Here is a 72,089-nt window from a genome sequence, read left to right as displayed (position 1 = left end):
CTATTTCTTTGTGTAACACTTCTTACAAGATCTTTGCAAAAATTATAGCAGCCAGGCTCCAGCCACTTCTCCCTTCCCTTATATCTGAAAATCAAGGAGGCTTCATGACCAACAGGCAAATTCATGATACCATCACCTTGGTTCAAGAAGCTATCCACTCCAGCACATCTAGGCAGGAGAAAGGCTTCGTTCTTAAGCTAGATCTAGCTAACGCATTCGATCGAGTAAGACACTCCTTCTTGTTCGCTGTCTTGAGGAAAATGGGATTTAATTCTGCCTTCATCAGCACCATTGCCGCTTGTATCTCTGGCCCCTGGATCTCGCCTCTCATAAACGGCCGCCCCTGCGATGCTTTTCAATCCTCAAGAGGGCTAAGGCAAGGTTGCCCTCTTTCCCCCTATCTTTTCATCTTGATGGCTGAATCCTTTAGCAGCACCCTTGAACACAACAGAAGAGTTGGTCTCATCTCTGGTATCAAGTTTGGAAACGGAGTGAAAAATATCAATCACTCTCAATTTGCTGACGACACTCTGCTTATTGGTGGGGCATCCACTACTATAGCAAGGCGCTTCAAAATCCTCCTCGATCAATTTATGGCGTGCTCAGGAGGAGAAGTCAACTTCCAAAAAAGTTGCATCTATGGATGGAACATCTCCAATCAAACAGCCCACAGTATTGCTAACATCTTTGGAGTTGCCTTCAAAGCAACCTGGGACCACTTTACCTACCTTGGGATGCCGGTCACCATGGGCCCTCTAAAAGCCACCACCTGGAATGAAATAATAGACAAAGTCAAAAGGAAGGTTCAGCTATGGGGAACTCAATGGCTTAACCCAGCTGGCAGATTAATTTTGCTCAAATCAGGTATCTCCTCCTTACCTTTATACCGATTCACTCTTTATCAAGCTCCTGCTTCTTTTCACTATAAGCTGGAAACCGCCCTCCGCTATTTTTTATGGCAAGGAGGGAAAAAAGAAAAAAATAGATTCAATTTGGTCAATTGGAAAACTGTAATTCAATCTCCAGATAGAGGTGGGTTGGGAATCAGAGCTCCTAAAATTCTAAATCTCGCATTTGGGATTAAAATGGCTTGGAGGCTAATTAATGAACCAAAAGCCTGGTGGAAACAGGTCATTGAATGCAAATATCTCTCTGACAATAGACAAAGACTCCTTGAAACTGATATTCCCAATAGAGATTCTACCAAAATCTGGCACCTCTGTAAGAAAGCAATCCCCACTCTCATTCAAAACACCTCAAAGATTCCGGGGGAAGGGAGCAGTATAAATTATGCCACTGATAAAATTATGGGTTTCCAACCTCTAAATACTGTTGAAGAAACCATTCCCTTCATCCTCTATCTTAACAACAAAGGCATTCAGAGGCTGGACCAAATTTCAAAATGGGATGCTGATACTGGAGCTTGGACTAGCTGGGACTTTCCAGTTATTCCCCCACACTTGGAATCAAGCTATCAAGCCCTCCATAAAAATCTTCAGAACAGAGCCCCCATTAAAAAAGGAGCAGCAGATGGGTTTAGATGGGACCCCACGGGCTCAAGCTATACCATCAAATCTGGCTATCAATTCATTTGCAACAACACTTACCAGACTCCCGTCTGGAATCAATGGAGAACAATATGGAAATCTGAGGCCATCCCCAAGGTCAAATTCTTCATCTGGTTGCTGTTAAAGGGCAGAATCCTCACTTCGGAAAACCTAAGAAAGAGAGGGATACATGGACCTTCAATCTGCCCTAATTGTTGCTCTGAGGAGGAAACCATCCACCATCTATTCCTTGATTGCATCTTCGCGAAGAAATGCTGGACCATCATGTCCAACTTGGGCAATATAACATGGCAACCTCAGCAAAACATTGCAGAGACAATCCAAGATTGGAGAAGGAATTGCCCTTGGAAAGATAAAAGGAGCAAGATAGTCAAAAGAACTTGGGATATCATACCTCACAACCTTCTTTGGAAAATCTGGCTCACAAGAAACAAGAAAATCTTTCAAAACAAAGAGGGCAATGTTTGGAAGACATGCAACAAGGCTCACCTCTTGGCGCAGGAGACGATGGCAGCCAAATACTCAGGAACAATTAAAGCAACAGACTATTCAGTTGAGGAGAGGCTCATGATCAAGCATATTCTAGGTCGTTCAGGTCATCAACAGAGTATTCAGAGAACTGACAGACAGCATCAACACCAGACCAGGGATTGGGAAATTAGACTACCAACCCAGGATTACAAGAGGTGGATCCAGAGTAACAACTGCCCAATTTTATACTTTGATGGCGCCTCAAAGTCCAACCCAGGACCAGCAGGCGCAGGAGGTGTTATCATTGATGAATTAGGAGAAGAAATCTGCAACTACGAATGGAGTTTGGGGGAAAAAACAAATAATAATGCAGAGGCTCTAGCACTGTATCAAGGGTTGTTGCAATTAAAAAGCATGGGGATTAGAAAAGCTCTTGTTTTAGGAGACTTCTCCATAGTCATTGGCCTTATGAACCATCACCGGAGATCTCCAAACAGTAATCTTCAGCAACATATCCAACGCATCAATCTCCTCACCAAACACTTTGAAAAAATCAGATTCTGCCATATCCTTCGCACACTCAATGGGGAAGCGGATAAACATGCGAATAACGCAGTTGGACATCCGGAAGGTGCATTGAGGCACAATCACAGAGATTTTTTCTAGCCTCTGCCATGAAGCAGGCCGACCCTGAAATTGCCCAGGCACGCAGATCCAGCAAGCGTGTGACGGGCAAGGTTACAACAGTCCCAGGACACTTGACAGAGAGTATGAAGCGCATAAACAGTCTCATTCAGGCCTTGATTCAAAGAATAACTGACATCCCGAGAAAAAACAATCACCTCAGTGAAGGACGGAAGAACGATTGCACTGCTCCAGCAAATCGACTTAGAGATTTAGGAAAATATCTTAATAATACAGAGGATCCGACTTCTGCAATGCATTCAGGCCATGGTTGGTTCCGTTCCATAAATACGGGCAGAGGAAAGCAAAGACTTGTCATACATTGCTATGAGCAAGAGCAGCTTCGCTGGAATGAAGAAGGCGCACTTGTCCAGAGTCGAAGACGAAATCAATCTCTGGTATCGCCATTCCTTGCTTTGATTATCTCTTCTCTAATCTTTATCATGGTGCTTTTCAGGAATAGTTTCAGTGGGAAGGCGAGAACTACTGCTCCATTCTTTCAACAATCTCTGTTTTATTTACTTCACCTCTGCGGGCCGTCCTCCATTTTTCAAACTTGCCCCTTTAGTACGCCCCTCTCTGGTTCATTCTCTCTAATCTCCAGTATTTCCCCTTCAAGTTTGCGCGCTATCATCCAGACTCTCTTTTATTTCCCTTCTCTCACTCAGAAAGTGAGAGCTGTTAGCACGACCCCCTTTTGTTTATTCTCCCTAACCTTCAGTACTCCTCCTTCAACCCTGCGCATCATCATCCGGCCCTTCTTATTCTTCTCCCGCAGCAAAGAGGAGTTAGCAGCCCACCACAGTGAAACCGCCCCTCAGAGAATCCAAGCCCAAGTAGTGATGGAACGTCCTGAGCAATGCTTTCATTGCCGCGATCTTCAGGCCGAATTCGAAGAGGTCAGAGCTCAACAAAGGGTATTGGAAGATCAAGTTCGGAACATGGAAGCCAGGCACGCTGAACAGATCCGGAGCCTGGAAGCCAAATTTGACGAGCAGTTCAGAATTTTACACAGCAAATACCGCACAGAAATGAACCTGTTTCTCCACCGAGTTCATTCACTTCATGAGCAGTTCAACGGACTCAGCAATAGATGCATTCACGCTGAGGAATCGCTGGCAATCTTAAGGGAAATCATGGAAGCAAAGCAGAAAGATAAATCAACATCCTCAAGTGCAAAGCCAATGGAAGCAGACCAGAACCCAGAGGATTCCACAGCGAGAAAGATCAGTCGTATTGACATTGATTAACTATGTGCTGTAAATGCAAGTTTTGGTGCCACCAGTAAGTCCGAATTTATAGTAGCAATAGATGTTTTTTAGCTAGAAGTTATAGAAATCAATTCAAGGACAGGAACCTCATGCTTTCTCCTTGGATTTGTAATGCTCTCGAAGCAATCTATGTATGGCTTCATGCCTTATTCCCTTTTTCAATCAATATATAGCAGCCGATCTTGTCAAAAAAAAAAATTATTGATGTTTTAAAAAAAATAAATTTATTTATAAAAAATATTGTAGTCAGAAGCGCTTTATAATTAAGTAGAAAGATATGTTATTTTGTGAAATTAATTGTAAAGATAATAAAATAGAATTAGGTTAATAAATAAATAAAATAGTAATAAAATAATTTAATATTAACTATAAATAGAATATTTTTATTTTAATTTTAATTTTATTTCAATTTTATATAGAGAAATAAAATAATCTAGATTGATTTTTTTTGAGTTATGGAAGAAGATGTTATAAGGTTATGTTATGTTATGTAAATATTTTGATTTGGCCAATTACATAAGAATAAAAAAATAAAATGGTTAAAAAAAATAAAATTATTATTGATGATTAATAATTAATAATTATGGTTATTAATAATTAATAATTTTAGTTATTAATAATTAATAATTATGAATTTTACAAGTTCGTTGGCTCGCTGTAGCTCCCGCGCGCGCCTTCCTTGATCTCTCGGCGATCTGCTAGCGGCTGCCTGGGCCTTGGCCCCAGCCATGGCCCCTGTCTTGGACCCTTCGGATCCCCCTTCGGAAGGGATGGATCCTCAAAGCGCTTTCTCTGCCCTGGTGAAATCGCTGCCTCCGCAACGCCCCAGGCCTGCCCTCTCAAAATTTGTGAAGAAGTTGGATGGGCTCCAAGAGGTTCAGTTACCCCCAGTCTTGCCCCGCATGGCCGCTCTGTCTCTGGCTGAAAAAGGCCTCATAGGTCAATTCACAGGCCTCTGGCCTTCTCCTAGAACCGTACAAAGATGGGTGGAGAGAAATTGGACTGATAAAATTCAAGGGAAGATCTCCATAAGGTTTTGTGGGAAAGGATATTTCACATTCCACTTCGAATCTAAAGAGGACAAGGATTTAATTTTCAGAAATGGGCCCTATTTCATGGACTCCAGGGGCCTGTGCCTCAACAAATGGACTCTAGATTTTGACCCTGAATTGGACGTCCCCAGTGCTGTTCCGGTTTAGGTCCGTCTTCCCCATCTCCCACTCCACTGCTGGGGAGATGAATTTGTTCATGTCATCGGGAATGTAGCTGGAAAATACATCGACCGTAGCGAACCGAAAGAGAACATGCAGGCCTGTGCGAGGATTTGCGTCGAAGTGGACCTTGGCAAAGGACTCCCCGAAGCGATAAAACTGAAGGTGGACGAGTGGAGCCATATCCAGCAGCTCGATTACGAGCAGATCCCCTTTAAATGCAAGGTATGTCACGAATACGGCCATTTTTCCAATCGATGTGCTAAACTTGTTGATGCAGAGAGCGGTGATCAAGAAGGCCAATGGGAACCTGTCAAAAAGAAGAAGTCCACCCCGGCATCCAAAGCTCCTCTGGAATCTGACCCTCTTGTTCCCTCTGCTCCCCGTCCCTCCTCATCCTCCCCTCCCCCTTCTACCCATCCCCCTCCTGATCCGCCCCTCCCTTCCTCTTCTAACCCTTTTTTTGTTTTATCTTCCCTCGATCCTCCCCCCGAGGATCCTTCTCAGCCCCCCTCACTCCCCTCCGATCCTTCAGATCCTTCTCCCCTCCTGATCATCCCTTCGCAGGCTTCTCTCAATCCCCCCCTTCCTAGGCTTACAAGAAGCTCGTCCAAAGACCATGGATCCTCCTGCGACTCCTTCAAGAAATCAGGTCCTGGTAGAAAATCTGCCAAGCAGCATAGAGACGAGAACGCTCAGAAAGACATAGCCATGGGCACTCAAACTCCTATAGAAGGTTTCATCCTGGGCAACATGAGAAGGAGATAACTCAAGAGAGGCGAGCACCTCTCTGTAAGCCAAACATCCAATGATGAAAATGATGTCTTGGAACAGTAGGGGTCTAGGGCACCCCTCCAAAGTTTTAGCCCTCAGAGAACTTATACACAGTGAAAAGCCAGAAATTATTTTGATTCAGGAGACAAAGCTAGAGCAGCAAGAAATAAGAGGAATAATAGATCAGCAGAAACACTATAAAGGTTGTACCAGTGACTCAAGAGGAGCTTCCGGAGGTATTGCCACCCTTTGGGATCATAGCAAATGAAACTGCACTTCAGAAAATCTACACCAGCATTGGATCAGAACGGTTTTGGAAAATAAAATAGACAATCAAACTGCAGTTATCTATAATGTATACGCTCCCAATCAATACAAAGAAAAGGAAAGTTGTTGGGACGATTTGAAGGCAAGCATCGATGGTGAAACAACTACAGATATTATAGTGGCTAGCGATTTTAATCTGATTCTTCATGCAAATGAAAAAGGGGAGGATGCTTTTCGCCTAATCCCTTCAGAGGTCGTTTGGAAGCTATCATTAGGGACCATGAATTTGTGGACATTGTTCCAAAAAATTGTAGGTACACCTGAAGCAACCGCAGGCTTGGCATTGGCAACATAATGGAAAGGCTGGACAGGTTCTTAATAAATGTTTCGTTCCTCTCCTCCTTTTCTGTGGGGTACGCTAACATTCTATCCACCTCAGCCTCGGATCATTACCCCATAATGCTCACGTTGGAAACTCACTGCCCTCTTGGGCCAATTCCGTTTAAATACAGTCCTCTCTGGAGTTGGGATCCGGCTGTCAGAGAAATTGTTCAGGGATCCTGGAACCAGCACGTTGAAGGCTCACCAGGTTTCATTTGGGAAACTAAACTAAAGAGAATCAAACAGGCCATCAAAGAGTGGGCAAGAGCCAATTACAAAGAACCTGAAGAGACCAAAAAAAAAATTAAAAATGAACTTGAATGCATCCAAAGAACGATAGAGGTTCATGGTCTCTCTCAACAGAATAAGGAGCAAGAAGGTGCCCTCTACGCACAGCTGAGTCACATAAACAGAGAAGAAGAGATAAAATGGAGACTAAAGTCAAGGCAGCTCTGGCTGCAAGATGGTGACAAAAATACAGCTTTTTTCCACAAACAGGCCACGGCTCGAAAAATCAGGAACAATGTTAGCTCAATTTTGGACAATGAAGGCAATCAGCAAAACACCCAAGAGGCCATCAGAAGAGCTGCCACTGATTATTACAGAGAGCTTCTAACTGAAACCAAAGGAGAAGAGGATTACGCTGATTTTCTTCAATACTTGCCCAAGGGAGTTACCAAAGAAATGAATGACAGCCTGGTAAAAGAAATAGAAGAGGAGGAAATCAGAAGAACGATCTGGTCTATGAATCCTGATAAGGCTCCCGGGCCTGATGGATTCCCCATTTGTTTCTATAAGGCTTTTTGGGGTTTAATAAAAAAAGACTTGACTAAGATGATCAGATGGATTCAGAGAAAGGGCAAAATAGGAGGATATACTAATGCCACTTTTTTGGCTCTCATCCCTAAAGAAAACAGGCCCACTTCCTTTGCTCGGTTTAGACCCATTTCCCTCTGCAACTCCTCATACAAAATTTTGTCTAAAATCCTTGTTGCTTGCCTTAAACCCCTCCTCCCCTCTTTGATTTCAGACAACCAAGGAGGATTCTTGGCCAACAGACAAATTACTGACTCCATTCTTTTAGTTCAAGAAGCCATCCACTCAAGCCTCTCTAGGAAGGAGAAAGGGTTTATCCTTAAACTCGACCTCGCCAACGCCTTTGACAGAGTTAGACACTCTTTCCTTACAGCTGTTTTAAAAAAGATGGGTTTTGAGTTGCCCTTCATCAGCCTCATCACTGCTTGCATCTCTGGGCCTTGGATTTCCCCCTTGGTTAATGGTAGACCGGGTGAAGCCTTTTAATCCTCCAGGGGTCTCAGACAGGGTTGTCCCCTTTCCCCGTATCTATTTATCCTTATGGCTGAATCTTTTAGCCAAGCTCTGGACTACAACAGAAGAATGGGCCTCATCACTGGAATCAAATTTGGGAATGGAGCCAAGAACATCAATCACTCTCAGTTCGCCGATGACACCTTGCTTATTGGAGGAGCCTCCACCACTATAGCAAGGAGGTTCAAGACTCTTCTCGACAAATTTATGGGGTACTCAGGAGGTTTGGTTAACCAGTTAAAAAGCTGTATTTTTGGATGGAATGCATCAAATCAGGTCATCCATAATATCGCTAATATCTTTGGCGTCACTTGCAACCTCGAGTGGACGCATTTCTCCTATTTGGGCATGCCTGTGAGCCTAAAACCTCTGAAGGCAGGAACTTGGGACATCATCATTGACAAGGTGAAGCGGAAAGTACAGCAGTGGGGTTCAGTTTGGCTTAATCCAGCAGGCTGACTCATCCTCCTTAAATCTGGTATTTCTTCTCTCCCCCTTTATCGATTCTCTCTGTATCAAGCCCCTTCCTCCTTTCATAACAAAATGGAAGTTATCCTCTGTCACTTCCTTTGGCAAGGAGGGAAAACCGATAAAAAGAAATTCAATTTAGTAAGCTGGAAACATGTCATTCAAACCCAGGACAGAGGAGGTCTCGGCGTCAGATCCCCCAAATTTCAAAATCTTGCCTTCGGAGGGAAGATAGTTTGGAGGCTTATCACTGGTCCTTCAACATGGTGGAAAAGGGTTTTGGAAACCAAATATCTGAACTGCCCGAGACAGCAATTGCTTGATTCTGCTATACCCATTAGAGATTCTTCAAAAATCTGGAGCCTTTGTAAAAAAGCTATTCCGTTCATTGCCCAGAACATATCCAAAGTGCCCAAGGGAGGAGACAGTATTAAGATTGGAGCTGATAAAATTCTGGGACAGCAACCTATAAAAAGTCATGAAGAAACCATCCCAATTCTCTCCTTTCTCAGCAGCAAGGGTATTCATTATCTGGATCAGATTTCTAGCTGGGATCCTCTATCCCACCTTTGGCTGGGATGGTCTTTCCCTGATGTTCCCATTGCTCTCAATCCTAGCCTTGCCTTTCTGCAGTCTCTCCTCCACAGCAAAGCTCCCATCAAAAAGAATGAGATGGATGGCTTTCGATGGGACCCAACTGGCTCTGATTACTCAGTTCAAGCAGCCCACCAGCAAATTTTCCACAACACTTTCCCTATGCCAATATGGAACTCCTGGAGAATGGTTTGGAAGTCAGAGGCTCTCCCAAAAATTAAATTTTTTATCTGGACCTTGCTAAAAGGGAAAATCCTAACAGTAGAGAATTTACAAAAGAGAGGTATCAACGGTCCATCTTGCTGCCCCAACTGCTATGCTGCGGAAGAATCTATGCAACACCTCTTTGTAGACTGTTCTTTTGCTATTGACTGCTGGAAAGAATTGTATCCCATTGATAATTTCCCTTGGGTCACCCAGCATTCCATAGGTGAAGTGATACAATACTGGAAAAAGAATTGTCCTTGGAAAAATAAGAACAACAATTTAGTGCAGAGGGTCTGGAACACTCTCCCATACACCATGTTATGGAGTATCTGGCTGGTTAGAAATAGAAAAATCTTTAAGGATAAGAATTCGACTTCAAGATCCGCCTGCAACAAGGCAAAAACTCTAGCTCTTGAAACTATCTCTGTCAAAACTCATAGCAACATTGATGCAACTGAGTACAGTGTTGAAGAAAGGAGCTTCATCAGCTACATCTTGGACAAAAATCACAGCACTCAGAATGGCAATACAATGAGAGCTCAGCGCAGTCAGGAAACCCACAGTTGGAAGATAAGGCTCAAAGAGGAGGAGTTCGCAATTTGGTTGCAAAAATGTAACAGTTTCTACCTTTTCTTCGATGGAGCATCCAAGTCAAACCCAGGTATCGCAGGAGCAGGGGGTGTGATCTACAACGCCAATGGGGACTGTGTCCTCTTCTATGAATGGGGCTTAGGGAATATCTCCAATAACAGGGCAGAGGCGTTGGCCCTATATCAAGGTCTAAAACAACTCATCAAACTTGGTATAAGATCAACAAAAGTCTTTGGAGATTCTTCTATAGTCATTAGTTTAATGGCTCAAAAAAAAAATTCTCCGAATGCTCTCCTACAGCAGGTCATTCAGCGCTGCCAATTCCTGCATCAGACAATGGGAATACTGCAGTTCCACCACATCCTCCACTCTTTAAATAAGCAAGCAGACAGGCATGCCAACAAGGCCTGCGACAGGACAATCGACAATCTGATATGCAATACAGAGGAGTCTCTACAGCCTTTGCCATGATTCGATTCAGTCCTCCCAGCATTAATCCAGACAACTCTATCAAGTGGAAACGGTTTCAGATCTTCCAGGCTTGCAACAGGATCATTAACAACGCTCGAATATGGCATAGAATCGTTCCATATATTAATCTGCTATCTCTAACCAATTCTACTCATCCCTACCAGAACCGTTTCTTCTCGTCCTTTGTTTGCGTAGGTTCCAGGCTTCAATGTGACCTGGATGAATCTATTATCTCATCCTTTGCCCAAACTCAGCTGATGATCCTTGTCGCCCCTCTCTGTAAACAGCGGCACCCAATGTGGACTGCCTCCCCGCTTCTGTTAACATAACTCAGATGCATTGCAAATGTCAGTTCTTATTGCTTCAATTTGTCAGAATTTATCCCAGTTTAGTCTCTCTCAAACCCGGAACAAGCAGGACTAAGGAGAAAATTTCTTTCTGTAACTCCTTTGATCCAGAGCCTCCACGGCTTTTCATGTATCTCAGGAACCCATGTTCCCGTTTTTTTTTTTTTTTTTTTTTTTTTTTTTTTTTTTTTTTTTTTTAATATAGCAGCCGATTCTGTCAAAAAAAATAATAATTAATAATTATAATTAATAATAATTAATCAATATAATAAGGAGATGGACGGAGTTCTGCAAACCTTGGTGATGGCTAGGGTTTCACCCTCGCTGACCAATCCATGCTTAGTTTGCATGAATACCTTGCAAATCTCTTAGTTTCCATGAATAATGTTTACAAAACAACAAAGATCGGGAAAAAAACTCAAAGGCCCAAATGGTGGGAAAGAGCTCAGTGTATTCACTATAAAACAACAAAGACCGGGAAAAAAACTCAAAGACCTAAATGGTGGGAAAGAGCTCAGGGTATTCACTATATAGTATTTAAAGAGGAAGTGTTTCACGATAAGAAGTGTTGAAAATAGCAACAAGAAAAGTTAAAAATAACATCTAGAAATTCTAATTTAATTTGTCCTTGAATTAAATTATAATTCTATTCTCATAGCAACTTGTAATAGTTAATTAAGATAAATTGACTTAGGAAATTCGAGTTGGAAGTCTATCTAGAGTCATGTAGAGTAATCCCTAAAATTTAGGGGCCCACATTGAGTTCTTTTGAGTTGTAACTAGATAACTCAAACTAACTGAGTTATAGTCAGTTAAACTAGTTCCAACTCTTGGAGGAACTAGTAGAGGTCTAGTAGTGGAGTAGTACATCACTAGTACCACACCAGTTAACTGAAAATTCACTCATAAATAACTCATACATGTCAGTTCAGAGGAAGAACCAGTTGAGATTAGAGTTTAGGGACATTGTACTATCACTTGTATAATTTTCTGTGTTGTACAGATGGTGCATGCAATAAGTTGAGGACCTATGTTTGGATTGCGCACTTATGGAGAATGGATTTCCCAATTAAACATGGGTTAATTCCTCTAGGGATTGCGCAAGGAAGTAGGGACTTGGGAGGCTAGTAAATTGGCTAGTGTTGGCCAGAGTCGGCCTAGGAAGCAGAGAGTTACATTGTACTAGTGCAGGAATTGTTCAGGTTGAACAAGCATTTTATTTTCTTCTCATATCTTCTGGTTAATGCAATATAGATAGTCAGGGTTTTTAGCAGTTGCTTTCCCCAGAGAAATATTGTGTTATGTGTGATTGATATTCTTCCTTTTCTACTTATTGTTTTCATCGATCAATTTTGGCTTTCGCTAAAGAGTAGAGTATATTCTTGTCTTGTGTTTTAGTAAATCACATAAGTTGTTGAATCTACAAGTAAAAATCTACATGGTATCAGAGCTGAAGACAGTATAGAAGAGGAGAATTCGAGTTTGTTGTGTAGGTGAAAATCAAATTTGCAAGTTCATACTTCAGAGTAGCAATATGTCATTCTACAGTTTGCGACTTGAATATGCCTTGGAGGGAAGCTTGAATTACATAGCTTGGAAGGACAAGATGAAGGCAGTGCTGGAAGACAATGGCCTCAAGGATTCATAGATCATGACATTCCTAAGCTTCAAGCATTAGATGATAAAGATTTGGCTGAATGGAGAAAGTGTGTGGCAAGAGCAAAAAGAATTATCCTGGAAGGAGTTCGAGACCACATTGTCTCGAGTCTCCACGACAAGGATACTCCATAATCAATGTGGAAGGCATTGGCGAACCTGTTTCAAAATAGCAGTGAACAGTGGAAGTTGGCACTGAAGGAAAAACTCAGAAAGATCAAGATGGAGAAGGGCAACTCAATTCTAAATTACTTGACTAAGTTCACCCATTGTCGGGATGAGCTTGGAAGTGTCAGGATTACCGTTGTCGAAGACAATATGGTGAGCCTAGCTCTGTAGGACTTCTCGAGAGCTGGCATAGTTACCAGGACTCTGTTAATGGGATGGAGAAGCTACCATATTGGGAGCGGTTGTGGTCAGATTTGGTACAGGAAGATATTCGGTGGAACACCAGAGATGGAACCTCTTCCAAATAAATGGAGGAGGAATTTGCATTAGTGAGAAAAGAAAAGAAAGCCAAGGGAAAGAAGTCCCAAAGCGAGGCGGGCGGCAAGAAGAAGGACTTGTTGAAAGTCAAGTGTTTTCACTGTCATGAGTACAGGCACTATGCCACGAATTTCCCACAGAAGAAAGAAACCAAGAAGGATCCAATAGTAGCGGCAGTAGGTGAAGCTCTAGCTTCATAATTCGAACTTGATTTCACTCTCATTGCATGCATGACCAACACTATAATGGGAAGCGTGTGGTATCTCGACAACGGTGCCTCATTCCATATGATGGGGAATAAAGATCTCTTTAGTGACTTTGAGGAGAAATACCTCAAGCAGAACATAGAGTTTGGAGATGACAAGAGGTATAGCGCTACCGGGATCAATACAGTTACCTTTCAAAGGGATTCTGTATCCCCTCTCAGAATCATAGATGTGATGTATGTTCCAGGACTAAAGAAGAATCTTGTTTCCATCACGGTATTGGAAGATTGTGGCTATGATGTGACTTTTAGTAATGGAAAGGTTTTCTTTAGACACATCACTATGAAAATTCCTATCCTCAAGGATCCCCTATTGCAACAAAACTGGATTTACTTCCCCTACTTGATTTTAATATACATTATCAAGTTATTTTCCAATTATTGAAGTAATTACTTTTGAAGCCTACACTACTTTAAATTTGATTACATGAAACAAGAAAGTGAGCAAAGAACAAGATACATAAGACACAATTATTTTTCGACAAAATTGTCCCCGAAAAAACCCAATTTGGGAAAATCAGTGCAACAGTTCTAAGGGTTTATTATTATGCAGGAGAAATATTTGAATACAAATCTAAGATTTTCATCTAGCAATCCTTTACAGAGAAAAATCTAAATGAGTTTTACCTCACTTCACCCAAGAAAATTACGGTTGATCTAGCGACAGGACTGGCTAACCCCTGTTGTTTCTGCACTGGCCCTGTGTAGGCCATGCGTCAGCTATCCTGGTTGTTATGGCAGTTCTGGCTTCTGCGTGACAAGAAACTTTCTCCTCTGCACAGGCCTTTCTGGCTCCGCGTCAAGGCTACATGGGCCCAGACTGGCCCAGCATCAAGTCTCCTGGCTATTGCGCTACCTCCACAAGCTCTCTTCACCTCTCTGTCAGTATTCTCCAAAAAGTCCTTCTCTCGGATTCTCTCTGCTACTAAATGATCACCTAGTTTAGATTTCTCAGCTTCCTAGCCCCATAAATCGAACTCTAAATCAATTTGTTCTCTCCATGTGTGTTTCCAAATGAACCCCAACCCTCCATCTTATACTTTTCCTATTGATTCTTCAACGATCGAGATTAAGTCTCTAATCAACGGCTAAGATTAAAAAATGACTTGATCTATATTCTAGATCATTCTTGAACTCCATTAAAAATATTAATTATTTTAATAAAATACAATCCTGGTGGAATTTCATCAAACGGTTTATGGGTTCTTTAGAACTCATGTTCCTTAGCCTCTCCACTAATTTTCAAGGCTAGAGCACTTTCGATGCTACCAAAAACTAACACTCCCTCTTAGCGAAGAAAGTGCTCTAGAAACAATGTCCACCTGCATGTTGCTCTGTTTATGAAGCACCCCCTTTCTGCATTGTTGATGCCACCAACACTCTATTGTTGTTGCTTTTGTATTTCTTCCCGTGACACTACCACTGCCACTGTTGCATCTGTACTAACAACTCCCTCTCAAACGTTGCATCTGCTTTGCTGCTAACACTGCATCCGTACTGCAACTCAGTTGCTGAGAGAAGCAATTGAAAAACATCCAAAATTAGCTAAACTTAACTATGTTGAGCATAATATAATGAACGTTGGAATCTGACTGCTACTAGTCTCTGACCCTCTGAATCTTCTGCGCTACTACTAACTCCTGCATTGTGCCAACTGCACTACTTCCAACAATGTTATGTGTTGATCAATTTCTGGTCCCAAGCTATTGCATCTATCCTCCAAACAATCCACCGCATCATCTGACACTAAGTCCATATCGCTACTCTTGAATCTTGGGCTCCCGTAGCAAGGAATTGATCTAAGAGGTCGACTCCTCAAGGATCCCACCCACATCTATTCCTCCCAACTACAATTCAATATCACCCCATCTCCCTCCTGGAGATGCATGGGAACTCATGGCATACTCTTCCTGATCTATCTTCACGGATGCAACCTTTGAATCATGCTTCTCATCTTTATCATTTTTCTTCAAAGGACACTGAGATGCAAAGTGACACATCTCGCCACATATGAAACATTTCACCTTCGAAATGTCCTCTTCCACTTCTGCTTTTGTTGTCCCTTCGATGCTAGAGTTGTGTTCTCCTCCTCCTTCGTCTTTGTACCACTCCCACTTCTGCCATTGAGGTTTACCTTCACTAGGTCCCTCCTTAACTCCTATTGAAGAGTTGCCCACATCTCCTCCCATGAAGGTAGTCTTTCCCTGCCCAATATACTTTGGACAAAGACTTTCCATTCATCCAAGACTCCATTCAAGGCTATCCTCACCATCGCGGTTGACTAAGTGGATCCCACTGCAACAAGCTGGTCTCTAGTGTCCTGAAGACGTTAGAGATAAAGGTTCATCCCTTCTCCTTTCTGCGTCAAAGTCTGCTGCAACTTTTGCTCCAAATACATCTTCCATTGTTGGGAAGAGCCTTCATATAGAGATGACAAGGCTTCCCACATCTTCCGGGTTGTATCCTTGCCCTGCACGTGTGAGACCACATAATCTCGAACTCCATCGAGAATGAGCCTATTTCCCTTCCCTTTCTCGGCCTTGTACTTCTTCTTTTGATCATTGTCAGCAGTAATAGCTACAACACTTTTGACGTGGGCCTCGAGATCATATTCCTCAAGAACATCTAAGTTTATGGTATTCCATATGAAAGTTGGAGGTTCTGTCCAACCTATCTTGATCTCTGAGGCCATGCGATGCCATCTCACCCAACTGTCGAATTGACTCCTCTAGTCACTGCTTAGCACTGCTCAGAAAGTGAGAAATTTGAATTTTTTGGCAGAAAGTTCTCTAAGGATAAAGTTCCCCTTCTACACGTCTTCGTTCTTTTCCAATGGCTTTCTGCCCCGGCAAAAACTGCGCCCTTCAAGCACTGTGTTGAGGCTTTGCGTTGCTCCCTCTACCTCTGCAAACTCACGAACTAGAAATCGTACCTTTGTCGTCTCACTCAGAGAGAGATTTCCTCATATCTGCTCCCTGGCAAGGACAATGCAATCCCTTCAAGGGGATTTGAATTGCTGCCAAGTGCAGCTTTCGGCCTCACTGCTCAGCATTGGATCTGCTCTTCCTATTTCAAAATCAATGCTCTGGTACCATGTGAAAATTCCTATCCTAAAGGAACCCCTATTGCAGCAAAACTGAATTTACTTCTCCTACTTGATTTTAATATACATTATCAAGTTATTTTCTGAATACTGAAGTAAATTACTTCTACATCATACACTACTTTGAATTTGATTACATGAAACAAGAAACTGAGCAAAGAACAAGATACATAGGATACAATTAATTTTGGACAAAATAGTCCTCGGAAAAACCCAATGTGGGAAATCCGGTGCAACAGTTCTGAGGGTTTATTATTATGCAGGAGAAATATTTGAATACAAATCTAGGATGCTCATTTAGTAATCCTTTACAGAGAAAATACTGGCGGAAAATCTAAGTGAGTTTTACCTCACTTCACTCAACAAAATTCTGGTTGATTTGGCGACAGGACTAGCTAACTCTAGTTGTTTTTGCGCTAGCCCTGCGTCATCCTTTCAGGCTCTGCGTAAACTCTTATTCCCTCTGTGTCATCTATCTCGGTTGTTCTGGCTTCTGTGTGACAGGCAACTTTCTCTTCTGCGCAGACCTTTCTGGCTCTACGTCAAGGCTGCATGGGCCCAGACTGGCCCAACGTCTGCTCTCCCGGCTACTGCGCTGCCTCCACAAGCTCTCTCTGCCTCTTTGTCAGTATTCTCCGAAAAGTCCTTCTCCCAGGTTCTCTCTACCCCTCTATTGCTGAATGATCACCTCATTCGAATTTCTCAGCTTCCTAGCCCCAAAAATTGAACTCTAGATCAATTCATTCTCTCCGTGTGTGTTTCCAAATGAACCCCAAGCCTCCATCTTATACTTTTCATGTCGAGTCTTTAATGGCCGAGATTAAGTTTGTAATCAACGACTAAGATTAAAACATGACTTGATCCAACTTCTAGATCTTTCTCACCCATATTTTGATTAATACCCATTATTATTTTAATTTCCCTAAGTTAGACTTAGGAACTCCATTAAAAATATTAATTATTTTAATAAAATACAATTTGGGTGGAATTTCACCAAATAGTTTTTGGGTTCTTCAGAACTCACGTGCCTTAGCCTCTCCACTAATTTTCAAGGCTAGAGCACTTTCGATGCTACCAAAAACTAACAATCACCACGGGACAGGTGAAACAGATTGATGTGCAAGTCAAGAACCTGTATGCTCTCGAGGTCGAAGATGCATGCAAAGCCTTGAGGAGCAAGGCAAAGGTTAGAGATTTGGTGGTTGAGAGGGAGCATGAATTACATCTTAACATGCAGACCCAAAAGCGACCTCATAAGCAATCTTAGTAAGTTGTGGAGCAAAGGAGACCGAGTGGAAAGATCCACTCAAGCAAAGAAGAAGTAGCCTCAGAAATTTGTGGAGAAATCTGCTCAAGCAGAGACCTCCAGTAGGGGAAATTTCGAGCCAAATGGGCAGAGGGAGCACATGTAGCCATACTTCGAGGTGAGAGGTGGGGCAATGTGAAGTAATAGTCCCAAGAGTGTAGAAATTTGGTAGGGTCCATTGAGATGTTTTGTCTCATGGATCATTACCTTACTACGGGAGCCCACAATACATAATAGCAGGATGTGTTAGTGGCAGTTGATGCAGTTAGATATTAGAGGGACAAATGCAGAGGTTAGCAACAGCCAAATACTGGGGAGCACAAAGAAAAGTTGACAACAGTGCAAATGGCACAGAGAGAGAGTCAGCAGAAGCGCAAAGTTTTCAGTCAACAGAGGCAAAGCTAGTAGCAGTCAGAGACTTTGGTGACAAATGCATCATACTGATTCAGGTTGGATGCTTTTTGGTTGCAGATATTGCAGTAGCAATAACAACAGTGATAAGAGTTACATGCAGAACATTCTAAAGGTACCGGATCAGGATAGAGTTGAATTCCTTTTTTGTTGAGAGGGAGTGTTGAAAATAGCAACAAGAAATGTTAAAAATAGCATCTAGAAATTCTAATTTAATTTTTCCTTGAATTAAATTGTCATTTTATTCTCATAGTAACTTGTAATAGTTAATTAAGTTAAATTGACTTAATTGACTTAGGAAATTCAAGTTGGAAGTCTATCTAGAGTCATGTAGAGTGATCCCTAAATTTTAGGGGCCCATGTTGAGTTCTTTTGAGTTGTAACTAGATAACTCAGTGTAACTGAGTTATAGTCAGTTAAACTAGTTCTAGCTGTTGGAGGAGCTAGTAGAGGTCTAGCAGTGGAGTAGTGCACTAGTGCATCACCAGTACCACGCCAGTTAACTAAAGATTCACTCACAAATTACTCATGCATGTCAGTGCAGAGGAAGACCCAGTTGAGATTAGAGTTCAGGGACAGTGTACTATCAGTTGTATAATTTTCCGAGTTGTACAAATGATGCATGCAATCAGTTGAGGACCTATGTTTGGATTATGAAATTATGAAGAGTGGATTTCCCAATTAAACATGGGTTAATTCCTCTAGGGATTGCGTAAGGAAGTAGGGGCTTGGAAGGCTAGTAAATTGGCTAAGTGTTGGCCAAAGTTAGCCTAGGAAGTAGAGAGTTAGATTGTACTAGTGCAAGAATTGTTTAGGTTGAACGAGCATTGTATTTTCTTCTCAATCTTCTAGTTAATGCAATATAGATAGTCAGGGTTTTTAGCAGTTGCTTTCCCCAGAGAAATATTGTGTTATGTGCGATTGATATTCTTCCTTTTCTACTTATTGTTTTCATCACATAAGTCGTTGAATCTACAAGAAGGAGCCAAAAGAAATGAAGCGAGGAAGTGTTGGTTTGGGCATTGACACTTGAAATGATAATTGCATAATTATCTTTCCATTAAATACATTTTGATGAATTGTTTAGGGACAAATTTTTCTATGCTTGTTAGGGTGTGTTTTCTCTACTTTAACCTTACATCCCAAAATATTAAATTACAGGTTGGATATTTTATGTTTGACACTATATCCAATTATATGGAACCAAGTATGATATTTGCTTGTGAGAGACCATTTACTGGCATTGTGTGTTTATGATTTGATGAGAAGAAACATGTGTTTGACTCCCTTAATCAAAGATTATTCTTGTGGATGAGTTCCCCTTTCTTCCTCTTTTACTTCATTTGAATTTCAATCCATCTAGCACATCAAATAGGGTCTGTTGGATTTTTTGATAAGAATAATTATAGTGTATTTTCATGCTTAATTATAGGGATTAGCTCCCATCCATGATGTGAGTTGTTCAATTCATGCCCACACTTTGTACTTCAAGTTTAACATTCCAATGAGGACATTAATAATGGAAGGTTATAGTCCTTAGACATTTTAATGTCAGCGTTTGCATTTCCACATCAGAACACTTATTAAAGCTCAAAGTATGATAGACTTATTCTCAACACATTATTGAGTGGTGATTTCCAACCAATTCTTTTAATTAAGAATCCAAGTATTGTTAACCTCTAGTTTTAGTTCCCCATTACAACCTCATTAAACATACTCTAGAAAAATCCATCATACATGCCTTTCCGACACAATAACAAAAAAACAATGCATTTGTATGTTATAAATAAACGTCCTCTAAAACATAACATAACAAGATCTTAAAGAGTATATATTTTTACAAATTATTATTTTATTTATTTAATTTTGAAAAATAATTATAAATCTTAAACCAAATATAATCTTCTCCGAAACAAAACAACCAAAACTAAACTTTACCTATATTATTACCTCTAAATAAAATATTCAAACTATTATTTAAATAATAATGTTTAATTAAAAATCACTATTAACCTAAAACAAAATTTTAAACCACTTCACAAAGGAAATTCCAAGAAAGAACATAAAATCTTTCTTTCTCAAACTAATTAGATTCAAGGTTTAGATTCCCTCCCTTAAAGGGAAAACATGTAAAACATGGTCAAAGAAGGAGAGATTTGTACTTGTTAGAAAATATAGTAGGAGAGATCTTCAAATCCGTTATATCACTCATAAAATTGATGAATATAATGGGAATAGAAGGCAGATTTTCCAATCTAGTAACAATCCACCGTGTAGAGAGATTTTACTTATATGTCAGGTTATCCAAATTGTAATTAAAAACATAATTGAAAAAGTGAAATAAATAATTTGATTAACGTTTTATTGGGTTAGTTAGGAAAGAAAAAATATAGTTGTGATTAATTTATTTGGGTGGGTTAGGAAAGAAAAAGTATAATTGTGATTAAATTATTGATGTTCGGAAAAAAAATATTTATAAAAAAATATTGTGGTTAGAAGTGCTTTATAATTAAGTATGAAGTTATTTTGTGAAATTATTTTTAAAGATAAAATACTACTCATGTTATTATATTAATAAATAAATTGATAATAATATTAATTATAAATAGAATATTTTAATTTTCAATTTAATTTATATTAATTATATAGAGAAATAAAATAGTCGAAAGCTATTTTTTTTTAATTTAGTTTATAATTATTATTTATTTATTTATTTTTTATTTTTAAAGTAGTATAAGGAAGATGCGCAATTTTTTCACTACTTGATATGGAGTTGTTAATTATAAATAGAATATTTTAATTTATATCTTAATTTTATTTCAATTTTATATAGAGAAATAAAGTAATCGATAGTGAATTTTTTGAGCTAAAAGTGCTCTCAATATGGAAGAGATGTTATAAGGTTATGTTATGTAAACATTTTAACTTAGTCTTACATAAAAATAAATTAAAATTAAAAATTAAATAAAAGTACTTATTATTAATAAAGTAATAATTGTAACTATTAATAATTAATAAATATAATAAGGAGATGGACGGAGTTATGCAAATCTTTGTAAAGGCTAGGGTTTCACCTTAGTTGACCAGTCTATGCTTATTTTGCATGAATATCTTGCAGATCTCTTATGTAATGGCGAATTCCAATGATTCGATGAAAAATACAATTTCTTTTGTAGGTATTGTTGTAGGTCTAGCAAGCTCTTTCTTGCTTTTGTAGAGTTCCGTGCTCAAATTTGGTCTTGGTCTTCATGTGGTTCAAGAAATTTCTTCCCTCAATCTTTCTATGTATGAGGAATATACTAGTGTTGAATTTTTTTTTTTTTAAGCAAGGTTTGGTTTGCAGATTTAATGGGTTCTAGTCACAACTCGCTGATATGCACAAATGGATCTTTGAGAGATGGAAGCCCTTTTGACGAATGAATTAAATATTTACCCTTTGGTATAAGGTTTTTGATAATATAGAGGACAATAAGGTCATTTGCAAAGCTTGGTCGTGGTTTTGGGGTAGTGTTGGTCTCTTCTTCCAGCCCTTGACTCCCACTTTTGATCTAGTAATGACATCAATCTCTATGACTCTAGTTTGGGTAAGGTTTCCGAACCTTCCCTTGCAATTTTGGAATCTTCCATTGTTTTCCTCTATTGGGAATGCATTAGGAATTTTTTATTATCGTTGTCTTGAAACTGCAATTTTTTTTTAAGACTACTTATGCCCGAATATGTGTGGAGAAGGACTTCAACAAGGGTTTTTCCACGAAAATTATTCTGATGGCTCCAAAATATATTTGAGTCCAAAATCTCGACTATGAGAATATTTTTTTCCAATGTAGAGCATGTTTTTTTTTTTTGACAGAAACGGTTAGTTTGATATATTGATTCTCGGCAGAAATGCCTCATTTCAGGTTACAAAGAAATAGGCAGAGCTCAGATTTCTCCTCGGATAGGAACCAAATGGCTTCCCCCTTAGTGAGCCTGCGAATTCTGTAAACTATATTTCGAGTGATCTTCTCTATCTTTCCTGATTTACAGATACAAACAAACTGCTCCAATAAAAGACAGTAAAACATTTTAAACTAACAGTTAAGGGATGGGATCCCAGCCTTCGTCTCCGTCTCTTAGAAGGACTCCGAGAGGGAGGAGAACCGCTTTGTTGGCTTCAGCATCAGCTTCTTTATTGTTGTCTCTCTTTACATGAAGAAATTCCAGATTCTGAAAGGAATTTATCAGGGATCTAATTCTGCTCATCAATCTTGATAACCTTAAATCTGAAGGAGAAGAATTGTCCACAATGGCCTTTATGATAGACTGGGAGTCCCCAAATACAGTTTCCTCTTTGATACCCAGAGAAATGAGCTGCTTGAGACCCTGGAGAAGAGCCAGAGCTTCGGCTTGAATGCTGGTATTGAAGCCCACTCCCCAGGCATATCTTAATTCAGTTCTGCCCTCTGCACTTTTGACTACTCCACCTGCACCGGATATACCAGGATTACCTTTTGCTACCCCGTCAAAAAAGAGAGCATTTCTTGCCTTCTTGATGCAAAACTCAGAGAATTCTGTAGCCTCAAGGCATATTTGCCATTTTTTTAGAGGAGAGGGATGCCTGGCAATATCAGTGAATTGGAGATCAAGATAAGCGCCCCATACAGCTTCTTGTCCGCTTAGATCTGCCCCGTCAAGCTGATCTCCCAAACAGTCTTTTAGGTGGCTTTTGGTTTTTACCCAGATAATCTTGAGATCGCTCTTCTTGTCTCTGAATATCCTCTGATTTCTTTCCAGCCATATATGCCAGCAGATTAATTTGGGAAGGGCGAGCCAGGCTTCTTTGATGTGAGCGTTCTGAGGAGTGCCACCTGGGTACCTTAACTTCCAGTTTGAAAACAAATCAGAGCAGCGATTAGGGAGGGCGAAGTCTACGCTCCACGGGCTTAAGGCTTCTTTCCATAGTTCAGTAGTAAACTTACAGCGGAGCATTAGATGGGAGGCGTTTTCTTCGTCATCCCCACATAGCGAGCATCGGGATGGCCCTATGTAGCCTCTTTTTCGAAGCCTGTCGTCAGTCAAGATTCTCTGGTGGCAAAGAAGCCAGCAGAATGAGTCTATTTTAGGGATCGTTGTCTGAGACCAAATTCCTTGCCAGGGCTTCGGATCAGGGGGAACATGAGGTTGCAGAGAGATCTGTCTATAACCTTGCGCGACTGAGTAGCGCCCAGGGGTCGGACCCCATCCCCGAGTGTCAAGTTTCCTGTTGTTCATTGGAGCTTTGCTTGTTAAGAGGGATCAGAAGATGGCGTAGTCTCTGGAAAGGTTCTGAGGCACCTCTAGATTAACCCAACTCTACCATTCGTCGTTCTCCCAGTGTGATATGTCCCACAGAGTTTTAAGACCCACTCTGTCCATCCATTCTCTCAACAGAACCAGAGAGCGATCTTCAGATAGGGGATCACTACCCATGATACGGTCATCCCAGATTTTGATGCGCTTGCCATTTCCAGGGATCCAGTGCGCATGGAGGTTAATTAAGGAGGAAGCTTTGGTGCACAATTTATGGATCATCGTTCCGGATATTGATTTGGGATTGTCCAGACAGCGTGTTCTCTGCCCACAGAAGTATTTTTTCCACAACGCTAGCTGAGCCCAACCCGGATTTGGGGCAATTATCCTCCATAGTAGTTTTGCACCCAATGCGATATTTTGCTTACTGATGTTCTTGAAATTCAAGCCACCTTCCATTCTGGGCAAGGAGATTATGTCCCAGTTTAATAGAGGAATTTTTTTCTCATTTGCTTTGCCGCCTTTCCAGAAGAAATTCCTTATGTAATCCTCCATTTTCCTCATGATGCCAATAGGGGCCATCATGACTGCAGATTGGTATATGGGAAGACTGTTCAAGACAGCTTTGACAAGCACTGTCTTGCCAGCCAGATTGAGCCAATTGAAGCCCCAGGAATGGATTTTGAGCTTAAATTTTTCCAACAGAGGCAACCAGTCTCTGCTGAGGGCCCTTTTTTGGAAAACAGGGAGCCCCAAATACTTGAAAGATGACCATGAAGAGGAGGCTGCGAAGCCGAAACAGCTGGAGATAGCTTGGAGGGATCTGGCAGTAGAATTCCAACAGTAGATGTGACATTTGCCTTTGTTGAGGCTGCTTCCAGAGTCTTCACAGTAAGCATCCACCACATCTTTGAATTGTTTAGCCGTGGGCAAGGAGGCAGCACCCAGCAAAAGGGAGTCATCCGCAAATAGCGCATGGTTTATATTTTTGACACCTCTTGCGATGTTCAATCCCATTATTTCTTGATCAGTCTGCTTTTTATTTAGGAGGAAGCTGAGAACAGAAGCTTGGAGGACAAAGAGCAAGGGGGAGAGAGGACACCCTTGTCTCAGCCCTCTAGAGGCTTTGAAGAAGTCAGTAGCCCTCCCATTCACCAAAGGGGCAATCCAGGGCTCACTAATACATGCCTTGATCCAATTGATAAATTTGAGTCCAAAACCAAATTTGTGGAGGACATCGAACAGAAATCTATGTCTCACCCTGTCAAAAGCGCTTTCAAGATCTAGCTTGATAACCATTCCTTTCTCTTTCCGGTTCAAGTTTGAATGAATCACCTCTTGGACCAGGATAAAATTGTCCACAATCTGTCTTCCCTGAATAAAACCTCCCTGGTTCTCAGGAATAATGTATAGAAGGATGATTTTCAGTCTGTTTGCGATCACTTTTATTATCAGCTTATAGCCTATATTGCAAAGGGAAATAGGACGAAATCTGGTGAAGGAATTGGCGCCTTTTTCCTTGGGAATAAGGGCCAGGAAAGCCGAGTTGGTGCTTCCCCCAATTTTCTGACAAGCTTGAGATTTCCGAACCATTCTGCATAAGTATTTTTCCACAATCTACCAACAGTTCTGCAAGAATCTGGTAGTAAAGCCATCTGGGCCCGGGGCCTTATCTGGCTCCATTGCAAAGAGAGCAGTTTTTATTTCATTATTGGTGACTTCTGCTTCCAAAAGATGATTCTTTCTGGTAGTAATCAGAGAGGGTACCTCGTTCACTAAAGTTGATGCGTGCCCCAGGCCCTCTTTTTCACTATACAAATTTTTGAAGTGGAGGAAGGCAGCCTTTTTTATACTTTGTATGTCTCTGTGGTTTATGTTCTCTTCCTTGATTTCTGAGATGGAGTTGAAACTTTTCCGGGCTTGGGCTTGCTTGTGGAAGAAGGAAGAGTTCCTATCTCCAGCCTTGAGCCAAAGCCTACGGGATTTAATCCTCCAATACTCTTCCTCGGCCAGACTTGCCTTGAGAAATTTTTCCTGAAGTTCAGCTTCCTTATCTAGAGTTTATTTTGTGATCTCTTCATTTTCTGAATTCAGTTGATGAATCTCGAGACATTCTTGGATCTTTTTCCTTTCCACTGCTGGGTTAGGAAGGGATTTTACCCAAGATTTCAATGTAGCTTTCACTCTCCTGAGCTTTTCCTCCCAAACAAAGAAGGCAGAGCCATTGACTGGTTGCTTCCAAGTATCTTTTACTAATTGCATAAAGGACTGTTCTTTAACCCAAAGGGGACTGAATTTAAAAGGGATAGGACCTTGATCCATATGAGCCAGAAGATCAAGTTTAATGGGTCTGTGATCGGAGACACTACAAGGGAGGATATGCATTCTAGATTCTAATCCAAGAAGAAGGAAAGTACTTTGAACAAAAAAATGATCTAACCTTGCAGCGATGTGTCTCGAGCCGAGTCTTTTATTGGACCAAGTGTACTTGCCCGACGAAGGTTTTATATCAATCAAGTCCCAGTCCTGAAGCAGGTCCTCAACCCATTCTCGCGCTGGATCCCTTACAACACTTCCTCCTCGCTTTTCAGCCAGAGAAAGGGTAAGATTAAGGTCCCCTGCAATGATGATATTCACTAAATCTTCCGAATCTGCCATGCTTCTAATGGATTCCCAACAGCTCTTTTTCTCACCTGCGCTGGCTGGAGCATACACATTGAAGAGACAGAGAGTCTCATCTGAATCGACGTGTTGCAGCTTAGAGAGCAGCCAATGGGTGTTGGTGACCTCTTTGATTTTTGAAAATTTGTTTGCGTTCCAAAGGGTGCCCAGGCCTCCTGAGGCACCATGAGCTAAAATAGCTTGCCCTTCACTTCTCTTCCACAATTTTCTGGCGATATGGAGGAAGGCCTTGTCCTCCATTTTAGTCTCCTGGATGAGGAGTATATCAGGAGATTCAGTTCTTATCAGGCTTTTGACGGCTTCTTCTTTTATTCTGCTCCCCATACCCCTACAGTTCCAGGAGACAATCTTCATCACTTGCTTTTTGAATGGAGAGCTCCTTTAGAGCTTTGGGACTGGTTTCTAGTCGTCTTCAGAGTTTTTGCCAAGAGTTTCTCGAGGGTTGGTTGGCTTCCTTGAAGTTTGTCTTTATAAGTCTCCTGTTCTCTTTTTTCACGGGCAGATTTTCGGCCTCTCAATGATCTTCTAGCCGAGGTTTGCGAATCCCCTATTTCACCTTCTTCTTCTGAATCCTCCGATCCTTGCACTTCCTCAGCCTCTTCTGTGGGTATCTCTTTCGGTCTGTCTGCATTGGTTTCAACTTGCTTTGATCCCGAGGGGGGCTCTTTGTGGGGCGATACTTCATTCTGCATCTCTATTTCTTGAGGGTCTTCTATTGCTGAGCTTAACAGCGTGTATTTGTTTCCTTGTTCTTCCATGAGGGGTGTTTGAAGCCCAGAGCCTGCCTGGGGGACTTTGCCATTTGTATTGCCAGTTCTAGGGGCTTTGTGAGTGGATTTGGTCCTTTTGACCTGAGTCCATCCTTCCTCCTTGCCTTTCTCCCCTTCACTATTCTTTGGGCAGCCTCTAGCAAAATGGCCATAGACATGGCATTTTCTGCACTTGAACGGAAGCTGCTCATAGTCCAACTTTTGGAGATGCATCCAATTTCCAACCTTAATCTTTATTGCCTCGGGCAAACCAACCTCAAGATCCACTTCAACGCAGATTCTAGCACAGTCGTATTGGTCTTTGTTGTTTGCTCGATCAATGAACTTGCCCAATGTGTTTCTGATGTGCTTAAGAGACTCCCAATTCCAATAATGCACTGGCAGGTTGGGCAATCTAACCCACACAAGGATGGTTGTGGGAACGTCAACTGCTGGGTCAAAATCAGGCGTCCACTTATTGAGATAAAGCCCTTGAGGGCCCATGAAATAGGGTCCGTTGCGGAATATCAGGTCCTTATCCTCCTTTTTAGAGAATTCAAATAGGAAGAAACCCTTCCCTAGAAAATAGGAAGTGACTCTGCTTTTGATCAGCGGTGCCCAATTCCTTGCTACCCAGCTCTCCGTGGTTTTGGGGGAGGGCCAGAGTCCAGTGAACTGTCCAACCAAAGCCCGCTCTGCCAATGAGAGGGCGACCTGTATCGGCCCCTCAGGAGGGAGCTCAATCTCAGGGATGTCATCCAGGCGCTTGACAAACTTCGCAGCCTCAGTCACTTTCTTCTTTGGGAGAGAATCCAGCAGTTTTATAAAAGCCTCAGCATCAGAGAGGGGAGGCGGCGGCGATTCCACTGAAACGACGTCTTAGCTCGATCGAAGCGAGCGCACCCAAATTCCAGTGATCATAAACTTATCAGGGGTCAACTTACAACCCGACTGATATAGCCATGGAGTCAAATTTCTCATTCTGGATAACCCAGGTAAAACAAATGTTGCGAAAAAATGGAATTTCTTGAAACTAAAAGCAACAAGCTTCGTTCAGAAATACACACCATCTATGCCAGAGTTTTAGAGGTGGAAGGGGATAATTTATCCCTTAGGAAGATATTACAAGAAAGCAGAGAGAAGGAAATTCTCCATCCTCCAAATGATGCGTTGCATGCAAAAATTCTTGACCTTAAAAGCAAGCAGGAAGAAATCTGATTCCAATAGGCCACCTTCAAACAAGAAATTGATACATACATAAACTCTTAGGCACAGGTGGTTCGGGGGAAGGACAAAACTAAATATCCTATCCCTCTTGCAGTAGTTGAGGAGGTGGTGCAAGCAAAACTTGTGGAAGAACACACCAGAACGGCAAGAGAATTGAATCTCAAGGTGAGAGGTCTCCCCTTACCTCATCTCTCTTCAGATCCTATGGAAGTGGGGGCTAGGTTCCTTTGGGATACCCTTAGCCTCCCCGATATAGCTTTGCACAGAGCCTGGATGGGCTACGGTTCCACTCTCTTCCTCAGGTTCCAGACTACATCCGATCGACTTCGCGCCCTTAGGGATAAGCGGAAGTTGTTTTCTCTTCCCAACAAGATTTTTTTGGACAAGGACCTCACTCGAGCACATGTTTTAGAACTTAAACAATCCAAAGAACTGGTTATGGCATCATTGCAGGTGGGGAAATGGGTAGTTATAAGGAACCTTCGGATAGTCATTTGGGACTCCTTCCCACCTGGGTAGGAACCCCGAACTGGAGGTTCCAAATGACGAGTCCGCTTAGGGAGACGACAAGGTACAACCATTTCTATCTGTTGTTGGAATGGTAATGGATCTTTCTAATCATCACTGGGACTCTTGTATGATGCTCTCGAATCAACAGACATCCTCTTTGTGAGCGAGATTCATGCGAGGCTTGTTCGACCTCTCCCAGATATTGTAGGTTACCATTAGTTCTCAGTTTGTGATCCAGGTGGATATTGGTGGCCACCAGCCTATTCCACTTGGACCCCCACCATTGTTCCTTTCAGTTTTTTTAGTTTCCTTATTTGTAGCACAATTTACTATTTTTGGTAGTTTTCGGGTCCTGAGCTTCTGTAGTCATTTTGAGGCCCTAAATGACGTTTTTTTGGAAAAAGTAGGATCAACATATGTTGGTAATTCAAAAGTTGTAGTCCTCGGATAGGTCTTTCTAACGAGGTATTGTGCACATCAAACATAGATCGTATGCCAAAGTTACGACCCCAGGAAGTTGATGTACAAATTTACCCAAATGGGGCCCATAGTTTGGCGCTTCATCTCCTAGGGTTAGGTTTTTGGATGTTTAGGGTTTTCCATTGTTTCTCAATAATAAATAGGCCTTTGAGCATCATTGTAACACAATATTTGATATGAATGAAATGAAGTGTTATTTCTACTGCATATTTGTATTTGTGGTTATATTTGTAATTTGTTGCATTCCTGTTTAAATCTGGATCAGTTTGCAGGCAGGAGACGAGGAGCTCGGGAGTAGTCAACGGATCAGGTGGAGTTTATTGTTTGGCTAGTGACTCACTCCGAAACGGGGTATCTATGGTGGTCGAAGATGAGTTTTGTAGGTTTATGTGGATTCAGATTAGCACCAAAGTCTCTCCTCTGAGGGACATGCAGTTTGTTACTTTACCCCAACCTCTTCACCATTTTCCATCCATAATGGCTTAAATGGGGACCCCTTTATAGACTTGTACACTAGCATCACCCAGTACTCTGTTGATGGGTAAGTCATCCTCCTAGGTGACTTCAATGCCCGTACTAGAGATCTCCATATCCCCCTCCATAATTGATCAGAGTATGTGTTTTGTACCAAGGGGATAAATCCATATTTAGTAGGGTTTCACCAAATGTTAGATGATGCTTTGGGGCCTACTACAGTTTATGGTAAGCATATATTGCAGTTGGGGGAATCCTAAGAGTTATTGATTTTAAATGTTCTCCCTTGTTTCCCAGACTCTCGCTTTTTCACATGTCGCCCATATGGCGGGGGTACGAGTGTAGTTGATTATGTCCTCGCTAGCTAGAACTTGCTCCCTTTTAGTTTCCATCTCTCAGTCTCCCCCATCCCCATTTCCGATCATGCACTTCTTTCCTTCTCTCTCTAGTTTGACCCTCGCCTTCCACCCCACCCTTCCCCTCCGGGCCCACCCTGAACCACCTTTCAATTTGACAAGGGCGACCTTGACATATTCTCCTCTACCCTACACAAGATGCTCTTATCGGAGACCCAATTATCCTTGATTGATTCTGCTTCCACTAAATACACATGTCTTTCATCTGCCATTTGGGAAGCAACACTTGAATCCTTCCCCCACTCCCCTCATTCCACTTCCATCTCCCCAAAAGTTGGATCTTGTCCCATGAACAAATGGTACGATGACGAATATAAGACTCTTCATCGAGAACTTCGATATGGTTTCACCCACTCTCAACCCTTCTACTCTGACCTCAATGATTCTTATCATCATCTCCTTCATCACAAGAAATGTCTCTTTATCTCTCATTGAAGACGATAACTTTCTTCTCTCCTTTCCCACTCCCCTAAACAATTCTGGTGTATCATCCTTCCCCGACACTCCCCTCTTCAATCTAAAATCGACCCTACATCCATGTTCTCTCACACTTCCAACCTCTATGATATTCCTAAGAAGGCCCAAATTCATTTCATCTCCCCACCCTCTTTCTGTTACCTATTCTCAGACATAGATATTAGAGAGGCCATTTGGGTGATGAACAACAACAAAGTAACCGATGAGGAAGGCTACTAAGTAGAGTTCTTTAAGCACGATTTTAATGTTTTGGTTAGCTACTTGGTTGATCTCTTCAACCATGTTGTACGTGAAGGTTTTCCACCGACATGGTCACACCACATCATCCATTCGATCCACAAATTAGGTTCCAAATCAAATCCCAATAACTATAGAACAATCATGGTGGGCCACACGTTCTCGAAGTTGTATTCTACTGTTCTGCATAGGAATCTCTCTAGTGACCTTGAGTAGAGACAACTTAGAGCTAGGGGTCAGACAGTTTTTTGAACGACTCATCAAATCATAGACCACATCTTCACCCTCTGTGTCGTGATTGAGGAGGCACGACACCGCTCTTTGAAAGTCTACTGTTGTTTTGTAGATTTTTGGAAAGATTTTGACTTTTTTCTGAGAGAAGCCTTACTCTAGAGACTCAGGGATATTGGCATCTCTGCGACCCTATTGACAACTATTAAGTGCCTATATGAGTCCTTCCTTAGTCATATTCGTACGACTCATGGGATGCCTTATTTCATCTGAAGCACTATTAGGGTTAAATAGGATTATCCATTGTCCCCTACCCTGTTTGGGATCTATATTGATGAGTTAGAGACATTTCTACATGAGCATATTCGGGTCACTGATGGTTGCATTCTTCACCAGGTTTTGATATATTTTCTACCCTTTAATGACTACGTGGTGCTCCTTTCCTCATCTCTAGAAGGATTACAAAGGAAATTGGGTGCCTTAACTCTGTTTTGTGATCTTTGACAATTGACGATCAACCTGGGTAAAACCAAGGTTATGATCTTCAATGGGGTGAATAAAAATTTAGACCTTCACTTCCTATCCAAAGGGGAGGACGTTGAGATCACCAACACATATACTTACTTGGGGGTGCAATTCTCATCTCCCCACTTCATTTTGCAACTAGCGCTTCAACCTTAGATCAACAAAGGATATGGATCCTTAGCCCTTCTCGAGAGACAGTGCTTTCGACATCACCTCCAGGACATCTCATCCAAGATGAGCCTCATGGACACCTTGATCCATCCCACTATTCTATATGGCTCAGAGATTTGGGGACCGTCTTTACTTGAGTCAGATTGAGCTTCAACTAAGAGAGTCTAGATTCTTCTTCTCCACCGCATTATTAGATGCAAACAAACAATACCTTAGCACATCATCATTGCAGAGTTTGGAGCTTAGTGCTTTCAGCTTGAGACGGTCTTCAGATTGGTTTCATTCTTGCACCATGTCCAGGGCTTTGTAGAATCGATAAAGAGTAGGGACCGATATCCTTACTTGGCATAGTGCTCTTCTAATACTATTGCTTGTTCTACTTCATCGAGGTCGGCTAGATGTTGGTTTACAATAGTTTCAGATCTCTTAGAGTCAGTGGGCATTCAGTTGGATTGTCTCCCTCCTTTATGATATTCCTTAGATGCTCCTGGTCACCTTTTACCTACTAGACAGGAGCTTAACAAGATCATTATGGAGGACATCTACAAGAAGCTCATCCAAGTCACTTGGGTTAATCCTCCAGGAGGGTTACACCCAAAGATGGCTTTCTACGTTGAGCACTTCTTGGAGTCGAGAGACGGGCTCATTGTTCAACCCTAGTATACGTTTCACCACTGGATGCATGCTCTTCACATTCCTCTAGGCCAATTTAGAGTAGGTTCTCATAGACTTCAATTAGAGATGAACCACCAGATTGATAAACCATATAGAATCTGCCATGTATGTCATTTACATGAAGTGGAGACTGATGTACACTTCATTTTCGTTTGGATGCCTGTCTACTAGGCGATCAAAGGAAGGTTCCATTGCTTGTTCACAGATTCTCGGACCCTCATCGACTTTTTCAAGTATCCTAACCAGAGATGTTTGACCCTATATATGTAGGAGGCTCTCGGGTTCTGAGCGCATATTCTTCAACCTCCCATCAAACCAGACCCCACACAAAGGATCACAACATTTTCAGGGTACTACCTTCAGACAAGAGCACCAAGAGACCGATTGATACTAGTATATATCCAGAGTCTAGATCAGTGAGGATATGTGGGACCTCACCCCACCACACGAGATCTCACAAAAAATCCGTCTCAGATTCGTTCCTGGGAGACGGACTAGGTCCTCCAAACCTCAACAAAACGCAAACTCCCCCAGGCAATGACTTAGTGGACATTCCACACTCTCCAACCACTCTTCATCGGGCCAACAGAGTTTGTTGAGTTTTCTTCAGTGTTCTTCATTCGACCTCGGATGTTAGGAGAGATGGGTTTGATCCTCAAACCCATTAGCTCCTGGATCTTCTCTGTCAGGGTAGTTCATGCATTATATCTTTTATGCTCATGCATTGTATCTTTTATACTTCATGCATTGTATCTTTTATATTCATGTATTATATATTTTATAAGAGACTGTTTGGTTCTCTCACATTATATGGACATCATTGTACTCAACAATCCCTTTGACTTACTTTGTGGTCAATAGTTGGACATAAATATAATTATTTTATCTCATCTTATCTTATCTCTCGAAGAATTAACGTGGTATTGGAGCATGGGTTGACTTTGATTTTCTCATGAGAGTGGTGAGATGTTGGGAGCATGGAAGAGACCAAATGAAAAATGGTTCATGGGTATATGAAGCATGGGAAGATAACACATGGAGATGCACTGCAAACATTAATATGGAGCATTAGCAAAAACATGTCGAGGAAGAAATAATATGTTAAAAGAGTGTTTGATTTTGTCATTGTATTTGGAGTCGAGGGGATGCAATAAAGAAGTACGCAGACTCTTATTGCAACACTTGCCCATGTATATAATGTAGGTATTTTTATGGATTTGCATCCAATCACAATACCCTTGTTTTTATGGTTCACCAATAAAATATAGACATAGACCTAGGTGATCAGGAGGTGGGGTAGGGTTGAGGTGGGAGGATGCTGTATAGGCTCAAGATTCTTCATTACAAGATGCCTTAATCTTCCTCATGTTTGAATGTCTTGGATAATGTCAATAGAGATATATATCCTGAGTGTTGGCTTTTTCGACTGAGGGTTTCTTGAATAAATATTGGTTTTATGTGCTCATTGTATTTATAGGTACATGCATTTGTGTTGTATTTAATACTTTTATCTCCAAGATAAACCTAACATCTCATCATTTCAAACATGAAGATTAAAATATGTCATCCAAAGTGAATTAATAAATACAACATATTAACATGTGAGTAAAATTATTTTATAATAAAAAATAAAATTTAAAACCACAATTAAATGGCATATTAATTGATGCATGAGAATTTTGTGTTTATGGGATAAGGGTTCCCTTTACATAATGATTTGACTAGGTGGTTTATAAAGGTGTATATGCCCTACCTCTTCTCGATTAGTTAGTCACCCCTAAGGAGGAAACACATGTTTTTAATTGTTAGACCCACTCAAGTTTTGTAGATATACTGAATGCAAGTAGATGAAGGTTCATGAGACCTCCTTCTTGGCTATCACACCTCTCTCAAATTAAAGCCTCTTACTCATATCAAGCCCAATTTTATACAAGTCTAAGCTAGTTGCATTCCCTAATAGAGTTATATATACTCATTTTGGCATTATTAATATAACTAATGAGACTTCTAACCCTCACTTGAATGCATTCTACAATATGGGTTAAGATGTTAAGAAGAGGTTAAGATCATAACTCTAAAACTAAAATGATTTGTTGGAATGTTTTGATTGCTTATAAGCGCTGCTCAAAGATGAAATGTAAAAAAGAGGTAAGTAGGAGTGGTTTATTTGGGGTGCTTGGTTTTAGGAGCTAAAAGCTAACTTTTACACACAGACACAAATGTTCTTATTTATTTATTCATTTTTTTTAATTATATATATATGGAAAAATGCTCTAGTAAAGTTATATAATCCATTTTCGACATGTTAATATAATTAATGAGACTTTAACCATTGCATGATTATATCAACAAAAATGGGGTGCATTTTGTAGTATGGGTTAAGATGTTAAGAGGAGATTAAGACGGTAACAAATATTTGTGGACTCAAAGTAGATAAAGTCCAATTGACTTTATAATTGCACCGAGAGTAACGAGGTGCTTTACTTTCGGTGCTTTAGAACCCAATATGGGAGAGACATCATCATGAATGAACATAACATCATATTAAAAACTAAAATAAATAAAATAAGAATTAAATAACTACACATATGTATGTTGCAACATTAAAATTAAATAAACCAATGTATGTCCCTCCCAAACAACAAAAAATCAAACTAAATAGAAAATAAATAACCACATACACAATATGTGACAACATCTAAAAGATTAATCCACGATGGATCCTTAAACTTGGATCTATCAAACACCACGAGGGATAAAATTCCTTAATGTGTATTTTTTAATCATTTAATATGAAGGAATTTCTGTATGGCATGGAATTAAATAATAAAAAAACTACACATCAAGAAATGTTATTACTCTCGATGCTTGATAAATCCAATATAAATTTAGGCTAGTTAGGTTTTAAGCATCCTCCATATTGATGTCTATCAATTGATATTATGCCCAAGTTTATATGCATATGAGCTAGTTGTATTCTCTACTAAAGTTATATCAACTGACTTTGGTTGCTCAAATAAAATTGACGGGCTTTTCAACTCTCACATAATTTCATAGAGAAGAGCAAGGTACATTTTATATTTCAAATCAAGATATTAACGAGAGATTAAAATCATATGACAAACATAGACAAACCAATTTCGAAAGGTCAAACACCTTTGCTCACATTGAATATGCACAACAACAAAGTTCTTGAGGTTGTGAAGGTTAATGCATATATGAATAAGCTAATATTGTACCAAAAGGACTTGCTTTCCAGCCAAAATATTAAAAGTCTAAAAAATATACAGAGTTCCACCATGATCTAAGTTTTGTGCATGATGGATTGTTATCCTTAAAGAGATTGCCCAATTTTGAATTTTAACTAAATCCTCAAAATTTCGCTCAAAACTCTAGACTAGTGAGAACATTGACATTCTCTATATTTGAACAAGAAAAGTAGAATTTTCTACAAAATTAAATGGCTTATATACATTTTTTTTCAATTGAAGAAATCATGTCTCGAGCAGCTCTTAGACATACATAGTGCTGCCTGGGATTGGACCATGACACCTATGATGACTAAACCTCCCCACTTAACCATTGGACCATATCATCAAAACTTAAATGACTTATATACATATCTCCACACAAAGCTAAATAACACATTCAAATTATATATCTATATATATATGTATATATATATAATGTGTTCTTTCCCTAATATATATATATATATAATGTGTTCTTTCCCTAATATATATATATATAATGTGTTCTTTCCCTAATATATATATATATAATGTGTTCTTTCCCTAATATATATATATATATATATATAATAATGTGTTCTTTCCCTAATATATATATATATATATATAATGTGTTTTTTCCCATATATATATATATATATATAGGGAAAGAACACATTATATATATATCTATATATATATTTAGGGAAAGAAATCAACCTCCCTCTCATCTCGTGGGCTATAATGAGGTTGCTGATACTAGTCCAACTCACAAGTATACTCAATTAAGAGTTCACAAGACTTGAAGCCAATACAACATTACAACAATATTTATCAAGACATTGTAAGTCATCATGTCATTAGTAGAGATCTGAACCGAACTTGAGTGGAGAAGATAAAAAACATTCCACCCAACCATCGAACTTGAGCGGAGAAGATAAAAAACATTCCACCCAACCATTCAAAATAATCTCAATTGAAATCACGTATAAAAATAATATCTAATTTACAATCATAAATTAAACTTATTTATAAGACCTCTTATTCATAACATGAGAGACACTATCTAATTTACAATAATAGATTAACTAAAAATTAAACTATATAAAAAAACATCTTATTTATTTGCTTATGGACCTTCCCATTCACTGACTTTACTATTTAGTATATACACATATATTTCCCACTTTCAATTACTAAAAAACCATATATTTTTAACCATTCAAAATACTTATATATTCCTGCAAATTATTAAATTAATGAACTATAAAAAAATTAAAATAATATATATAGTATATAAAGGTATATATATCCTTTATTTAATTTCAAACTTTCAGTAAATATCTCGTTTTTACCCTTATGACAACTCATAACTCTATGCAATTATTAAACTTATGAAATATAAAAAAATAAAAACATACGAACTTCCAGTGAACCATCTCAACCTCAGGTCTATCGTAACAATAAATAAATCGCTATGAGAACACCATTCTCATCTCCAACATTTGAGCCATTGTGTGATAGTAAGTCTTGGACTTGCTACTGATATTAAAGAGGGGCAAGGACTTTTTTGGCGAAAGGAATTCCATGAAGGAGAGAGCTTTCCATGTCCCACTTTTTAATTGAATTCCTCAAATAGCTTCTTCTGTCGCTCATTCGTTCGTTCCAAATTGCCGCTTTTTGGCTGAAGTCCGTGAGCCCCCATTGCCATTATTGTTTATAAATACCTCATCACTCAAAAATTCAGGCTCGTACTGACTTCTTCCCCCAAAAATTCCTAACCCGATTTGTCCGTGCCGACTTTCTCCAGGTGTGGTGTGGTTTGCGACGAGATAACCGCGCGGCCCTTTTCGCCAAATTGCCCGCTTCTGGTTGGGCGGTTCACCACTGGCGGGGTTCGAACTCTGCACCTCGTCATGCCGCCGCTGCGTGTTACTTTTAATTTAATTTAATCAATCATATATGTAGCTTTATGGATTTCATGGGGATTTTGGATCTGCGTGGGGACGCCCGTTCAATCGTGGATTCCTGGCGGAAGCCGTAGCTCGTGTAGGCATAAGGGTTTCTGATCGGATGTCGATTACTTCAAATTTTTACAAATTATCGGGTATCTCTGCCGACCAGAGGTAAGGTGTTTTTTTAATCCTTCTGGGTGTACTTCGTTTGATGGGGCAATCGCGGGTATTTCAATAGCCATTTAATTCCCTATGTTTTGCCCCAATTTAAAAATTTTGTTTCTCAAATTGGGATTTCACCATTGTGGTCTGCATAATTTTTTTTCCTAGATCGGATGTTGGGTCAGGCATGAATTTTCAGTATTCAATGTGCAATTATCATCGGTAAGCTCAGTGTTTTGCCCTGTTGCGGTGCAAGTAAAATTAGTCCATAGGATTTGAAATGGTGATCATATTAGGGTACATCCTGGTTTCTCGTAAATATGATAGATGCCCACGTTGGCCGTAGCCAGACATTCCCACTTTTTATGCAAACTATACACATTCCTTGTATCTGCATTGGAAGAGTTGATCAGGATCTCACTGCATTGATCAGCACAGCACCAATTTTCAGGAATGCTATACTTAGGATGCAAACTGTAGATGCCCTAGTTTTTCCGCATTAGAATCGGCACCTTACTTGATTGACCCTTTTTAAGAAGGCAAGGCCCTGAAAGGTTTTACCGGAGCGTATCAATTTTTGGTTTCTAGGATTGTTTGTTTTGAGTGGAAGTGATCCACTGAATTTGAATGCACAACTGCTAATTTGGCATGGAAGTGAAGACTTTGTTTTACGCTTAACTGAAATTGATCCATTGGAAAACGAGTTGCAACATTTAGTTCTCAGACATAAGAATTCTTTATTTATTCATATTTACTGGAAACCTGACCAGGAGATCCTTTTCTCATTATTGTTCCCATTTCGTCTTAGCCTTGCATCAGTAGATTTCTAATCACTACTATGTGCGTAATATACCCAGATCGGTGGGGCAGGGGGCAATGCACATGGCCGGTGTAACACCAGTTTCTGGTTTCTCATTTCTGGTAACACGGAGTTGCGATACTTTGTGCTTAGTTATGCTAGAGCATATATACTTATGTTCAAGGTCACAGTTGTCATGGTTTTCCATTGTTCGTACAACCGTTTATTTTAGAGGTGATGGATTCTTGGGGTCACATTTTTTTAATGTTTTTTGTCGGGCTGAATGTAATAGTCACACATTGGCAACAATTGTGAGACAAGGGTGATTTATGCAGTGTTACACATTAAAGAATTTGTCAACCAGGAATTTGCTTTCAGTTGCTAGTCACACCGGGTTCACGTGACAGCATCCTCCCTCACTCTGGTAGAATCATCGCTTAGAGGTGCCTGTGTGCTTTGTGGGTCCCCTTGTGATAACTGTCTTTGTGATGCTTTCTTAATGGTAAACTTCTGAAAATTCAAAATGGCATACCGCTTGTTGAGGATTTTGTTCGATGTTAATTTGACAATCTATCTATGCCTATCTGTGTTGGTGAATAAATTTATAAGACTTGCAGTTGTGACTATTGTTTAGGTTCTTTTGACTTTACTTCCAGCTTTGGTACCAGGGTGCCTTTTGTGTTTTCAACAAAAATGATTTCGAGATTTTTTATCTTAGCTACCTGCTGTTTTTTTTCCAGGTGATATTCTTGATTAATGGACAGCTTTAGTATGAAGTCCATGCAGTGGCAGAATTTGACAATTTGAAGTAAAGCGGTGGCTTTTGAATATTTGAAGAAGGGTCATTGAATTCTTTAATATGGGTGTATGCTATAGTGACACCAATCATGGTTTGCCTATTTCATTTGTTGGAAGGCTTCACTAGATTCAGGCTGTTAGAGATGAGTAGTGATTTGGGTGTTGTATTGTGTGATGATGACGACACAATTGGTATGGCAATAAGTCGAAGATGAGAGCATGTTTTTCAGGGTATTATATCAGATTATGTTTCTGGGTGTGATAAATGTGCTCCCTACACCAGTTGTTATGTCATACAAGTAACAGAGAAGTAGATGGCAGAATGCATTTTGTTCAAAATTTAGCGTGAAAAGTACTTCAGGTGTCAAAACACAGCGACACAAGATGCAGGCTCAGGCACAAATTTCAGGTCAATTGACTGGTCAAGCTGGAGGACAGCTGGCTGATTTGACACAACAGAATGGAAGCAACTTATCTTCACAAACATCAAATCTGGGAAGTATACGAAGGCCATGGCATAATGACCCTGATTTATATCAAGCACGGCAATTTATCAGAGAGCAAATGTAGGTTTTGAAAAGGCCTTATAATCTTGATTCTTTACAGCAGTAACATCTCAGATTGTTTGAGCCAAGAAAATCAAATTTTTGCTTTATGTAGATAATCTAGTCAAGCATCAATCAGTTATCATGCAACACAGCTGCTAGTAGCTACTGTAAAACCCAGTATTATTACCGTTTATCTAATAGTATGCTTGGTTGAATAATATTTGTCCAACAAATGAATGTGTTTTAGGTTTTACTCCGTACCATGGACAGTAGTGTCTATGGTACAATTTGGACAGTCAGGAACTTTCTTGTATGCTTTCCTTTTTCTTTTTTGCTAAAGATATTTTGGGTAAGAGCCAAAACAAGTTTGGTTTTAGGGTATGAATGCCCCACACAACACTTCCCATAACTGCTTGATTTCTAGTTGTGATGAATGCACTGTTATATGATAATTTTTTCATTTCTTCGGATTCCGTAAACTTTCTATTCAAAAGGTAGTTTTGTAAGTACATATCAGTTCATCAGTTTAATTTTTATTTTTATTTGTCTTGTCAGCTTGCATGTATTTCATGGGCCAATTTCTTCTGAATGGCAACAGCGGTTGCCCAACCTTGTGAAGCGCTTGGAGGAAGCTCTATTCAAGGAGGCTGTTTCAAAGGTATAGAATACTTGGAAGCCATTCTGTAAATCAATTGCTGGAGAATGTGCTCAGTATTCAACTTAAATTTTTTCCAATTCTATATTTGGTCATTTCACAGCTAGACAAATGTTCTGCATGAGCTACATAAGGATTTATGCTGATTTACTATCATCTCTACTTATAGTTGAAATTGAGAGTGTACGATTTTTTAGTTGTGGAGGCAAATTTCTTTCACCGAACTAAAAGTTATTAAATTGTTGAACTCAAGTTTGTGACAATTTTTTGAATTATGTTATTTAGTTTAGAGAAATATTTTTTTTCTCCTATCAGGAAGACTACATGAACTTGAATACCTTGGAGCGGCGTTTGCAATCCTTGATGAAACGGCTTCAACATAATAATCGTAACCAGAATCTTAGTCATCACAATTCTCATGTTGGAACAATGATACCAACTCCAGGATTGCAACAAAGTGGACATGTAAATGCAATGATTCCTACTCCAGGTACTGATATTTCTACGGTTAATGGTCCTGGCACAAGCACTGTGGTACCCAACACAGTTGGTATGGGAAATGTGATATCAAATAGTAATGAGAATGCTAGTTTATTACTGGGAACAGATAATAATTCAAGCAAAATGGTGCCTACTCCCGGCCTAAGCAGCAATGGTTTTCCTATTTCTGGTGACAATATGTCCTCCCTGCCAGGACCTTTAAATAATGCATTCCAGTCCCAGCAAAGTATTTCCACAGGGGCAGGCAGCATGATGCCTGCAATAGGTTTGGCAAGAGTGCAAAGTCAGATGATTCCAACACCTGGACTAAATACTCCACATTCTATGCCCATGAGTTCTGCTAGCTCTGTTGGATTAGGTCACTCTAATGTTGATTCTCTGACAGCTGCTCAACACCAGTTGCAACAGAAGAAACAACTGCAGCAGCAGCAACATCTGCAACAGCAACATCTGCAGCAGCAACAACTTCGTCAGCAACAGCAACAGCTGCAATTTAGTGGAGGACAAAACAGCCGTATTTATCATAACATGAATGGTCAGATGGGTGGTACAATTGGCATCAACATGCCACAGAAAAATTCTTCTTACGGGCTATTAAATGGAAGTATGAATAATGGGATGCCGCTTATGAGTGACAATCAACATTTTATGAATGGAACTACCACACATCCTAACACAGGAAGCTACGTTACTGCTTCCCGATATGGCACTTCACAAGTGCCTTCTCAACAGCAACTAAATCAAAGGCAGAGACATTTAATGCAACGTGAGTGTGTCTTTGTGGTGTCTGATAGTTTTCTGCATATATTTCATTTTCAGTCAAATTATTTTAACTTCATCAAACTTTTTAAGTTTTTGGTTTCCTATTTTCTGTAATACTGTTATAAAGGCATCTTTTTATTGTTGTTCACATGCAGCTTTGTCTCATCAAATGAATCCCTTAGTGAGTGATGGATATGCGATGAATGCGGCTGATCTTGCTGGGCCTGGCAACTTATATAATCCTGTGACATCTGGTGCAGTTGCAGCTGCAAGCAACTTTAATTCAAACTCTTTAGGGTTACAACCAAAAATGATTCCTGTCCCAGGTTTATCCCCTCAGCAATCAAATCTGCACACACAGCAGCAGGTTCAACCGCATAAGTCTCAGGGTCTTGATCATTCTCTGCAAAGAAATTTTCAATTGCCAAAGGTCCTTCAGCAATATTCACAGCAACTGCAACAGGTACATCAGCAAAACATGCAACATCAACCTCAGCAACAACAGCAGTATCAACAGCAACATCACAATCATCAACAAAACCAACAGAGCCAACATCAGCAACAGTTATTATTAAAGAGTGAGGATGCACAGCAGGTCCAGTTGACTTCAAGTTCAAAATTGTCTGGCCAGAAACATTTGGGCATTTGTTTGCAGCCCCAAAATGAAGCTTTGCAGCATCATGTTTCACAAGCCTCAAATGAGCAGTTGCAGCCACAGGCCACGAGTACAGAAATCCAGCCATCTCAGTCTGGAGGACTGCTGATGCATCAGGACTCTCCTAATATGAATAGTCAGCAGTTGTGTCATCAACTATCTCAAAAATCACAGCAGCAGCAGGTACCATCACCACAACAGCAACAGCAAAGCCAGTCGCAAAATGATTCAAACAGTTTTCCTATTGAATTACAGCCAGAATCTATGTTGCAAGGACTGCAGGAGTCACAGTCTCAGGAGAAATTTCACGTTCCAGAGCAGGTTGCACACTCAGATGACTGCCAACAGCTACAACAAGAAGTTGAACAGAATATGGCAATTCATAATGTTCAAAACGCTGAGCAGCCACACCAATCATCTGTAAGTGGAACACTGTCCACTATAACAAACCAAACCAGAGTTGAAACGTCATCCGGAGTCACTGGATCAACTGGACAACCAAGTGCTGTTGCGGAGTCACGACAACAACAATATATCAAACAACAACGTTGGTTGCTGTTTCTGCGTCATGCTAGCAAATGTACAGTTCCTGAAGGCCAATGCCCAACAATACATTGTCCAACTGCACGGCTGTTATGGGCACACATTACACAGTGTCGTGATCCTGAATGTACTTATCCTAAGTGTCAAGCATCTAGGACTCTTCTACGGCACCATCAAAATTGTCGTGACTTACGTTGCCCTGTTTGTGGTCCTGTTCGTCAACATATAATGCAACAGAGACTGGGACATGTACAATCATCAGACCCAAGGGAGACAGGTCTTACAAATGGCGTGAGAAGGTCTGCCAATGCTAATAATAGGGTTGAGACCGATGAATCTCTGGCATCAAGATCTGGGAATGCCGTGGAAGAAGAAGATCAAATTCAGCAACCTCCTCTCAAGAAAGCAAAGATTGAGCCTTCCTCACATAGTTGCCTGTCGCCACAAGTTGAAACTCCACAGGCATCTACGCCAACTTCAAGCAAGACACAGATAGCCTCCCAGGTGCAGCCTCAAGTCTCACAGCAAGTTGGACCGTGCCCAGCTCCAATAAAATCTGAAGTCCCTTCTGCAAAAGTAGATTCCACACCTGTGAAAACAGAGCCACCTAGGAGTTTAATCCAAAGTATTTCTCAGAAATCATCTGAATTAAAGAAAGATGCCACTGTTGAGCACGATCAATCATCATGTCAAGCAATGAAGCCTGAGCTTTCTGTCATGTCTACAGCTAAAATACCTGTGCAAGTTAAGCAAGAGATTGTGTCAGTTAAAAAAGAATCTGCTATGCAGGTCAAACCTGAATCTGGACAACTCAAGCCAGAAGTCACAACAACAGTACTCCCGCCTGATAATTCAGCGGCATCAAAATTAGGAAAACCAAAAATCAAAGGTGTTTCGCTGACTGAATTGTTCACACCAGAGCAAATTAGGGAGCATATAACAGGGCTGCGTCAATGGGTTGGTCAGGTCAGTTTACAGCTCTTTCGGGATGTTGCAGTCGTGCTTTCAAAATTTCTTTGCATTTGTAGAGTAACATTCCATCTTTTTATGTTTAAAATAATGTGCATGTGGAACAGATTCACCTTTACATAAACAATGAATGGTATAAAATATTAAATATAATTCTTTTCTGGAGGCAGTGGTACTGTTAACTGATGTTTGACTGCTGCATTTGCCTGTGATCTTGATTGGTGTTTGGCTGGTTTGTGCTGCACTTATTTATGTATTTTTTGGCAGGCGGGGTTCTTCTCATCCCACTTTCTCCTGGCTCTTTTCTTTCATCTTCTTCAATATGCTTCACATTTTTCCACATTTTTCACCATCTTCAAAATTTGATAGGATTTGTTATTAGTTTCTAAGATTGGTTTCTGACTGTTGTCTCTGCTCCTAATTGGTTGTGTTCTTTTCGCCACCTCCAGTTTACGTTCAATTCTTTTCCTTACCCCTCCTTTCTTCTTACTTTGATAGGATCTATCTCTAGTTTATAAGATCATATTGATATATTGCTTAGCTGAAATTTTTGGTGAATTGTATGACGTAGTCTGATGAAACCAAAAGAACCTAAAAATCATACTAGATGTTGGAAAATAGCAAATACAAACAGTCCTACAGCGTTGCATGGGAGTTTACAAGTATGTCATCTTATTTTGAGCCTTGGAAAGCAAAATTAGTCATGGTCTAAACAGGTTCCACTTGTTATATCAAAAGCAGCTAAGCTCACGTTGAAGTCTGCAAATGACATAATGATCAGCAGATACACATCTAGATCAAGAATGATGCCCTAAAATATAGAGTCAACTAAGTTTATGTGTGGCTTCTGTAAAGCTAATGGCATAGCAGGTAATGCTTGCTGATGTATTTAAGTTGAAACGTGATTCATGTTGTATGGATATATCATTGTCTCCTTCATAACGTTATTTTTTTAAAAATGATGCTTTGATTAACTACGAATATTAACAGCTCTCAAACATAAAGTTTCCCCTGAGGTCCTGTGGTGCTTACACCTTTAATATATACGAAAGAGAGCCACATGCTTAAAATCCTAATTCACTGATTAATGGAGTCAACAAACATTGATGAAATGGACCCTTTTAAAAATCATTGTACAAAGGTACATGAAAATGGGGCTGAAGTCCCAAGTCCAAGATTTCAAGATCATCAAACAAATTTAAGCCCCTTTAGAGTAACTGACTATTTTGCATATAACAATCAATCATGTAGGGGACAAGTGATTTTCTATATTGGGTGCTTCGGTATGTCATCCTACCACTACATCTCTACCTGTGTTTGCACCTGAATCTCCCTGATTACTCTGGTTTCCTACCAATTTTAGTGAGGTGGGCCAATTTTTAACACTTCATAATTTGGGCCTTGGTGTCAATTGTAAGCTTGTTGTAACTCCCCATTTATCCAGATGCAGGGATTCAAGAATTTTGCTATTAGAGTTCTTGCTCGGGGATTCACCCTTTGTTGTTCTATGATTTGTTCTGTTATTTGGGTGGGGACTCTTTGCTTATGGTATGGTGGATGATACCTAATGCTTTAGCAGCTTCACTAAATGGTTGAGCTCCTCTGTTACTTTGTTGTCATGTGCACATATTTGTAGAAGGAAAGAATGTATTGATATCTTTTGAAATGGGAAGAAAAAGTCAGCTAAGGACAATCAGGTAACAAACAGTGTTTAATGTCTCACTATAGAGCTACCAACCGTTTTGGAATATACAGGAGGGGGGCTTTGCAAGCATGGAGACCCATGGCTAGGAGGTTTGGAATGGGGATACAACTAGAACAAATGTAGAGTTGTTTCCTCCTTGTGAGATAACAATTATATTGGGATATTGAAACCCATTTTATACTTTGTTCTTGGTTGTCAAATCGATTTAGGAGAAATGGGCTTATAGTTTGGGGAATGGTTAATGTAGTTATATCAACCTTGACTAACATTGGCTTCCCTAACATCTAAGGCTGAAGGGAGAAAATTTTGAATATCATGTTGTTTGGAAGATGAGTTGGAAGATAATTTGGACTATGCGTTGTGTTTTTGCTTGGACAAAGTTATCTACCATTGAGGTGTTGGCTGGCCTCATCTGACTGCTGGTAAAGGATCTATGATAACAATGACGTTGGGGTCTCTAGGAAATAGGGATGGTCACCTGAGTCATTGTTGATCTAGAGTCTGTGGGTCATGTTGCTCATGTTCTATCTTTTGGCACCCTTGGTAGAAAGGAACACCAGAAAGAAGGATGTGATGAATTGAGTGGAGGTTGGTCTAGGGGCCAGAGAATCTAGGAGTAGAGTTTGATGGCCTCCTGCATTTATAGAGCAAGGCAATGTTGGTTGGGATACCAAAAGAAACTATAAATGATTTGTGACTCCTTAAATAGAGAGTGGAGTTGCTCTTGGATAGGACAAGTACTTAATAATTGATCAATGTACATGATAGGATGATTGATACAATGCCACATGATGGTAATATTTATACGCATTGACTAGTCATAGTGGTTGATGGGTCATATCCCTTGTTAATGTCACATTACTTAGGATGTGTCACTTCATTATTATTAATTTACTTGATGTTTATGTATGCGTGTGTAAGTGTGTTCATTACATTGTCCATCCCTTTAAGATGCTCTCTCCCCAAAGTATTTTATGGAAAATCTTATGTCTTTGTTTTGGCTTGTAATGCCTTCTCGCGATTCTATTTTCTTGAAGTTGTGATGGTTGACGATAAAATACAATATGGGTTATGAAGCATTGAGTAGAATTGTCTTATTGTGAAAGGGTTAGACCACCCTAATTCAATTTTTGGTAGAATTCTGTGGCAACAACTTTTGTGATTTGTGGAATGGTAAGATTCCTTGTTTGAGCTTCTCTTCAATATAATAGGATCTTCTATCAGTTTCTGATATTGATTTTTTCTTTGGTTTGTGGAATAAATGATGAAAAGGCATCCTTGTATCTTGTGTCTTGTTTTTGGAACCTTCGTTTTCTGATATCAATATAATCATCTTTTTGGTTTTGGTTTTTGTTGGATTTGTATTGGTTTCTTTATCCAAGATTTGGATATTTACATCTATTGTCTTATCTATTTCAATAGGGTTGGTCATTGTTTCTTTTTAGATCACTGATTCCTTTTGGTAAGTTGCTCCAGTGTTTCTTGTTACGACTTCTTTTTCACTCTTTTACTTCTTAATTTGTGTGATCAAGCTTTGAATATGATTCCCACGGATAGAAATTTCTTCATATTTACCTTTGATAACTTTGTCAAATTCTTTTTTTGTATCTCTTGTATCGACTTCTAATTATCCTGAGGGTTCACCTTCGAGACATCTTTAAAGTCTTTTGGTGCTGGAGCTTCTATGAATGACTTCATTGTAAATATTTGTGAGATTATCTTCTTCTTCTCATAACAAAATGTCAAAAACTTGTTCTTCATATTTAAGATGAATGAACCCAAAGTTTCCATCAAAGCTGAACAGAAAATTAGATATATAGTTGTAACATTGACATTGGATATGAATTTATAATCATCAATTGTTAATTGTAAGCCTCTAATTCCATATTGCTTCTTGTTAAAGTGTTTTTCTTTTCAATCATACTTGGTTCTGGATCTAATAATTGCGTATTGCTTCTTGTTAAGTGTTTTTCTTTTCAATCATACTTGGTTCTAATTGACTTGCAAAGTCCATGTTCAGGTGAATTTTCTCCTTGTTCAGACGTAGCATACTTTCCTTGAATAATCCCTATAAGTTTTAATAGAGCATAAGTGCCTTTTGTAAAAGCATGAGGAGATCTTCCCTTTTTTCATTGCTAAGCTTCATTTTGTTTTCAAAGGAACTTTTGATTAAAGATACCATGATTATGAAAACTTTTGCATGAGTGTAAGGGACCCCACTTTTTCAATGTGAAATTGGGTTATGGAGGGTTTAAAACTCCTTAAAATATCCCTTAGAACACCAATGTATCAATTTTATATTTCTTTTTTTATTCTAATACTTATAGCAAACTTTTTCATAGGTTCCTTTTGTTGGTGTTAATTCCTTGATTTACTTTCTCAACTCAAAAGTGCCCTTGGGATGCACTTTATAACCTCACCTTTATTTATGTTTCAACTGTATGATTATTTCGAAGGGTTGTTCTTTATACTATTCAATCACTTTATATGCACCACATCTTTAAGTTATACTCTTTCTTTTATTTTGTAATGGCATCCTCAATCACTTTATACAACATCATTTTTCTATATATAAATTGGGTTGATTGCATTGTTTATACCTTAGAAATATTGATATTCAATATGTTGTTTGACCTTATTTTATCACTTTGAAACAATATATCAACTTAAGTATTAATTGTTTAACTTTTTCAATAGTTGTGATTTTTTGACAAAATTTAAAAATATAATTGGAATGAATTCATTAAGTTTGACCAGCTTCGTTTATTCTGATGGCATTTATGAATTTTGTTTTGTCTACAAATTCATATAAGTCAAATTTAGAGAGTATATCTTGCTACTAAAACATTGATTACCTCTTTAATGGCACAAATTTCTTTGCGTAATTGTGTAAATCTGACTTCTAGTGATTAGTGAAATAATCTTATTGCGATGCTTTAAGCTTTATAAAAGAATTCTTGTCTATAGCATTTACCATTGAATGATTTCTTAGGTGAATGTGCTTACAAAATTCTCCTTCATTCTTACTATCACAAATTCTTCCTTTTGGTGGCTGTAGATGATACTCGTGATTTAGATGGGTGGCCCATGTACTAGATACCAATTGGAATCACAGATTTATTCACCCGTTGTCTTTATAAATTTGCATGGTTTTGGTAATTTTTTTTCCAATTTGTGGTGGAGTACTCTTTATTTATTGGAATTTCTCAATTGAAAATGGCCAAGGTTCATATTTTTTGGGTCAAAGACCCAAGGGTTAGAGAAAATTTGATAAATTTGGTAAATGTGTGGCAAAGAATGAGATTAGATAGGGTTTAAGGGAATGTTCCCAGAAGTTGGAATTGGAATGTGTTTATAATACTGAATGAAATGAACAATAGTTCATTTACTGAGGAATATCCAACATAATAAGGACAATAGATTAAAATCCCTATAGGACCAATATTTAATAATTGAATAATTTAGGTGATAGAATGATGATATACTTATCTATGCATTGACTAGTCATGATGGTTAATGGGTCATGCCTCTTTGTAAGGTCATGTGTGTGCGTGATTGTGTTAATTTTCATGTTGAGTGGTTGGCTAGGGACGTGCATCGATCCCAACTTCTTGCTGATTCAACTTAGCCCTAAATATGATGTAGGCATGAGACTGCACTAAAGACAATATTAAGATGTAGGCATGAGTCTTCACAAGGATAATTAGCGTGCACACTGTTTGCTTGTGTTTGACGAGGCATTGATGGAGAAGACTTTGTTCCCTCTCTTAGCTTCAGCCTAGTGAAAGTTTAACAAACATGCCACCCAAATCTTCGAATCTTAGAGGTCTATAGGTTGGAAATGGAATCCCTGAGAGACAACCTTGACAAGATAGTACGTGAAGATGGTTAATTTTGTCTAACCATCTAACTAACCTTAACATATTATCTTTAACGTCATGCTATATTTCTAATATGTTATTGCAACCATGGTCACTTCAATATGTAAGATGTTAGCAGTGAAGCTCGCTGTTTGCTCTTCCAATAAACCATAGTTGGAATATGGTTTTGTATGTTCTTCCTTTTCTTTTGCATGCAAAATCACATCTGGAATATGGTTTTGTAAGATTTGAGGATTATAAACTTTCATGCCTAGTTGCTTGATTCAGATGAGTTGAGCTTTTAGAAAAATCCAAGTTTAAATGCAGCATTTTCTGAGATCATTTTTGCAGAAGTTGCCCAGAGTGGCAGTATCATATTCTATAGTTATGAAAGAATTTCTTTTTCTAGTAGGCAACTTTTGATTTGTCTTTATGTTTTTGGGTAATATCGTTCCTTGTTGTTTCAACTTATTTGACAAGACAACGTATGATATGTGTACGTGCCACTGCAAATGGGTATGCTATATTTACTGATAGAATCTTGTCGATATTTACTGGCAGAGCAAAGCAAAGGTTGAAAAGAACCAGGCTATGGAAAATCAAATGAGTGAGAACTCATGTCAATTGTGTGCAGTGGAGAAACTTACATTTGAGCCACCTCCTATTTATTGCACACCATGTGGGGCTCGCATTAAAAGAAATGCCATGTATTATACCATGGGCAGTGGTGACACACGTCACTATTTTTGCATACCATGTTATAATGAAGTTCGAGGTGACACAGTTGAGGTAGATGGATTAACTTTTTTGAAGTCGAGGTTAGAGAAGAGGAAGAATGATGAAGAAACAGAAGAGGCGGTAAGCACATGAATATGTATGGCAGAACTTAACAAAAACAGTTTGTTTTGAAGAAGATGCTTATACTGATTGTTTCTGAATTTTAATTTGCAGTGGGTCCAGTGTGATAAATGTGAGGCATGGCAACATCAAATCTGTACTCTTTTCAATGGTAGAAGGAATGAAGGTGGGCAAGCAGAGTATACCTGTCCAAATTGTTATGTAGCTGAGGTGGAAAGAGGTGAGCGAAAACCCTTACCTCAAAGTGCTGTCCTTGGTGCAAAAGATTTACCAAGGACACATTTGAGTGACCACATTGAGCAGAGGTTATTTCGACGATTGAAACACGAAAGACAAGAAAGGGCAAGAGGTCTTGGCAAGAGCTATGAAGAGGTAACAATGTGTGCCTCTTGGTTAATACAGGATTTGGACCTAGGAATAATTGGTTTTTATTGTTTCAAGGAAAAATTTGTATTGCTTCATGTTTGCAGAAGAACTAAGAAGTGACTGGTAATTCTCTCTAATCAGGGTGTGTTTGTGATGTTGTAAATATTAGACTGGATAAAGAATTTAGCTTGGAGTGTGTGAAAGCCATGCAAAATGTTAGGGACCATCACGTGGAGACAGATAGTTACAGTGATACTCTTTGCATTCTTCAACTTTATGGTTAGGTTTTAACTTTTGGATAAACAACACCACCTTATTTCTATTGAATAAAAATCATGAAGCTGAAACATAGGTTTTAACATGCAGTGCTATTTAAATCTGGGAAATAGTGTTTAGAAAAGAGAGATATTATGGTGAAAACATGGTAACAAAAACGTGATTTGAGCAATGTCCAATGTAGGAGATTGCACGTGATCATATCTGGCCAAGAAGACATTGAATTAATTCTCCAATGAACATTTCATTCTAGTTTTAATCTGGCAGAATGTATGTGTTGGACGGCACACCAGGATTAAAGATGAGCGTGAGTTACATTACCATAAAAATGATACACACATAAATACATTTTATGGCCGTTGGTTTCATATTCCAAGGTCTTTTGGACTTACCCTTACAGATGAGGCTTCTGGAATTCCTTCCCCCCAAAAAATCCGAAGGGCTTCTTGTGAGTCCAAATGGAGAGATGAGGACACTGCTACTGTTTAAATGTGCCCTCTGAATCTGGTAGTTTTGGGATGACCACAAACCCAATGGCTATCAGAAGTCAAAACCTTCTACTAATTGGTGGTTTAAGGTTGACCACCAACTCTAGAACTCAGCTCTAAGGCTCAGCATTAAATTGGCTAGAAGTTGATGTCTTCTGCTGATTGGAAGTGCTCGCGAATGGTGATTTGAAGATGACTGCAAACTGATGGTGTTTTGAACATGACCACAAAATGTGGAACTCGGCTTTAAGGCTTAGCAATTCCTGGGACATTTCCTGATTTAGCTGCAAGTTGGTGTCTTCTGCCAACTGGAAGTGCTCGCAAATGGCGATTTGTAGATGACAGCAAACTGATGGTGGTTTGAAAATGACCACAAACTGAATCACACTCATGGCTTTAATTCTAGTTCCAACTTTGATTCTGGTTCAATCTTGAGTCCCTGGTTCTAGATGTTTCTCAGGCTTGCTTGATTGATAGGGCTTCAAAACAAGAAACCTCACTGTCAATCATTTATATTATTTCCTCCCTGTTAGATACAAGGTGAGAAGATGAATATCTTTCCATAATGCTCACATGGCTAAAGATAAATAATTATGATCCTCCATGAGGTCAACTTGATGAGGGTGTTGGTTTACAATTATTCTGATGTTCCTTCCCAAACCAGCTACTGCAACTCAAAAACTCAATAAAGAACATTGATGCATCCAAAATTCCAAATACCCCCAGAGTGTTGCTGAAGATGAAGAGAATGCCTCCACTGCCTTCCAATCCAATAGGTACTATCAATAGATGCTTTATCTCAACCTCTGGTACTTGACCCCAAGGAGGTTTGTAACATGATTTTTAAATAACCTGAACTTAGGTTCCAATGACTTAGCTGCTGTTTCTCCATCAGCACCAAAGTCATTTATCTTTTGCCAAGCTGCGAGGATGAATATGGATGAGAACAGCACTCGACCGATGAACGAAATGAAACCCATCTATTAAAGCTCTTGGAAAATATAAGCCTACCAGCACAAATCTGACAATGAAAAATCTGTTCAGAAGCTTCCAACATGCAGAACTGTGATTTGAGAGCTTGCGGACTGGAATCAGGTTGATTTAATGCTAAAATAGATGGATTGACCCCTGGAAAAACAACCCTCGAAAGAAAAAGCCTCCCGCTGCACAGTAGGCAAAATGAGACACAAAATCCTTTGCATTGAGAGTGTGGTTTACATGGGGTAAATGGTCAAAGAGTACTTGTGATTATGACCTGGTTGTGCCGAGAGGTGCTCTCCAGCCCAGTATGGAAGCAATGTTGTCCTGTCCTGTTATATTATGCAAGCATTTTGACTTGGTCAAATTACGCAAATAAAAATAATAATAATAGTTATTATTAATAAAATAAAATGAAAAATAAAAAATAAAATAAAATTTAAAAATAAATAAAATACAATTAAAAATAATAATTATAATTATAATTAATAATTAAACCAGTCTAGATCCGTCTTAACTCTGGATCTACCAATTTCTAAGAGGGATCAAATCCCTTTTCACTCTTAAAGAGGTTTTCACCTCAAGAGATTTGATCCCTCTCAGTGCTTGGTAGATTTCTTAAGATGGATCTAGGCTGGTTTTGTATGATGTGCAGTTCTCTTGCCGCCTAAATGTGACTGAAACCTCGGTGGAAGATGTAATATCCTATGGAAATTTTTGCCCTAGGACCCTTAAACAACCAGATTTTTACAACAAAAATTCTTTTCTTTTCAGGAAATGACACAGAGCCTTTCCAGTGCAGATATAATCTTCAGTAAATAATACTACTCTTTCAATAACACCATAAACCACTCAATGCAACACATCAAATTCAAATAGTACTGGTATTGACTGAATTCAACAGTCCTGCATAATTCATCTATTTCCAGTACAGTGCCAAAAAGTTTTATAACAGTGCCTGATTTTTAAACTAGTGCACCCCTATAAATTTATCTAGGCTATGCTATGCTTGTGTAAGGAATCCTAACCAAAGAAAGACTGCCCGACTAGCCTCTGGTCGAGGTCCTTATTTTGTTACAAGAGCTGCCCGGAAGCAACAACACTTAGAAAAAGAAAGCCGAGTCACTTTATAGAGACAGCGAGATGCCTGAGTTAATTGTTTGAACTCTAGTCCTTAGAATTCCTCCAAAAATCTGCCTCAGGATGACTGTGATTGCTCCAGAAGCTTTGGATCTGTACCTGGTTTCTGTCTAACTTCATGAAACAACACTTAGAAAAAGAAAGCCGAGTCACTTTATAGAGACAGCGAGATGCCTGAGTTAATTGTTTGAACTCTAGTCCTTAGAATTCCTCCAAAAATCTGCCTCAGGATGACTGTGATTGCTCCAGAAGCTTTGGATCTGTACCTGGTTTCTGTCTAACTTCATGAAAACTTGGATTTGCTTTGAAACTCCACAGAAAACTTGGATTTGCTTTGAAACTCCACAGAAAACTTGGATGGTTACAGGAGGGCTGCTAATGTATATGTCCAGGATAAGCAATGACATTCAACCTCAGACGAGGCTTCAGACTTCTTAGATGACTCTCACAGAATTTAGATTACTCGTCTCTTTCAGGAATTAACCCTTAATTTTGCCTCAGGTCAGACTCGCATGCCTCAGCCTCTGATTGCAGAAACCCTTAAATCAAATCTCAGAATTGGTTTGTCCTGCCTCTGAAGTTTAGGAGATTCGTTCCTGTTGTTTTCAGATAGACACTCTGGCCTACAAGAATTAGGTCAATTTGCCTCAGGATCTCCACAAAGACTCCCTGCTTCGTCAGATGGGTAATTTCCTGTGTCCAGAACAAGTAAACAAAATGCAATAGGTGGAAAGACTTTGCTGCTTCCTCAGATGTTTCCTGTGCCAGAAAAAAGGCAGGGTGACTAGGTAGGGTGCGATCACCTCCACCAAAACTAGTCCAAGAGAAAATGGGGGCTTAAACCCTCAGAGCCTCAGGCTCAAAGAAAAACAGTGACAAATGATCCAATCCAATGATGCCTCAAATGAATCCAACCCCTTATATTTACATATTTCCTTGAGTGGATTTTTCTCCTTAATTGATTGAGTGAAATTCACATCAAACCCCAACTTTGGGTAGTTTGGGGTTTTCCCCTTTATCGAGGACTAGAGTCTATGGGGATAGATAGACTACTTTGTCACTTGGGCCAATTAATCCCTCGGGGACATTACAGAAGAACCGTTGAGGAATTAAACCCTTGTTGGCCATCGCAGCTGTACTTAGCACCTCGACGAGCTTTGGGCACACAGTAAGATGGGCACCAAGGAAATGGCTGATAGTGGAAATGGGTGCAAATACCAGAGGAAATCTGCCTGGAGATCCAACAGAGGATAGGCACAGAGAATGACAGAGCTGACAGGCTTTGGAAAGCGCCCAGGCTCTGATACCACTGATGGGCTGCACACCAGGAATAAAGATAAGTTTGAGTTGCATTACTATAAAAATGATACACATAAATACATTTTATGACTGTTTGGATTCATATTTCAAGGTCCTTTTGACTCCCAATGATGGTTCACATTCCTCACCATAACCCTTACGGATTAGGCTTCCAACAGTAAGAGTTTAATTTAAAAATGGCCAAATTTTGAAATGAAGTCGATTTTCAATTAAATTTCATTGCTTCACTTCTTGTGAAGTCAATGCATATCCTTTTTTTTCCGCTCCTTGGAACAGAATCTCTAGATTCCAATGTACTGCCAAACAAATACAGGATTATTTCGTTTCCAAAGATTAGCCAAATTAGTTTCTCATGGTAGTTGGATATAATTCATCTTTAGGAAATTGTAGTTCTATCTAGAATGGAAATCCCTATATTTTAGTGCCATCGTGGGAATTTACGTAGCTGACAGATATGGGTTAAAGAAATTACATGTTTGTGAATGCCAGGTCCCAGGAGCAGAAGCTCTTGTTGTGAGAGTTGTGTCTTCAGTTGACAAGAAATTGGAAGTCAAGCAGCGTTTCTTGGAGATTTTTCAAGAGGAAGATTACCCCACTGAATATCCCTACAAGTCGAAGGTTGAAATATGCTTTGTGTGTTCATCCATTTTCTTCCTTTTTTGATGCACAGAGACATCTATTGACAAACATAATGAAACAAATGCAAGACATTTTGTTTTCTGGCAATTACCTGTCTAATGGATATATAATATTTTGTGTTCCAGGTTCTGTTGTTGTTCCAGAAAATTGAAGGTGTAGAGGTCTGCCTTTTTGGCATGTATGTTCAGGAATTTGGGTCAGAGTGTGCTCATCCAAATCAGCGACGTGTTTATCTTTCTTACTTGGATTCTGTGAAGTACTTCAGGCCTGATGTGAAAACTGCGTCTGGAGAGGCACTTCGCACCTTTGTTTACCACGAAATCTTGGTAATGCATTTTCTGCTGCAGAGAAACTGAAATGATGTCTGAAGATAATGGTTTGAGGGAGTTTTATTTTAAGATGTCCAATGAGTTATAACAAATGAAGGGTGGAAAATTCCCAAATAATTCATGCCCTTTTATTCTTCCATACTGCGTGCTTTCTTATTTGTTAAGGATGCTGAACTCAACATATTATATCTTCTGAACAGATTGGGTATCTCGAATACTGCAAGAAACGAGGTTTGACAAGCTGTTATATATGGGCCTGTCCTCCATTGAAGGGAGAGGATTATATTCTTTATTGCCACCCAGAGATACAGAAGACACCGAAATCTGATAAGCTCCGTGAATGGTTGGTGGCTGTACATTTATATTTTCTGGGTGGAGAAGATGCTGCAACATTATGTAGGAATATTTCTGTGTGTTTGTTGAATACGGGCTAATACAAATATTTTACCTTTGCAGGTATCTTGCAATGTTGCGGAAGGCCACAAAAGAGAACATTGTTGTGGAGCTCACTAATCTATATGATCAATTTTTTGTGTCCACTGGTGAATGCAAGGCTAAGGTAACTGCAGCTCGCTTGCCATATTTTGATGGTGACTATTGGCCAGGCGCTGCAGAAGATATGATAATGCAACTTCAACAAGCAGAAGAAGATGGCCGGAAACACCAAAAAAAAGGAAAGACCAAGAAAACCGCAACCAAAAGAGCATCAAAAGCTGCATCACAAGCTGAACTTGCAAGCAATGCCTCAAAGGATGCTTTATTAATGCAGAAAGTAAAGTTCTGACATATTGTTTTCTTTACTTTCACATATGTCCAACTTACTCATCTGTTGTCTTTGTCATACATTATGTTATTCTTCATCTCTGGCAGTAACCTTACTGCTCATGATTTTCTTGTGGTGATGCTGTGTACAGCTTGGGGAGTCCATATCTCCAATGAAAGAAGACTTTATTATGGTTCATTTGCAATATGCGTGTTCTCATTGTTGTCACTTCATTGTTTCTGGCAAACGCTGGGCTTGCAGCCAGTGTAAGAATTTTCAATTATGTGATATGTAAGTATTTTATTTTACAATCCCATTTCATCTGTTTTGATTTCACGTTCTTAAAGTTTAGTTGCAATTATGTAGATGTTATTGCAAGCATCGTTGGGATAAGGATTGTCGATAGTTTCTGGCTTCAATGCAGAATCCCTAGGGAATGCTGTTTAACAGGATGCCAGAAGCATGGACTTATTGTATTGTTTTGAATGTTGCTCTAGATTTGAATATAATATTTTAAAGTGTAATGTTTGTATTTAAAAAATAATATAATATTCTTTTATATGTTACTTCTTATTTTTTAAATAAAATTATTCATTTTTGAACCTAGGGAAAATAAAATAAAAATAAAATAACCCTTACGTGAAAACATTTTTACTCGGTCAAAATAGGGTCAAAATAAAATTTAATAAAAGAATAACGTTAAATTAAAAATAACTTCATGGTATTCATGTGGAATATAGCCTATTTAAAGGAGGGAATTAAACCAAATCTTAACTCTGGATCTACCTAGCACTGAGAGGGATCAAAACTCTTGAGATGTCAACCTCTTTTAGAAGAAAAGAGATTTGATCCCTCTCCGCGCTTGGTAGATCCAGAGTTAAGATGGATCTATGCTGGTGATATGAACAATGAGGTTTTGAAACAGTTTTGACATGCTTTCAAATGGGCACAGTAACCTGGTCTCAGATATCCTCCAAGCTTGTACAAGATATACAGACTGTTGATGTAGATGCCAAACCCACTGGAAGAAACTCCATGGAAACTCTCTTAATGGCAGCTCTGAAATCTCCAAATGCTCACAAATTATCACTGGCAAATGTGTGAAGCAAATGGGTGGGGGGGGTTAATAAATGATGATAGATTGGATATGATGGGGACACTATTTTTTCCCTCTTCTACCTGCATTGTGTGTGGGCCCAACCAAATGAGAGTTGGTCCAGAATGGAACGGGCTTTTTGGTTTGGTTAGTCACTTGTCTGAACCAGCAGGTTCTGATACTTTGTTAATGCCATCCTTCATGTCATGAGGGAACAGTTGGGTGAGTGACACCCATGTTTCCTCTAGCTTCCCCTTTCCAATTGCTACTAGTCAAACCATAGCCCCTCTAAATCCGACAGAAGGCATTTGTGTGGTCACTTTATATTAATTGTTTTTGAGTGATTGCATCGTGCTTGACACATAGCTTTATGTCTAACATAGGAAAAACGAGAGAGCCTACAGAGTGTTCAGATTCACTAGCCTTGTGCTTCCTACCAGAAGTTTATATAGGCATACAATCTGGCGTAAATACGCACAGATTTTCATCCGGAGGTACCTAAGCAGAATAGAAATTCGCATGCTATGTACACATTAAGCCATGTCCAGGAGGGTGTTAAAACAGGTTATTGCGAAGTCTCACAATGTTTTCTACACAGATTTTCATCAGGAGGTACCTTTCATTTGCATATAAGCAAAATAGAAATTTACGTGCTATGTAGTATGTACACATTAAGCCACGTCCAAGAGGGTGTTAAAAGAGGGTACTGCTAAGTCCCACAATGTTTTCTATATCATGAAACAATAGCTCATGTCATGGGAGATGCAAAACAACGATCCTAAAACACTTTTAACTATCATTTCCCCTTAGTATTCTACAAAGCATCTTTGGGAGAACTGAAGTGCAAGTGGGGTTATTTAGCTTCTCTTTGCAGCAATTGTTGAATGTTCTTATAAGATTAGTACTATCCTTTACCCACAAGGATAAAGAAATTCTGAGATAAATAATATGCAAAATATTGCGAAGTATGAGCAGAAAAATTCACTAGTAGAAGATGTTAAGCTCCAGAAAATTCCTTAGCAGAATTGCATTTTGTAAATAAATAATAATAATAATAACAACAACTAAAAAATTAAGAGAATGCTGATATATATATATATATATATATATATATATATATATATATAACAGTAGGACCCACAAATAAACCTTTTCTTTTTAATCTGAGCATGCAGTTAACAAACAAAAAGTACAGAAGTCATTTGCTTCCTAATAGTGGCCAAATAAACAAGGTGGATAAAATATTGGAACCTGGTTGCCGTGCTTACCTTGCAGCCTGTCTATCTCTTCAAATTCGGTTTATTTACACTAGCAATCTGCCCAGAATTTATCTCTGAGGTAACATGCAGCCCCAAGAAAGCAAACTCAGTCCAGAAGCAGTTTCAGAGTGGTGTACGACTCTCGTGCTATTACTTTCAGAACCGTGGCTAGCTCAGAACTGGAGATTCGATCATAGGAAGTAAATCTGGCCATGTTCAGCTGATGCACTCAGTCTTATGCATTCCCAGCAAACTCAGCCCTCCTCAACAGCACTTCGAATTCAGGGACTCAGGTGTGAACTTGTCTTCAGGTGGCAGAAAATCAACTTGGGTAGGAGATATCTCATACAGCAGCAAAAATGAGTGGGTTTCATTTCACCTTCCTCAAGAAACCCGTCCAGCCAATGAAAGGAAAGCTCCAGACTCAGCGTAAGCTCCAGAAATCAACCTCTGGTGCAAAAGAAAGATGTTTACCAATACCCAGAAATTACTCCTTGCTCTTTCATTCAAAATCAACCTCTGTAATTTTCTGAACTCGTCCTTGCTGAGAGACATGACCCAGCAATTAGAAATGAGTCCAGCCACCAAAGGATAGGAAACATGCTGCCTTGATGCTTCAATCTTAGTTACATCATCCAGTTTCTTGGAGAAATATTTGGTCTGGCCCCACCATAAAGTATGCAGCTCTTTTTCAACAACTTGTGGGGCCTAGGAAGCTGAAATATTAAATGTCCTGCACTCAAACTCCCTTCACTGATTTATATTTGTGTCTGGTCCTTCATTCTCCACGAAAATCTTCAGGATGTCATACAAATAGAAAAATACTACGTAAGGATGCAAAACCAACAGATATAACTTGAATAACTCAATATTCCTCTGAAATTTTATACTCCATTGACACTCAGAGGTGAAATATGGGTGATTTCACTCACAAACACAAACTAGGGTGTCTAGTTTCAACCTGAAGTCTGCTATGGCGGCTAGGGTTCCAAAGACCTAAGCTTCTCTTTCAACTCTCTCCAAGAGCTCTCTCTCTCCAAACTCACAAATGCACGAATGAATGAGGAGAGATCCCCCCATTATCCTTTTTATAACTCACCTTTTCCCTCCAATTAAATATTTAAAAGCACTTCTCATTTCTTTATTTAATAAAGTGACTTTTATAAACTAATTAAAGTCACTTTTAATGCTGAAAAATGCATAATTCACCTCTGTGGTCACACTGGCCACCCAAAGCCCTTTTTTATCATCCTGCCCTGTAGATCTTTTCGCCTTTAACGAGCTATTACACTAAGCTGTTTCTCCAAGTAATCGGCCTGAAACAACACCTTAAGCGTATTTAATTAAAATATCCCTGTTAATAACTCCGTTTTATGAAAATCGTTGGAATGCAATAGAACCAAGAGCAAACTGTGTGGAATTGATCCTGATGATGAAATATGGTAAACTATCCCAGTGGCACCCATAAAATCGCACTAAAGCCCTCCATGCTCACCAATGGAGTAATCCAGCTCCTGTGACTTGGCTGACATAAGCTCTGGAGACTCCTAATCTCATCACAAGATAATGTAAAAACTGGGGACATTACAAAATCTAACAAAATACTAATCTCAGATGTAATTAGCCTGAAACCACTAAGAGGATAATTCTCCTGACTACATACAGAATATTCTAATAAACTATTTTTAACTTATAATTAACTCTTTGATTTGGATTTGATGCAAACAGGTTGTATCTGCTTGCTGTCCTCTAGGGGCATACTATTTAGTATTCACCTCCAAAGCAAGTCAATACTAAACATTGGGCTTTACTGTGAGAGTCATCAAGGATCAGATCAGAGGACTCCTCTCCACGTTCTTCTAAAAACCAGAATTTTGTAATCAGTTAATTTCATTATATTAATTACCAATTAGCTTTTTATGTTCTTTTACTTAAGCTAAACTTTTTCGAATAGCTTTACATATTTTATGAATATGTATTTCCTGTGGCTGATTGGGAAGCCAGTTGGCTTTATTGTTGTAACCCCTCTTCATCTTATAATCTTTTATGCTAAAAAGTAGTTTTATATATTATGGATGTTAGATAATGCTTATGATTTGTTTGATAATAATTGGTGTGAGATATTTGTGTTATGTAGATGTTACGAGGCACAACAAAAGCTTGATGAAAGGGAGTGGCATCCTGTCAACAGTAGGGAAAAACATTTATTTAATTCTGTACGTATTTAACACCTTTGTCTCTGATTTGGCAATTTTTGGTGGTCATTTAAAAATGTTATGTAAATTTGAGAGCTTTATATCATTAGGATTCAGGGACTTATGGCTGGACTAGATTAATGTATGCTACTTGTTTTAATTTTTTAGTTTGTTCTTCTGTCAGTGTGTGTAGTTATGACTAAGAAATCACTGTTGTTTCTTTAGGTTGAAGTGACAGATGTTCCTGCAGATACTAGGGATAAAGATGAAATTTTGGAGAGCGAATTCTTTGATACCCGTCAGGCCTTTCTTAGCCTTTGTCAAGGAAATCACTACCAATATGATACTTTGCGACGTGCCAAGCATTCTTCCATGATGGTTCTTTATCACTTACATAATCCTACAGCACCTGCATTTGTAACCACATGCAATACGTGTCATCATGATATTGAGACAGGGCAGGGATGGCGTTGTGAAACATGTCCCGATTTTGACATATGTAATGCTTGCTATCAAAAGGATGGCAGTGCAGCTCATCCTCATAAGCTGACAACCCACCCGTCTACGGCTGATCGTGATGCACAAAATAAAGAAGCTCGGCAGCAACGTGTACTTCAGGTATGGTTTAGATCTTATAGAAATCATCATTAAAAAATCCCAGATAATCATAGTTCTAATAAGTGCATTCTATGTAATCGTTTTCTACCCGGCCTAAAATTTTTCCATCCTCCTATTAAAATTGTTTGATATTCCCTAGAAATCTTAAGGATTTTTTTATAAGATTTGTGGTTCTGATGTTATTATCCCACCCTCATTTAAGCAGTTGGTGTGTTGTTTGCACTGTGAAGAGTGTCTGCGATGAGGAGAAAGGCCAATAATCTTAATATAAAATTTCTGTGCAGGCTTCTATGCATTATAACCAGTAATGGAAGCAATGACAATGTAGACGGACTCCTGTCTATCATGTATTAAGAAAAAAGAACACTTAAATCCTATCAGTACTAGTAATAAAGCCTCCTTACAGTTGTGTAGCCTCCCAAAGATGAGAATTTTGTCCTTATGCCATGATAAGATAGGCTGATCCTAAGCTTGAAATTCTATAGAGATTATGGCCTTGTACATGGTGTTGGATCAAACTGTTTATGTTATGATTCCATTCCTCTTAGACCAGGTAAGTGGGGTTTTCTAGAAAATATTGGATGGGGTTGTGCTTGTAATTTAGGGCTTGTACGTAGTGTTGGATTGAACTATTGGTGCTATGTATTAATTCCTGGTTGAGCCAGTTATTTGGGGTGTGTTAGGAAATGGTGGTTGCAATGGAGGGGCTCTCTTGTAATTCAGGGAAATCCTTAGCACAAAATCCTATATAGAGATCATGGGCTTGTACAACATTTTGGATTGAGCTGTTGGTGCTACATTTTCTTTCCTCATTGAAAACTATTAAATACGTGGAAGTAATGGAGGGGTGCCATTGTAATTTGGGCTATTGACAGATAATGTTGTATATGAACGAATTTACAAAACTGATGGTTTTGTAAATGGAGTTCCACTTGTTTTGTAGTGGTGATTGTATCAAGTGGGCTATGGGGAAATTGTTACGGGCTTCTGAAACAGGCACGTGTTGGAAACACGACACACCAAAATCGGGAAACAGGGAAATACAATAGTAAAAATACTATATGTATATTATGTTACTTTTTATATAGCACATTATCTTGAAAGAAAAGAAAATGAGCAAAGACTCTCCCTTCTTTCATGGCCATTTAGATCTAATATTATAAACATATCTAATATATGGCTGGTATTATGTTACTTTTTATATAGCACATTATCTTGAAAGAAAGAAAAATGAGCAAAGACTTTCCCTTCTTTCATGGCCATTTAGATCTAATATTATAAGCATATCTAATACATGGCTGGTGCATTAATCTTCTACATATAATATTGGAAAGCTATGTTCATTCATTTATATATTAATATTTATATAAATCAAATTATTCAGTTAGACTCTGTCGGCCATTTAGGGTTTTGGAATGGGGCATCTTACACTTCAATATTTATTACCTGACATGCTCTTCACCTATCCTCAAGTCTTGAAGATGGATGCGGCTGGCGGTTCTGAAATATTGACTGAAATCCTTAAACCTGTGGATCTTCCTTCATCAATCACCCTTATTCATGCATTGTCCTCTCAATTGGATTTTCTCTAGCATTACAACTGTCAACAATGGATTCCCCTTGTCCCAAAAGGTGTGATCTCACATTTGACAACAGCTTTTGTAGGTTCCATGACATAGATTGCACTTCCATTACCATGGACCTTCATTGGGAATTCGTACAAGTTTGTAACTTTGTTAGCATGCCTCCAAATAGGATAGTAGTCATTGTGCGTGTTGGAGATAGGTTTTGGGGAGGAAGAGAACCACTATTTTCAAAAGCTTTTGCTGCTGCAAAGTCGAGAAACAAATTTGTGAAATGAAGAATATATCAATATAGACCCTAGGTGCTACATTTCATTCTCTCGTAGGTGGCATGGTTGGAAAACCCTCCTTGCCTATTGGAAGTGGTGATTAGTCTGAATTCAAAGTTTGTGGGAGCCCACTCAAAGTTGACCAAGGGGGTTCCTATATGCATGCATATGATGTCATTGTTCTGTGAGGGTTAGATGATAAGGTCATCTGCTAGCTTGAGGAATTGCTTGCAGTAAAAGGCCATCTTCATATCGAGATCCTCTAGAGGTACGATCTAGGTGACCTGGATATTCTGCCTACAAATATCCTCTTTGATAGGAGGTGACCAACATATCTATGGGGTACCTGAAATGGGAGAGATAGTTTGGAGATATGACCATTGATTGGAATAATTTTGGGACCTATGAATACCAGCATAGAGGCATGCCTTGGGTGGCCAACCAAGGCAATGGTCTATGAGGAAAAAAGTGCTGAGTAGGTTTACTTATCCCTCGAGGTTGAATTCTTGGAAATGTGAACTGCATGAAGGAACAAGACCAGCTGGGAAATGGCCTCTGGAACAAGACTGATGATGGCATTGGCACCAATGATGCCAAAGAAATGCTGCATTGTATGAAAGCAGGAGACTAAGAACAAGCAGTTGAAGCCTGGCTACTGGTCTGCTTTTCACATTTTTTGCTTTAATCTCTTTTGTCATACACTTCGTGTGAGATGATGATTTATAAATATATCATTTTATGTAGGGATGATTCATCTAATTTGATTTTGCATTAATAAGACAATAGAAGATAAGATAAATTTATTAATGTCCAACAAATGACCTCAAACGGGTCTCAATGGTACAGTTAAGTACCATAGTATCAATGCTCTGTGGGTGTGTAAAGAACTCCCAGACCTAAACTCTACCATCTGGATGAGAAATTGCTAATGTGAACATGTGCATTGTGTTTATCTGTTATTAATGATGATTTGATAAAAAAATTAAAATTATATTTGTAAAATTTTTTTCTCATATTTTGTGCATGTATTTTCGTTTGGCCCAGACCCTGCTGCTCTTATGAAATTTCCAAGGTCTGTTGAGCTGTTCCTCTACCCCTGTACCCAAACTTTTGTGAGGCATAGATATGCACAAACAGAGACCGTGAAACACAAATTATGTTCAGATTGTAGTTGAGAAATTTCTCTTAGAACATCTTAGTTAGAGATTATGCCTCTCAGAGATGCTCAGTATCCTCAAGCTAAAATGCCACACTATTCTGTTATTGCAACTTCAAAACAGCCATGGTAGATGAAAGAACATTTTCCTGGTCCCTAAAAGTTACAAAGCTATGGTGATATGCAGTCAAGAAGACTATTATAGATAAAGAAAGTTAGAGGCAAGACTACCTTAATGGGCACGACTCTATGTAATAATCATAAATGTTACTATTAGTCATTAGATACATTACTCAGACAAGTGACTAACAAGAGCATTATAACACAAAACCCCCAACTTAGTCCAAATCATGCAGACAGGACATTGGGGTGCTTGAGGCCATATATTTGTGGCAAGAAAAGAGCCTGAGCAATTCTTGTGTCTCAGATAACTTTAAATAATATGCTGGAACCATTAACTAGCTAGTTCAATTAAATATAAATGCTGAAATAATGATATTGCAACAACCCTGAATAAAGGAGCTGTATATTAAATGACACATATTGTTTATATGGCAAATGTAGTGGTTGCAAGTAACCATGGATTTATAGCATTCGATTGAAGTTTGTATTGGAACTAGAAGTTGCCTAAGGCTTTCAATGCGCGTTCACCTGCCTTACTACAAACTGTGCCATCCCACAATACTGATTTTCTAGGTAGTTGGGTGTGAATTGGCTCCCTGATCTCTAGGCATTCTGTCCTGCTTTTTTAAGGTTCTCCATGAGCTTTTATATTAGTACACCAAGGTAACTTACAAACAAATTATTCGTTGTTCTCATTGTTTGCAGCCTGTACTTAGCATAGAAGAACTTGCATACAGTAGGTTTTATAGAAAATGTACCATATCTTTAAAGATACTTCTGAAATGCACTATGACGTTGAAAGATTCATGTTTTGTAATTTTATTGTGGCATAATTATGCAGATCTGTGGAAGATCTATGAAACTTGCACGGAACAATTAATCAGTGGAGTTTAATGCTTGTTTGCTTTAGTTAAACAGGAAATTCAGTTTTCTCTGAGTCTGTTGTCTGCTTACATGATGATTATTGCATTGTTTTGTTGCAGTTACGGATAATGTTGGATCTACTGGTGCATGCGTCTCAGTGTTGCTCTTCTAATTGCCAATATCCAAATTGTCGGAAAGTGAAAGGACTATTTAGACATGGAATGCAGTGTAGAGTTCGTGCTTCAGGAGGCTGTCATCTTTGCAAGAAGATGTGGTACCTCTTACAATTGCATGCTCGAGCTTGCAAGGAATCTGAATGCCGGGTTCCTCGCTGCCGGTAGGGTACTCTATACCAAGCCTATGCATTTCTTTATACCTATGTGAGTAGTACCATACTAAATCAGGTTGTCGCAGAGCTATAACATTTCTTCATCCAATTTCAACTCTATTAAGAATTTATCTAGATTTCATAAAAGGAAAGTCAGCGATATGGTGATACCTAGAAACTATTTCTGGTCATCCAGTAATGCTTTTTGTGGGTTTCAAAACATTTCTGTGTGCCAAACACCAACTTAGAAATGTTTTGGTAACTTGCAGAAATTGCTGAAACGTTTGCAGCAGTTCCTGGCAATGTTTCAACTGTTTCTTGACAAAGTCCCAAAAGTATCCAGTGATTTTTAATAGTTTGTTTCAAAGCTAAAAAGAAACAGGGATTTGTTGGTCTCGTTGGTGGCCTCCAAACCCTAAAATGAAAAAGAGGAAAACAAAGAGAGAAATAGGGTTGGGGTATTTGTCTATTTATGCTTTTTATCTTTTGTTTTAAAGCTGGAAACGAATAGAGGAGTTTGGTGGTTCCATGCTGGCTACCAATCCCTAAAATGAAAAAGAGAAGGAAAATAAACAGATAATGAGGGTTTGGGAATTTTCCATTTCATTTTGACAGTACAATTTCTAGACAGGTGAACAGTACAAGGTAAGCGTGGTCTAACTAATAGATGAAATAGCCCTTTTCCAGGCATTTTCCCAGTCAATTTTGCTGTAGAGTTTGAGTGCCACATGGGTTTCTCAGGGTGCTGAATCTATTTATGCATTCAAAAACACATTTTAAAGAACAAGAAATCACAATCTCGCCTGAAATTGTATCACTGGATTCCAGGGAAAAAGACAGTTTCGTCTATTAGTTAGACTGTGCGCCATACCAGATATCTTTAGACTTCTATTGTTTAGTGAATTTGCTATTAGTGTTTCCATTGATTTTTCATGATTTACGAGGCATTTTGATATTTAAAGTTGTAATTTTGTTCCTTATGAATTATGAAGTACGCTATGTTCATCATCTATGTTGTATTATGGTATGCAATAAGAAATTAATAGTTGGGAAGATCTAAATTATCATTTAAAGTTGACACTAATGGAATTGATTCATGTTTTTTTTTTGAGTTTTTCTAATTTATTATTCCGAGTAATTTGTTAAAGGAATCTTCATCATGTTTCTGGAAACCATTTCCTAGCATTTCTCAAGTTTCTCATTATTTCCTTGTGAAACTTTCATTGCCATTTTCCATATTTTGGGCTCTCACCCTTTCTGTTTCCAGAAACTTGTGTCCTCTTGTTTGCTGTTTCCATTTTCCGGAAACTTGTGGAACATAGGGAAAGATTTATATAGGATGTCAATTAATCCATTTGGATACACTGTTCTAAGGCATCTCTTAATGCCTATCTATATTTGTCAGGGATTTGAAAGAGCACTTGCGAAGGTTGCAACAACAGATGGAATCACGGCGTAGAGCTGCAGTTATGGAAATGATGAGACAGCGTGCTGCAGAGGTTGCTAGCAATGCTTGATTGAATGCATGCACGTGCAGTTTAAAGTTCATATAGAAGCAAAATGCTTCTCAACTTCTAATGCCGGCCAAAATAATATTGAAAGGATGGGATTGATCTGGCTCTTCTTCTCAAAATTTAAGATAGCACGGGCCTCACTGGTTTCACATGAAATTTGCAAGAGCATATCCATGAGTTGGAAAGATTTCACATCGAGCATTTCCTGTCTCGTATCTCCAAATCAGATTAGAGTTTGTATCATGTCCTTTATATTTCGGCATGTATGATTATGGACTCTAATGTTAACATATCCTTGTAGAATTACACCTAATGGTTTTCCGCCCGAAACAATCTGGGTAGAGTAATTCATTAATTTTTGCAGTTTACAGGATGGTTAATGATATATGTAGGACAGGAGGTACAGAAAATCATATTCATTATTTTTTTGGGGTTAAGCGTTGGCCCCTCTGGAAATTCTTGATTTTGTACTATTTTCCAAGCATGTTCGTTGACTAGCCTAAAATTAAAACAGCATATGATCGCCCATAAAAATTCCGAAGTTCTTTGGAGACTGACAAGTTGGAGTGAATAAACTGTTGATAATGTCTAAAAGTCACTCCACTCCATTTCTATATTTTTAAATTCTCACAGCCCATCATTGGGTTTCAACTTTCAACCAATATCCCAAGCACATTTGGAATAGACAAATATGTAGAGGGATGCCATCCCAACAGAGGCAAGTCTAAATTTGCTATTGAAAGAACAGCTGTTCTGGCTGGTCCTTGCTGGGACAATCATCAGGAGCTATTTTTCAGCCTGCCTTTTGAAAATTAACCGTCAATGATTTGTAACAGGTAAGAAATGGATTTATTTCCTTTGTTTCATAGTTCTTTATTTAGCAGTTTGTTTATTTTGTATCTAACTTGTGTTGACGTTTATATACAGCAGGGAGGTACCAGTGGGCAGATCAGATTTCCATTCTTTATGGGCATCGAGCGGCTTCCAGTTAATGCAAGGGGCAAACCTGGTCAAGCATGGTGGCATTATAATCAATCTGGCTTATCTGGATCAGAGTTGTACAGTGATTGGGTGATGTCCTTGACAAATTAGTGGTCTCTTGCCCAATATTGGAACTCCAAACTGTAATGAAATGTTTCAGTAAGCCCATCACAAAATAAAGGTTTGTAAATATAATGAAAATTCAGTCAATAATCCTATTTCTTCTCCCAATTTCAATTCAAGAACTTTTTGCCTTTTAAGCGACTGTTGGGCACAGTTCCACTTTTAACTTGAAAATTTGTGGGTAAAGGATGGAAATATTAGAAGTATGGAAAATTTATTTAGTAAGAAATATAGCCTTGATTGGTCCATCTTCCCATATGAACTGCAGGAATGTGTAATAATTTATTTAATTTTCCTGTGAAGTTGAAATTTATTGATATAAATTTAATAAAATTACTGGCAGCTCGGTTTCTTTAATAAAGAGACTAGCTGCTTATCACTGCTAGATCAGTGAGTTAGGCCATGCTGAACTGGGACGAAGAACGTAGTAAAGATGAGAAGCAAAAAAATGATTTTGGTGCTCACACCAGACCAAAAGTTGATGGGACTTCAGAGTACCACGAGCAATAGTAGTAATAGTTATTTAGCGCATTTGTAAAACGTAACAAATCTAGAATTACAATAGTACATGAAGTAAAATAGACCGGGAAAACAGAATGGATTATCCAAGCAAGGAGACCTTATACATTGTATAAAAACATTCGGGAAGATTGGAAACCCATTGAAGAATCTGAAGCATGATTTTCCCTATTGAAAGAGACAAAAAGTGGCTCTTGTAGGACAGGTGGATGTGGTTTCTCTTGGAAAATACAGAGACTGACTGGCTAGCTGAGAATGTCACATAATAGGTAAGTGTATTAGTGTAGACTGCTGATAATGTCATGTAAGAGTTTGTGTATTGTGATGTAAGCAAAGCATAAAGTAGTTTAAAAATAATTATCCTGGGAAAACTTACATTCAGATGGGTTTATTTAGGGTTGAGTGACATGGATGGGAGCGCCTTTCCTGTTAATTAACGTGTTAGCAATCTGATAAAAACTTCCACAAAGTTCCCTTGATGGGGGAGATGTTGGAAAATTGGAAATGAGCCTTCCGGGGATGTATGTGGAGATCTAAGGATTGTCTCATGGAATGTAGGGATTCCAATGCAATTCATTTATGTTAAATATTAAAAATTAAATGTGAAAAAGGCAACAGAAATAATATATATCATTAATTAATAATCGAGTGCATCACAAATCTGATATATATCAAAATGATACATTGATACACGACATAACATGCAAGACAATGAATATACACAATAAATGATTCATAATATAATATTACATTTGCAGTGGTAAGGTGTCGGTTGTCTTAGTTCAGTGTTGTAGTAGCAGTGGTATGGTGTGGGTTGTCCTCGTTCAGTGTTGCAGTGGCAGTGATATGGTGTGGGTTGTAAATAAAAAATGAATGTTATGGTGTGGGTTGCCCTCGTTCAGTGTTGCAGTGGCAGTGGTATTGTGTGGGTTGTAAATAAAAAATGAATGTTGGTTGTTTATACGCTTTTATGGGTTGCGAGTTTTTTGGAAAGATATGGTGTAAGGGTTTTTAAGAAAAGCAATAATCATTGAATTAATAGTATATCTTCATGCATAATATGATGATACATTGATACATATACGCACACAATAATGATCAACACATTATATTTGCTGTTCACATAATATTCATCCTATTCATATCTCAACATGGGTATCATAGGGGAAGGTGAATCATTTATTCTGTACATCGCGCACCATTAGGGGAAGGTAAGGTGAACTACTCACCTATGGTTGTTCATAGCTCCAAGAAGTACCCCAAGCCCCTCGGATCTCCCAGACTCAATATCCATCTCATATGTGACCCTTATAAGAGGGGTCTCTCCACGACTCCAAGTCGTTCATAGAAGGCTAAGAATTTGACTTTCCCCAAGGGCTTTGTAAGAATAGGTTAAGAATTTGACTTTCCCCAAGGGCTTCGTAAGAATATCTGCGACCTGATCATTAGTCCCAATATGGCGAAGCCTTATTGCTCATTGCTGTACCATATCTCCTCTCTCCAAGGGTCTTCACAATTCTAGCGCCTTATAGCTCAAGGTTATTTTGGATAGCAGAACTGTCCTCAGACAGGCGGCCCAGTAGGCTTCAATATTATTAAAAGCAAACAGAGTACAATAAGCTTATTACAACAGAAAGTCTCAGAGTTCTCTCAGGCAATGCTCTCTTGCAATCGATGCCTTGAACTTCTGCAAACCTTTTCTTTTATAGAGCTATACAAAATCTAATCCTATCTAAGCAATGGCATAAAAGTGGAAATTATTGAGGGTCCTGTCGGTATTTCTTTCACCGACGGTGTTTACTCAATCTTTTCCAGTACAAATATTCTTGCTACAACATGTGACCAATTTGTCACATTGCTAACAAAGATTCTACCAGGGTCCCATCGGACTCCTGTTCTCCACACGTATTCTTCTGATGATCCTGGAGATGGTTCATACTCATCAACTATCCTTTTGAGGTCGCTGTCCATCAAGCAATTGTACTCTTCGTCGATTCCTTTTTCGGGATCCTGAGCATCTGTAAATTCATCTTTTTCTTTCGGTGGCATTATTGTCCTGTTAGATGCCTTTGATGATGATTCTCCCTTTTCAATATTCGTTTTTATTTTATGGAGACCCAGCTGTTGAGGTGTATGCATCAATTCTTGCTTTTCCTACTTGTTCAAAAAAGGTAGTGCGCTTATTTTAATGTCAAGGAAAGAATCTTTAAAAGCGTTCTGGGTTGCAGGTGATCTCTGTACTGCCAGCTCAATGCCATCTAACAGTTCCCATTTGAATATTTGGAACATGTTGGTGGAACTTTCAATTGCATGCTGAATCCATGATCTATAGTTTTCATTTAAGAAATCTCTATGCTGCCAACCGAGTTCAAAAATCATGGATATGCACATTTTCTTGGAAATCATTAGGCTTATTATATGGATGACATTATTATTCCAGTTTGGAGAAAGAACTGAAATAGTGATTAATGCCTTTTGATTAATTGCAAACTTTAAAACCTTAGGCTGTCCTTGTAAACCATCCATTTTGTTGAGAATTTGGAGCTTTTCATCTAACCTTAGATTCCCAAACTCATGGAACCATTCGGCACGCTGCTTAATTAATTCCTGATTGTTACCCGTTTTCAATTCGTCGATCTGTTCATTGCTGAATACTTGAGCAAATGGATTTGGTTCTATGCTTTCTCTCAACCTTAGGTATGAAAATCTCAAGGAAACGCAAATGTTCTGAAGTATTGTAATGATCTTTGAATACATTGAGATACTCTGGTAACCTGTATCTTTCTACACATTCCTCCTCTGATTTCTCAATCTGCAAATTTTTCGAAGATCTCATACTATGGGAACGTATCAGTAACATGATAATTTTCATCAATTCTTTGTAAGAAGGATGCTTCAAGTTCTTCAAAAATGTCTGGAATCTTTAAAGAGACTAGGAACTTTATTAATTCTTTTATGGGGATTTCTTCGAGATCCAAAATCCTTGCACTTGTATAGATACTGAATGCAAACTCAACACTTCCAATGATCTGATAATAATTCAAAACTCTAAGTGTCCAGATCATTTTTCAGTAAACACACTAGACCATAGATCACAGACTCTAAAATAAGAGTTTTACTTTCATGTTTGGTAAAGAGAATTTTTACCAAGTTTTCATCTAGGCCTAGGGAGATGTCCA

The 72,089-nt window shown here is 39.0% G+C and overlaps 2 protein-coding genes and 1 pseudogene across 3 annotated transcripts; 2 read left to right on the top strand and 1 right to left on the bottom strand.

The window, feature by feature from the left end:
- The first annotated feature begins 6,705 nt into the window (after window positions 1–6,705).
- Window positions 6,706–8,415, top strand: LOC149255796 (uncharacterized). Its single transcript, XM_089455139.1, has 2 exons — window positions 6,706–7,562; window positions 8,001–8,415. The coding sequence occupies exons 1-2, from the start codon at window positions 6,706–6,708 to the stop codon at window positions 8,413–8,415; spliced, it is 1,272 nt and encodes a 423-aa protein (XP_089311265.1).
- Window positions 8,416–36,729: 28,314 nt separating this feature from the next.
- LOC149255794 (histone acetyltransferase HAC1-like) lies at window positions 36,730–68,099 on the top strand. Of its 2 annotated transcripts, none has more exons than XM_089460568.1 (16): window positions 36,730–37,339; window positions 38,870–39,493; window positions 40,031–40,133; window positions 40,446–41,397; window positions 41,549–43,557; window positions 49,687–49,983; window positions 50,077–50,355; window positions 55,041–55,169; window positions 55,316–55,516; window positions 55,720–55,862; window positions 55,976–56,291; window positions 56,434–56,573; window positions 60,775–60,853; window positions 61,058–61,450; window positions 65,565–65,782; window positions 67,179–68,099. In XM_089460568.1, exons 2-16 carry the CDS (start codon window positions 39,312–39,314, stop codon window positions 67,288–67,290), a joined length of 5,553 nt encoding a protein of 1,850 aa, XP_089316694.1. In that variant the 5' UTR covers window positions 36,730–37,339; window positions 38,870–39,311; the 3' UTR covers window positions 67,291–68,099. The 2 variants fall into 2 exon arrangements, with proteins under 2 accessions (XP_089316694.1, XP_089316695.1); XM_089460569.1 differs by having other exon boundaries at window positions 36,730–37,344.
- On the bottom strand, window positions 50,366–54,558 carry LOC149255795 (uncharacterized; annotated as a pseudogene).
- Window positions 68,100–72,089: the final 3,990 nt, after the last annotated feature.

The sequence above is a fragment of the Pinus tabuliformis genome, chromosome 7 (assembly GCF_031772625.1).
Source record: "Pinus tabuliformis cultivar Carrire ecotype Pingquan chromosome 7, CPIR1, whole genome shotgun sequence".
In the NCBI taxonomy this organism is placed as follows: Eukaryota; Viridiplantae; Streptophyta; class Pinopsida; order Pinales; family Pinaceae; genus Pinus; species Pinus tabuliformis.
Note: the sequence above shows the minus strand (reverse complement) of the source record. Positions and strands in the feature narration are given on the sequence as shown.

What these genes read in the sequence shown, in the direction of transcription:
- LOC149255796 (XM_089455139.1), top strand. Translation starts at nt 6,706, where the DNA reads ATGCTCACGTTGGAAACTCACTGCCCTCTTGGGCCAATTCCGTTTAAA. An exon ending in AGGCCCACTTCCTTTGCTCG is followed by an intron (nt 7,563 to 8,000) that starts GTTTAGACCCAT and finishes TGAATCTTTTAG; the next exon opens with CCAAGCTCTGGACTACAACA.
- LOC149255794 (XM_089460568.1), top strand. Translation starts at nt 39,312, where the DNA reads ATGCAGGCTCAGGCACAAATTTCAGGTCAATTGACTGGTCAAGCTGGA. An exon ending in TCTGATAAGCTCCGTGAATG is followed by an intron (nt 55,863 to 55,975) that starts GTTGGTGGCTGT and finishes TTACCTTTGCAG; the next exon opens with GTATCTTGCAATGTTGCGGA. An exon ending in TGCCGGGTTCCTCGCTGCCG is followed by an intron (nt 65,783 to 67,178) that starts GTAGGGTACTCT and finishes TATATTTGTCAG; the next exon opens with GGATTTGAAAGAGCACTTGC.